The sequence below is a fragment of the Akebia trifoliata genome, chromosome 7 (genome assembly GCF_017979445.1).
Source record: "Akebia trifoliata isolate Shusen 1 chromosome 7, ASM1797944v1, whole genome shotgun sequence".
NCBI classification, from domain to species: Eukaryota; Viridiplantae; Streptophyta; class Magnoliopsida; order Ranunculales; family Lardizabalaceae; genus Akebia; species Akebia trifoliata.
In genome coordinates, this window is record NC_141381.1 from 3,262,289 (window position 1) to 3,334,377 (window position 72,089).

Below are 72,089 nucleotides of genomic sequence, written 5' to 3' on the forward strand. Positions count from 1 at the left end.
TATATATATATATATATATATATATAGATAATCAAAAAAAAAAATTATTAAAATTTCCATATAGCTAAAAGCCATTAGGAGTTCTCAAGGAGAGAGACTTTAGAATGAATAAAGAGTTGAGAATAAGTTCCTATTTATAGGTTTAAAAATCCTTCAAAAAAAATTAAAAAGCAATGTGGGATTTATAAATTATTTGAAAAAAAGAGTCAAAAAATACTTTTACAATCTTCAATCCATGTGAAAAGATATCAACCAATATAAATGCTCTAAATAAAAAATACTTACTTTTACTTTAACAAAAAAGTACATCAATCATAAAGTAACTTTTAAATATCATTTTAAAATAAACTAAATTAATTGTATTTGAATCAATTCTAAATAATTATTAATCAACATTTATTTTAACAATTAGAATATACATACCTAAGTTTGCATAGTTCTTATTGAATACCCGTATCGCTAATACAACTAATATATAAGATAAGATTCAGGTTCACTTTTTGAACCAAATCAAAAGGTTATGTCTATCTGAATTAACAACCACTAAGTGTGTAAAGACCCTATTGCACCACTACGGATAATTCACAATTGGAATTTCTAAACCAGATCAAGTCGTCGGTTCAATCCGATTTTTAGAACACTGAATTTATAAGTTTACAACCACTTCGCAACTCACTATTTATCTTCTACGTCTCCAATCGTCATCATTTTCTTCTACTTTTCACATCTTTTACTCACTTAATCTTTGGAGGACTTTTGGCTAACACTACTTTAAATTCATAGTAACAAAATCAACGATAAAAAAAAAAAAAAAAAAACGTGACTTACATTCCTAACAATTAAAACGATAAAAAAACACACACACACATGTGACTTTTTCATTTATAACAAAAGTTCCCATTTTTTCCCCATTTTATCAATTTTCTTTCGTTTTTTCCACATTTTACTTCCACATGGACAAAATTTTAAACATTTTCTCTTTTTTTAAATGTAAGATTTAACACATAATAGAATTTGGTAATTTATAAATGTAAAAAAATTGGGATTTGATGATAATAATTTGATTTTATGAATTTTCTTTAGATATATAATTTTTCATAACATTTTAAAATATTTTTTTATCTTTTATTTTTCATTATTTTTTTCCCCTTTTTAAAGTTTTTTCCGAAGTTTTCCTTGCCAATTTAAATCCGTACTCCAACTTTGTGAATATGTTTGCATTTAATAACGTAACTTAAACGCTCCTCATATTTGATCTCTTGTCAAAATCCCTAGATTTTCTTCCAAAAATCAGCATCTTCATTCTCTATGGTGAATAATATTTTATCTAATCTTCAATCTCAAGATGTGTAATTAGATAATTTTTTTTCCAGGAACAATGTTAGCCAAACAATTAAAACTCTGTTTCCATAATTTGATTCTCATCTCACAATCAATATGAAAATTGCAAACATCTTCTAAACTGCATCACTAAGAAATTCAAATTACTTGTTAAACTACACAGAAAAAAAAAACTTAATGTTATTCTATAAGATTAACAGATCTTATACACAACTTGTTCGATAAGTTCTAGTAATTAAATTTATAGATTTTCAAAATTGATTTCATGTCAATGGTTAGAGCATTTTTAATATTATATAAACATTTATTGTTAATATTATATAGATATAGCTGAAAATGAATAATACGCACAGATTGATAAGTTTAGTTAGAGCATCTCCAACAGATTTGTCAGAGCCTGTTGGCAATCCCCTTTAATTAGTGGAAAGGGCAATTTTTGAGACTTCAAAAGTTTGAAGGCGTGGTTCCACTTGCCACGTGTAATGAGCCAACAACGATAAGCATTTGATAAAAACTTACTAGAAAAAAGTTCCTTTTTTTTTTTTAGGAGTTTATTGTTTATTTATAAAACCAAACTTTCTAATTTTTTTCGTCCACAATGTATTTTTCACAAATCATAATATAAGATTATGATGAGAGTTAAAAAAAATCCAGGTTTTCTAAAGCTACCAACAACTATGAAAGATCAAACTTTTTATACGCCCAAACATTTTTAAAAATAGTGAACTTTATTTTTTTCAAATCTCATTTTTACTTTATTTTTTTCAAATCTCATTTCCCTTTCTTATAAAACCAAGTCAAATTTTCAATTTAGGTCAAATAAAAGGGAAAATGGAGTAAAAATATAATTGTTAAGCTTATTGGAGTTAATGACCAAAATTTTCATCACTTTTTTTTAACAAAAGATATTAACTTTAGGTAACTTTTGTTGTCTAAACCCTAAACTCATTATATTAGCTAGTTTTGATGTAGATGATTGAATTATACCCAAGTGAAAGCCAATGAAAGACACAAGAAATTTTCAATGCCAATATAGCATTTTTTTTTTTTTTGCCAAGCAATCAAAATAGCAAACGTCCACCTTAGCAAGTTCATTTTTGTGACCATTTGTAGACTATAATTAAAATGATATCTCATCTTTTAAATTTTAAAGTGTTCTAAAATCAATTTCAATAATCAGGTAACCAAATGAGCTTTTGGATTTTGAAAATCAATTTTCATAATCCGAATCTAATAATAATCCAAAATCATAACCTAGAATCAAGTTACAATCTGAATAAAAAACACACCCCAAGTGATCAAGTTTGCAATCTTATATCGAGCATCTTTTATTAGATTTTAACATCAATACGAAATTGCACCCCACGTAAACACTATATGTAACTTGGAAAGATTTTAAAAGTATTCCTTCCCAAAAAAAAACAGTTGAGGGGCCTCGGCTTGTTTATCTAACAATAAAACATAACCCTCTTCACGTTATCCTTGAGTGCAAGAAAGGGTCTCACTGTAACACTCATAACTAGGACTCTGGTATTGCGAGCACCACCACTCCTCACACCAGAACCTCGTCCTGCTGCTGCAGTATTTGGTAGTGATCCACTATCCGAAGTCTCAAGTTCCATGTAGAAACGCACACGAAAGACAGCAAAATGTGGATAATATATTGAAGGTATTGTTATCACACAAATACCATACCATCAATTATAGACAACATGCATCCCTTTTTTTTTTTTTTTACTAAGTAGACGATATGCATCCTACCTCTTATTCAAATTTGCAAGAAAATAAGGGGACGAGCAACTCCAAAACCCAACAAAGGACTGTAATGGGAAGAGATAAGGTTTCCAAGTTTTCAATTTTCCTAAAGGCCCTGTTTGGTTGAGACAAAAAAAATTTTACATATCTTGAATTGGATTTTCTCTGACCCTATGATGGTGTAGACACCCCATTTTTGCATTTGCTTGATTAATCAACTCGTCAACCCAATTGTAACGGTTCCCAATGATGTATGTTTATTCCAATACTTTATTTTATTACCAGATATGTTTCAGAAATTCAGATGAGGTATCTCGAACTGACAAAACTGTAGAAATCACGCTACGTTAAGAAAATATGACCTCAGAAATATAGAAATCATCATTTTGCAGACAAAAAGAAACTTTACGATAAAAATCACTAAAAATAATCAAATTACCAAAATACTCCTAATCTCAAAACATCCTTAGAGCCTACATTACGCTTAGGAAAACTCTTTCAAACACATAAAACAACAAGTAGAAACCAAATAAATCATTTTGCCAATTTTCACAAAATTTGACAAAATTACGAAAATGCCCCTCACAAAGTTCACGACCATTCCGCACAAAAATTTTCATAAATGATACAAATCAATATTCTCATTGAATTCCTTACAAAAAAATTGATTCTAAAACATCCTAGAATGTCAAAAATCGACTTGAAACGCAAAAGTTCTCTTCAGGGCAAAACGATAATTTTTCAATTAAAAAAATTTTAAATTTTGAAATTAATAAATAAAAAATTAAATAATGTAATATAAAACATTAATAAAATTAATTTAAAATTTTGAACTAAAAAAATCGATCAATCAGGCTCTTAGGCAAAATGGTTGATGGTTGCCTAGATATTTATTAAAGGATCCCTCCATCTGGGGGCCCAAAGAATTAAAGATATAATAAATGGGGGTTCTTCAAAAAATTAAAGTCAATCAAGTAAGACTAAAGTCAATCTTAAAATCAATCAAGTAAACCTAAAGTTAAGATCTTAAAGTCAATCAAGTAAAACTAAAGTCAAGATATTAAAGTCAACCAAGTAAGACTAAAGTCAAAATCTTAAAGTCAATCAAATAAGACTAAAAGTCAGAACCCTAATAGAGTTCTAATTAAATAATAATTCTATTTAAAATAATCCTAATTAAATAATAACTCTATTTAAAATAATTCTAAATAAATAATAACTTTCTCTAAAATAATTATAATTAAACATTAACTCTATCTAAAAGGCACTTAAAAAATCTATAAATAGGGGTCCCTACACTCTATTTTTGGATGAAAAAATATACCCTAGAAAAAGTAGGTCAAAAAACTTCCCTAACCTCCTATAAACCCTAATTTTGAAGTCCTAACTCCTTACCTAAGACCCATACCTCAACTTTAGCTCAAAAAACACTTAGAAGCCCTTCCAAAACACCCCAGACATCCATAGAAAAATTAGAAAAATTTAGAAGGAGATACTTTGTTTTGGGGATCCGAAACGAATCCGGTGACAGAACAAAACGAGGAGTATTGTACGAAGAACTATTCTACCAAATCTGAGAGAGCAAGACTATTATCTTCGTAAAGGTAAATATTTAAATTTTTTATTTATTGATTAGGTATTTTTAGCAATGTAATTCTATTTGAAAATTAGTAGAGACCGACGTTCGTCGGGCGAGGTTGGTGCCTAACACCTTCCAACCCCGTAACATGATTTCCGGACCCATATTTTTCTTTCGTAGATTAGTATTATTTGTCTTTTAGAGTCAATGTTCGGTTCCTAGACCGTAATAACTAGGTGACGACTCCCAAATCTCAAAAATCAAAAGCGGATTCGCGCACCCGCGGATCGAGGGCGCTTTCAATGGCGACTCCACTGGGGACTTTTGAGGATCAAACTTAAAAAGCCCCAAGTATTGGAACATTGCCAATGATCTTTTTTTTATTTAATTTTTAGTTAGTTTCTTTTTATTGTTTGTTTATTGATTTTTTTTATATTCTTGTTGGTACATCATTAATTATTTGGTTTTACTTGGAGTACTTTGATCTAACATATTAGTCTTTATGGTTCAATCAAAAGTCATTCGAAATGATCTTAAATAACGTGAGATTTCAAAGGGATCGTTTTATTGAAGATGGGATGGTGGTGGTTGAACAATGAATTTTTTTTTTTTTTAGATGCGTGTGTAGGTTTTTTTTTTTTTTTTAAGATAATTTTTTTTAATGTGTGCAATCTGTATTTTGACAATATTCTCTTAAAAAAAAAATTAGGGAGTGTACAGTTTATCTTTCAACAGCATTAGTTTTATTTTTTATTTATTTTTCTTTATTTTTTTAGTGTGTGTTTTGTTAATATTTTTAGGCAAAGATGTGCTGTCCATTGACAACAAGAAGAAAGGCAAAAAAAAAAAAAAAAAAAACTAAAAAAGAAAAAAAAAATGTTTTTTAGGTTCTGTTAGCAAGCACCAGCGTGTTTTTGGTTTTTAGGATGGTGTGACCCTAGTAAAAATTAGATTTTAATCGTTAAACTCTCAATGCTTTTAATGGGATGAGTGGTGTGCCAACAATAAAACTTGTTTTGTTTTATCTTCTTCTCAACTTGAGAAAGAAGAAGAAACAGCAGAACGTGAAAAACGTCTCACCCCTTCCATCCTCTCTTCTTCGTTTCTCTCTCTCTCTTTCCCTCTCCCTCTCCCTCTACAACTTTTTTCGTGTTTCACCCTGTTCATCGTCTCTAACAAAGAGATCCGTTCCAAATCATTTCGTGACCCAGATCCATCATTTTTAGCAGAGGTTCGGTTCAATCTCTTATTCCAATCGATTCAGAAGCCGAAAAATCATGGGTGTTTTCTAATGAAGAGGTACCATGGTCTCCTCGAAGGATTGTCATCTTGAGATCAGTCAACGGCCTCTCTCGAGATCTATTCTCTAAAGTAAATCATCCTTTCGTTCGTCTGTTGAAAACGGTGGTGCTGGTCAGTGGACAGTTTTTTTTTTTTTGGAGTAAAACGGGAGGGTCTCTATCGAAGAGTCAAAATTTCTTTCTTTCAAAACCAGATCTCAGTTGGCTTTTTTTCTAACAGTCGTTTGGTTTTTCTACTGACGATTACTGTTTTGTTTTGGAAACCCAATTTTTTTTTTTTTAAGGGCTTAAATGTTGATTTTTATTTGTTGGGAGATGGAGAGATCATAGATGGGAAGGTTTCGTGGTTAGAATTTGGATTAATAATGGGTAATCCAGGTTGCACAGCAATAGAGGAGGAATTACAGAAGATGAGTAAGACCGTTGAGGTGGGCTCATCGATTTGAACGATGTCATCGAGTGCAATGATTTCATGAGGAATGAAGATGTGTGTTCATTGTTGATTCAAGCTGGTTGCTTTGATGTTCACTTTTTTTTTGTTTTTTTGTTTTTTTGTTTTTGTTTCTGAATAACAATTTCAAAAAAAAAAAAAATCGGACATGTTACCGAGTGACAAATCGGTGTCGAGTATAAATTAGGATCATGTCGTAAATCTCCTTAGCTAAGCCGTGAGTACTCACCCCAATGTCCTCGATTCCATTTGAAAAATAGCCAAATCTAACTCTATTCATTGCGAGATCCTCGTCCGTGATCTTGGGTGAGACATCACAACCAAATTGATGAAATCCTTTCTTTACTAATCTTTTATTTTTTTTATTTTTGGTTTTGTTTAATAAAACAAAATTCGGTAAAAAAAAAATGAGGCATGTTAGGGTGACACAATATTTATTGTAATTCTCATAATCCTAACGTGGACATGTATACATAATCTAAATAGTTTTTACACGTATCACAAAAAAATAAATTTATGATTATGTGCACATCCCACGTCAGACTTGTAAATACTTTTTATCATTTCAGTTTTTTTTCTTAAAAAAAAAAAAAAAAAGTTTTTGCGTAGTTATCGACAATTAAAAGTAAGTTTATTTTCTCTTGTTCTCACACCAATTTTTTATGTGTTGCATCACATCATGATGTTGGTTACTGCTTTACTTGATTGTTGGTTTATAGATTGGTGCGGCGGTAGAGTTTTCCGGTCTTTTGTAATAATTAGCAATAGTTTTTTTTTTCTCTAAATTAAAAAAAAAATAATCAATTTGTTTAAAAAAAAATAAAAAAAGAATTTCATCATTCCGCATCTCAACAATTCAATATTCTATCCTCAATTCCATATCCTTTGAGAATCTTGATTAATTTAGGGTTATCCAAAGCGATCCTCGATTGGACCATAATAAAAAATAAAAAAAGTATTTGTTCTAGTTCATTTTTTTTAAATAAAAAGTTAGGGTGAATTTTTTTTTAGGTGAGTCAACTTAGGTGAACTCATCCTCCCTCACGAGAGGAGCTAATTGTATGCTACTTATTTGAGTGATTTTTACCATAATGTGTTGCTATGATACCTCAATTCTCAATGTAACGAGGCGAGTTGACTCATTTAAAGTTATTGGTTTCATACAATTTATTAGTTCTCATATATTCTCTCGATATGATATAATGATGCTCCATATGATATTTTTTTTCATGATAAATGATGTTGAATATTATGAGGTGAGTTAACTCAATAAATTCACATTTGAATAGGTCACGTGCTACATTAGGGTGCATGGTTTCTTTTGATACCCGATTGATGTGATCATATCCCTTAGATATATTGATTGATTGAACCATTGAGTCTAACATGTTGATTGCTTAATTCTAATGAATTGATTGGCTTGGATTGATTGATTGATTTTAATTTCTTCTTATTAGTATGCTATGACTTTTGATAATCTTTTGATATTTGCATTTGTTATGATTGTGGCCCGTTGAGGATATGATTAGGCTCATGGGCCCATTTGTTTAGAAAAGGCCTCCGGCACACCTCACCCTGTTTTGCACACTCCACTAGCACATTTACTTTATCGCTATGCACGTTTACATGTCCCATATAGCCAACGTGGCACTAGTACGTGGCCCGGTCTCCTCGGAGACGCGACGTCATTCATGAAAATCACAACTCCAATCACGTACCTTAGGGTATATAAAATTGGGGCATCAGTACTGTCTAATCAGGTGACTCTGAAAGGTATATCGATACACCCAGGCTGGAACGACCTGACCCTTTAACCTATTGTAAGCCACACAGTCACATGTCCCGTTTGCCAACGTAATACTAGTACGTGTTCGATCCCCTCGTGGGATGTCAAACCATTTATGAAAGCTACAACTCTTGACTCTTACCCATAAGTTTATCAAAGATAATCCAAGTACATTAGTTACACTTCTTAGTTAAAATCGGTGCCTAAGCGAGATCCTGCTCCGATGTACTACGATACTAGGAGGATAGACTACGTTTATTCTAGAAAAGAGGTGATTTAAGAGTGCCTTTGCTCAAACATCACGCACCACCTCTGATCTGGGGATTAAACTGGTTGTTTTTGCTTCAGAAAAGTGAGTTGAAGTTTTGGATTATCACCTATATAGTATATCAAACCAAGTCACCGCGTACCATCTGATTGAGTACGCTCGAGAGGTATATAGGTGTACTTGGGCAAAGGTGGCCAGATAAAAATGCATTGCACGTAGTAAGCTTAGAGTCTAGAAACCTACCCTATAGGTCACGACTCGAAATTATCGTGGGTGTTCCCGGGTTGCTTATTAGAATCGAACCTCATAAATGATGAGATCAGGAATGTGTGTTTTGTCCTCAAGGATAAATCTTTTTGTTTAACCTGATTTGAAACTACTATATTACTGGGTGCACCTATCCAATAAAAAATCCATTTTAAAGCCTGGCAATGATTCATAATGACCCAGACCATCTCGATCTAATGATAATAATGGGCCAGGCCATTTAAATCAAAATGGAATCCAAACCCTTTTCTAATTTGATCTTCAACTCTTCTTAAATTATCCATAAGAAAAGTATTTTTCCAGAAAAAGTGTTTTCCAGAAGAAAAATATTTTTCAAAAGAAATTATTTTCCAAAAAAAATATTTTCCAAAAGAAAGGAAAATGAGGGAAAATGATGACTTACAAAGATACATTTTGCATGGACCTTGGAAACGTACTAAAATACTTATGGATCTAGTTATTTCGTAGCTAATCGATTGACCTATTTGGAATAAGTTTTTTGATCAATTTTTACATGATCAAATTGATCAATTGATTACAAGTAAAGAAAAGTCTAATTTAGTCCATTAGGTTAGATCAGTCTAAATAAGGACTAACAACTTGATTGGATGCGTGGTTTCATTCATAATTAAATCAACGGGTTCCTATTATTGTATCTGATCAAATGAATTAAATTGGTCACATCACTTTGCCCATGGGACTGTTGGTTATGATTTTAATTTCTTATTTTGGTAAACCTGGTAATGATAAAGGATGCATCCGGATTCAATAAAGAAGGAAATATTTCATTTGGTCGAAATTGCTCTAAGACATTCTCCATCATTTTATTTTGTATCTTTACCCCGGTCATTCAAGTCATCTAACTTGTCGTCTAAGCATAGTTTGGTCAAATCCTTTGCCCTTGTTGATTGTAATCTCTAATTTGTTTCCGAAGGATCATCAATCTTCAATACGGCTAATCTACATCAAATCATACAAGATTTTGTGAACCAAATGAATCATGCTTGCCAATGCCATCTGATGGAGGCATGCCAAGATAACGAAGACAGACATAGAGGGGATTCAACGACTAGAATCAATACTTCAAAAAAATATGAATTACTAAGCATGCCTAAATACGATGAAACTTCCTGTCCAATAACTCACCTATGCTCGTATGTCGAGGACATGCATCTTCAAAATTTAGGGAGTGAACAAATGGCACAATTATTTTGCACCACTCTCAAAGAACCCGCTCTTGAATGACTTATATTGCTAATACAGTCTCGACTGCATACTTGGGAAGAAATCATGGAAGAGTTTATAAAGCATTTTAGTCTGAAGGTCATTAACTCAAATCCAACACAATCGACAGTTAATGTTATTAAGCGATCCAAACCTAGAAGAAAGTATGATAATCTCGGGATGACTTTGAGTATCGCCTTGAGGATGTTAACAAAGAAAAGACTATTACAGCTTAAATCCGTACCCAATGCCTCTCAAAGAAATGACGAAAGTCACTAGTTCTACAAATTTCACCAAGTTACAAGTCATTACACCGACAAATGTATTTTGGCCAACTTGCGCGCACTTGACTAGTCCCTATGCCTCGCACCCAGGCTATGTCTGGTGCCTGCTTGGTCCAAGCCAATGCGTGGGCACCACGAATGAGACCAACTAGGGAGCAAACCTAATGATATCCAAGTCTACCAAAATGGATATTTTGGCTTGTAAGTAATTCGTAATAGTAGTAAAGTACAATTATGTAAAGAGAGTTGAAGTTTAGTTAGTAAACTTGTGTTAATTCAACAATGAGGATCATTTTAAATTTCGTGGAAGAAATTTCTTTAAGGAGGGGAGGTAGTAACAACTTGAAAAGTTAGTATGAATCTTGAGGAATTATTACGCGTAGGTTTGCACTTTTAAAATATTAATATTTTTGGAAATCCATTATTACGAATAGATTTAGAAGCATCGAAATATCAAGTTTACATTTTAAGCAAGGGCAAATCTGAGTTTGATTGAAAAAAGTATTTGGTATTGCAAAAAGTGAGTTTGATAAAGTTTTAGGAAGATCAGATGTCACGACTAGATAGAACTTGAAAAACTATTAAAGTTGGATTGTAAGATTGCAAAAGTCAGAGATGAGTCGAAGTCGATCGATAGAATTGAAAATAAACAGGAATGCGAGTTGACTCAATGCATGACTCACCAGCTAAGGACGAGTCACAACCTTAAACAACAAATTACTGGCACCTAGACAGCAACATGTCTTCATACTATTAAATTTAACAAAATAATGTAACTAAGTTAAATAGACCTAAGGTAAAATAACTCTAGTTAATAGTAAATTAGTTAGAAAGTTCACAATTAGTTAATAGTTCTCTGGTTTTCTTAGAGTTTCTAGAAAGATAAACTTCTGTAAGTACGTTATCTTCATCTCCAAATCTCTCTCTTTTTTTTTTTCCACCTTAAAGCTTCATCTCATTCAAATTTAATTAGTTTCACGTAAGGTTTAGTTAATAAAATGTTTTAGTAGCAAAAACTAAGTAGATAACAATCAATAAATAAGGTTGAAACTGAAACTTGGATTTATTGATGTCATCATCAAAGCTTGTCAAATAAATTTAGAAAGAAGAAAAGGGTTAGAAAATTCAGCTTGAAGTTGCAAGACAATTTTGCTCATCTAACTTTTAGGTGTGAACTTTGTATTTCTATTGTTAGCCATCATGTTTTCTTAAAATTGTTTTATTTATTTGCTGAAATTATGATCAATTGAGATTGTGTTGCTTTAAATTCAAGAACATTGGTTTGATTTTTGAGTAAATTTCTGGAATTTCTTCATTGTAATGTCTAAATTGACTTTTATGTAATTATATTCAATCTGATTTTATATCTAGAATTTATGTGATTTTGTAAATTAGATTATGTTTTACATAATTCCAAATTTATCGAGAATTATTAATATTTAGGTAAAAGTAAAACTAATACTATTTTTAATGAGGTTTTATAAAATACATCACTAATTTGATAATAGATTTCAAAAGTATTATTTAAAGAAAATTTGAATGATGATTTTATTGATTGATAGATAGAGAAATTGAGAATTTCTCCAGTATTTGGTTGTAGTATGTGTTGCGTGATTCCATTGAAAGAATGGAAATTGATGCGACCTATGTTACGTAGTTGGAAGTGAGGGATGGATAGAGAATAAAAATGGAGGTTCATCACATATGTTCTGTATTTTAAATGATAAAAAAACTATATGTAAATAATTATGTAGTTAAATATATATTTACATGATCTATTAAAAGGTTAGTTAATGCTTATAAAAGTAACCGTCATTATTCCATATACGATGTGCACTTAGAAATTAGAATAACACTTGAGGTGTTTGATATCTTTGGTGGTATGAGACACCTAGAGACTGACATCACTCATGATATTCGGGAAATTCCTTTCATCTTTAATAGAGAACTTCGTTTGTATTTTGGTACCGGTTATATGGTGAAGAGATGTTTGACGTCCACATTATATTGCCTGATAGACTAAGACGTAGGAAGTTTCTCCTAGGCTTGTTAGTGATTACTAAAGCTCTGTAATTGTCAAACGACTAACCAACATATTTAGTTCATGTATTTGAACCTTGGTCAACGACCAACCTAAGCCAAAATGTGGTATGCCAAACCAACTACAAAATCAGAAAAGAATGGTGAGATTCCACACCGATTAAGTATTGGAATATTGATATTCATATTCGAGACAATCATAATAGCGTATTTCTCAGCGCTCTTATCAAGTACACTACCTGTAATGTATATATCCGGTGTGATACTAGTACATGATTTTAAAAGTATCTTAAGTATTTCACAATATTGATAGATTGATCGATGTATATTCTATTTAATTATTGATTTATGTCCTATAACATGTTTTAATAGTATTTTATTCTAAAGATAGAAGCTGAACTTGGTCAGGAGCACTTTGGAGAGTATCCCGATATATCACTTGTTTCTATTTTCTCTGCCCAGGATTATCGAGGTAAAGCTAGAAAATATGGTTAGGGAGTTCTTGTGGAATGAAAAAGATGGAAAAAAGAAAGTACATTTAGTAAAGTGGAATGTTGTCTGTGCTCCAAAGAAAAATGTACATTTGGGTATCAAAGGATTTAGGTTGTCTAATTTGACTCTACTTGGTAAATGGTTTTGGTATTTTGAGAAAGAAAAATCAAGTTTATGGTGGAAAGTAATAAAGGCAAAATTTGGGGAGAAGAAGTTTGGGTGGGAAAGCAAGAAGGTGAAGAATTCTTTTAGGGGTGGCATTTGGAAGGGCATTGTTAAGTTAGCCAAGAGTTTAAGAAGTGGATTCCATTTAGAGTGGGTAATGGTGAAAGGATTCGGTTCTACGAAGATATGTGGGATGACGAGACTCCTTTATCATTGCAATTTTTCTTGCTCTACGAGTAATCCTCAAAAAATGACTTGCTCTGCAATTCCCCAATAGTCACATATTGTTTCGGCCAGGTGGCTGCTATCACAACCCTTATCAGAAGGTATTCCTCTTGTACGTTCTTAGTTGGCGTAGTGCTCTAGATTTTGGACGACGTAGAGGTAGATTCGCATCGCAAATTGACAACCTCAACTCCTAGCGGAGATGCTTGGTCATTCATTGTCTGTTTAATCTGTTGTAGTGTGGCAAGTCCTATTTGTTCGAGAGAAGCCCTGAAAAATCACGTTCCTGACCTCCAATGCATTTGGTTGTCCTGTACTTTACCCCGATTCGCATCCATGGCTAATTGTCTATCACTGGTCAACTTTTTGTCATGAGTCAGCTTCATCTGTCTTCTGGTTCTCCTCATTGTGCTTGACAACCGCGGTATGGGTTCAATCTCCCTTGTGGAGTTGCCAAAATTTTTGGACTCCAAAAATACAAGTGGATAAGGTTTCCTTTCCCAAGGTGGGGCTTCCTTTTATAGTTGGGTTGCCATTATGATTAGATGCCAAGTGGCTCTCTCTGACTAGCGTTTTCCCCATTCTCTTTATCCGTACATGAACACCACGTGGACTAGTTGCCACATTTGTTGCTGCAAGATGGCATTCCTTGAATTGAGCCATGACCTCCTTAATGGACATGTGTGGATACCAGGTAGCATACCCTAACTGGCACAACAACTACCAGCCATATGCCCATTTCTTGGCGCTCTCAACTATCGGCGGTGTATCCCGGGGCAGGCCGCCTTGCCCGAATAAAAGCTTCCATGTGTCTTATGTTGTCGGTCTTGGTCCCCCACATATCCAATGGGATGTGGCCTTTCAAATGTTAGTCTTCCACTCCACGTGGCCTCATTGGCATGGACCACACCTTCGTGATCTTCACGTCACGTCACTCTTTGCCCATGCTGACGTGGCCCTAATCGTAGTGATGTTGTTTGCATGCTTGGTTTAGTACGCATATTCATTGCATGTGACTTGACTAACTATCTTCAAGTCAAATTTGCCTTTTCTGATATTTGATCGTTCATCCTTCTTAGTTTTTCCATGGGTCTACTTGTTACAAAAAGCAAACATCCCCATTTCAAATCACATAGGTCCTCAAGCGAGCATCGAAGGGGGGACGAATAACGTCTATTTACCTTTACAATATTTTGGGATGTATCATGGCCCTATCTATGAATCTTTTGATTCAAAAAATCAAAAAAGAGTGGAGCATCTCTCTGGGGAACAAATAAGCATGGGGAAGAGGAAGAGGGGGGACTACAAACCCTCTCCCGTTGTTGTTTCCAAACCACTCACCCCTATGCCCAATCCAATGAGGTCCGAAGAGATCAGATCTCTCGAACGAAGTGAAGTGATAGGAAGAGAAGACTGCTGGCGGGAGATCTCTATTCATTACACCCGGCCCGGCGGGTATGGATCGAAGTAGGAAATTCTCCATCCGCCCGCCAGCAGCAGAGGGGGTTCGATTCCCGTTATACGCGATGTGGCGAAAAAGACGGATTCAACGAGATAGAGAATAGATGCGATTTCGATTTAAAACTTGTCATCCAAGTCCAAGAAATATTCGGAAGAGTTAGTGTTTTTTTTACTTTGCTTCCGAGTCATTTAGTGAAACAAGGAAACCTAAGCTACTCATATTGTCTCCTAATCTCAATAAATGATTTGGTGTGATAATCTTCATAAATGATTTAGTGTGATACAACACATAATTCTACCATGATATGAGGTGTTTTATGAAATCATTCAGGAACGAAAAATGAAAATTTGTTATTTTCCTAAGCAATTGATTTGATGGTAAATTTGTACATTTTAGACCCCTTGTTAAGAAGATACATTTTACATGATGATGATGAAGACAACTAAACAATTATGTATTTTGTTGAAATTATTTGAAGTGAACAAATAATTATATATTAGAGTTGCTATTTCCACATCAATTTTACTATTACCACACCAATTCCTATGTAAATCACCAAAGAATTGCACGGAGTTGGTTTGGCATTAGTAAAAGTTGGCGTGGCAATATTAACTCATATATATATATGGGAAGTGTTCAGAGGTCCTAAAGAGAGCCAAACATTTGACAAAATATGGGTTAGAAGTTTTAGAATGGGCTGATTTTTTGTGAGGATGATCTCTATGATCATTCAAAAACATCTAACCCTAGTTAACAAGTTGATGAATTTACAATTAAATTTGCTGTGCTGAGCCATTGTTCGTATCAAAATCCTACATTTTAATATGTTCTAAAATAATAGAGTAAAAATAGAAGGGGGTTGATATCTTCAACTAGCTCTATGTATGATTGTTTTATTCTCTTTCAGTATTATTGTTTGAATAATGCTGAAGTGACCTCTAGCTGGAACCTCACATCACACTTCTTAACGTGAAAGCGTGTGGGAACCATAGATGCTTCTCATCGAGATACAAGTGAAAAAGCAGCAATGGTTCCTATCCACTTTCTTGTCAAGAAGTGCAATATGAGGTTCCAGCTTGATGTCACACCAGCATGAATCTTATTGTTTTGCCGTCCAATGGAACTTTACTGTTTTGTAAACTATTTTTGAAAGAAGATATAAAATGGAAAGATCAAAAGGTGTAATTCTAAATACAATAAATATAGATAATAAAAATAATTTGAAAGATACCTTTTTTTATTATAAAAAGTTAATATATTTGCTCTTTCTTTTTACTACTTATTGGGTAAGGTGTGATAAAATAAATAAGAGTCATGATTTTCTGACGTCCATTCATACACCCCTTGGCATGGCACTGGCTGAACGATAGAATTTTCCCCTCGGGAAACACAATTGTGCATCCCCATAGATATATGCAGTTGTATATTCTGAGGAAAAATCTATGGTTCTAACTCATGCCACGTCCGGGGGATGTGTCAAAGGGGGCATCAGAAAATTATATTCAATAAATAATTTTACTCTACTACATTTTACAACACCCGATATGAAGACAAGGGTTCTATCACCTCCCTCCATGGGGATGCTAAAAATGGCAGAACACAAATATGTACCGCCCATTGAGAAGGGTGGCGTTACTACTGATATCTTCAACTAGCTCTTTGTGGAAGGTTTAAATAAGAACATTGCTATCACATCTCCTTTGGGCGGCAATTCCTGGGCAACCTTGAGTGTAAGCGATCAATACTCCGTCTATTTATAATTTTAAAAAAAGGATTGCAACTGTTTTTGCCAACATTGCCCATGTGTACGTGGGTATTAGGTTTGCATTGTTAAACAGAATACATGTGTTGATCCCAATATTTAATATGATATTGGTGATGTTGAAATGTTCCGACTAAACAGGCTTGTGTGATTGACATTTGAGTGAGTAAAGTAGGTCACTGAACTAGGCTTATCGTATGGAAGAAATTTCTTCAATGCCTTACAAAGACAATCATTAATGTGGCCAAGTTCTTCATCAGTTGCTAGTTCAATTGAGGAAAACTTGACTGAGTTGATGATTGACCTCGAAAAGTTTTCAAAAGTATCTGTAAACCGGTTCTTAGGGTGGTCGAATCCTAGTTTATGTTAAAAATTAAGACTGTCAATTTGTACAATTTTAATTTATGTGTTATAAGTTAGCCAGCGCACCAACGAAGATCTTCATACTGGATTTTTTTTTATTATTATTATTTATTTCTTACTTCTTAGACAAAGTACATTAGGTTTCTTTTGTGAGTGTGGAGTAGAGCTTCTGTCATTGTTTATAACAGATACCCATACATGACAGAATATTTCTGCTTGTTTGAAAACTTGTCTAGGATTCTACCTGATATCAGATCTAAATCAAGACAATCTCCCCCCTAATCCAAACTTAGACCAATTTATTTTGTTATTTAATTTTTAGGATCTCAATGATTTAAAGTCGACTAGAAGTATCACGTTCCTTTATTCAATCTAAAAGTAGGTAGGCTCAACAGTGTTTTTTATGACAATGCTACATTTTTCTTAATGCAAGGTCACTACCATTTTATCAAATGGGAAGGTGAAATAGAAATACATCCTTCTGCTTTAGAAGCACTCTAAAACACTCTACAATTCATCCAATCCCATATTCTATCAAATGGTCACCCAGTTTAACTGAATTTTTCTTTTTCTCTTACTAGAGTAGTTTCTTCCAAATAAAGGTGAAGTAGCATAAAAGAATTGGGAGATCATATAACCTGTTTTTTATGACAATGCTACATTTTTCTTAATGCAAGGTCACTACCATTTTATCAAATGGGAAGGTGAAATAGAAATACATCCTTCTGCTTTAGAAGCACTCTAAAACACTCTACAATTCATCCAATCTCATATTCTATCAAATGGTCACCCAATTTAACTGAATTTTTCATTTTCTTTTTCTCTTACTAGAGTAGTTTCTTCCAAATAAAGGTAAAGTAGCAGAAAAGAATTGGGAGATCATATAACCTTTCATTCTCATTCATGGTGTAATACATAAGGAAGGTATTCTTATCAACATACAACATGACTAGACAAGGGTAGAGATTAAAAGCATTCCATTCTCAAACTTCAATATGTTTATATTTACTACAAGTCAGTCAACATACAATTAGAAGACCTGAATACTCAGAAAAACACACACCACTGGTTCTTGGCCATCTACAGTATACTGATGAGTCAATATTATAGAATATACATAACTAGGAATAGTGAGAAGAAAAAACTATAACAAATAGGCTTGTAGCCCCTTGCATCCATTAGTTTTGTTTTTCAAATCCATGGGATTCACTTCTAAATACGATACAAAGGATTTATGGTAGGCATCTCTATATCCATTCACATACTTGAAACATTACTCCCATTTGACAAAATTTCTTGTCCGTCGCCCGAACATTTCAACATTCCAAAAGTAGTCCTACAAGATACATGCATTATCATATAGGAAAATAATTAAACAACTTAAAAAATAGGGTTACTTTTTTAAGAAATACTTCGTTGAGTCTACAAAATCCAAACCCAGGTGGATTACAGGTTTAAAAAAAAAACGTGGGAAACAACATAAAAGAACAATGGGAAAATAATTAAATAATAAAGTTACTTTCTTAAAAAATACTTTGTTGAGAATCTTCAAAGTCCAAACTCAGGTGGACTAGAAATTTAAAAAAAAAACATTAAAGACAACATAAGAACATAAAAAAACAATCGAAAAAATATATTTCCTTTTACATTGAATAAGTAATTGAAGTGATACATAAAAATTGGGTTACAATAGCAGCTTTTTTAAAAAAAATCGTAAAATATCTATTATAAAATAACTGCGTTGTTAAGAGTATGTAATTTCCAAAGGGAGGCCTGGTAAAAAGAAAGTGGTAAGAGTTGCATTATAGAAAGCATTTCATATCCGACAGGAAATCTTGTAAAAAAGAATGATAAGAGTTGTTTATTGTTTGCTAGTTTAACATAAATGCTTCGCATATTAACCATCTTCGAAATGTTACTGTATTCAATGGAAACAACAATATCATTTTGATCGACGAAAAAGGGATAGCTCATCTTCTAAACCCAAACACTCCAACCAACACACTTATTGTTTATGATTGAAGGGTCATTTTACTTAATCGTAACAATCACGAAGAATATTTTCAAAATCCTCTTGCATTACGAAACAATGACAATGTTATTCAATTTATCGAGCCAGTTGTTAATTCCACGACTAACGAGATTGACGAACCTACAAACGCAAATCCTAACAAGGTTAGATTTCATTTCCTCTATCGTTGATTTTAATTTTAATTTATTTTTAACTTATACTAACATTTGTTAAATACCAATAATTAGGGAGTCCCCGTCGTCGATGGCATGATTTACTATTCTTAAAAAATGCTTCATTTGTGTGGATTTGTTGTTTCTGGGTTAGTTTAACTTATAAAAGAACGAAATAAAAACTAACGGAGAAAATTGAGGTGGGTTTCTAATTATATTTTCTTACTTGTTTAAGTATGTTTGGACCGTATAGGTACTTTTTCCAACTTCTAAAAAGATTAAGTCAAAACTAAGTTCTTGGGATTTGGATTTTGAAGATTGGAATTTCTTTATAACAAGATTGGTTATTGTCTTAATCCAGAACTTATACAATTACAGCTCTTAAGTTTTCTTTTTATCTATAACATCTGTTATTAGATTTATAGCATGTTATATATATTATTTTATCATATATGATAAAATGATGTTTATTGATGCGATGTTTATGAGATTCAGTGAACCCAACCAATTTCATTTTTCGAACCAAATATTATTTTAATTCATTTTTATTTTTTTTCGTTGTTTATATTTAATATTTAGATTATTTTTTACTAATTTATTTCTATTCAACTTAAAACAAATTAAAATTATACTTATAATTTTAATTTGTTTTAAGTTGAATAGAAATAGATTAGTAAAATAATATAAATAACGAAAAAAATAAAAATTAATAAAAATAATATTTTATTCGATAAATCCTACAAACATCGCATTAATAAACATCATGTTATCATATATTATAAAATAATATATATAACATACCATAAATCAATTAACAAATGTTATCGATAAAAAACAATCTAAGAGTTGTACTAGTCTAAATCTTGGATTAAGACAATAATCAACCCTGTTATAACGAAATTATAACCTTTAAAATCTAAATCAACTTAGTTTTAACTTAATCTTTTCAAAAGTTTACAAAAAATATATCCATACAATCCAAATATACTAAAACAAGTAAGGAACGATAATAAGAAACTCACCACAATCTTCTTCGTTAATTTTTATTTCGTTCTTATATAAATTAAACTAGGACAAAAACAACATACCTACATACATGAAGCCATTTTTAATAATAGTAAATCATGTCATCAACGACAGGGACTCCTTAAATATTAGTATTTAAGAAATGTTAATTTAAATTAAAAATAACTTAAAAGAAAATCCAATTATAAAAAAAATAAAATTTACCCTCGATAGGGTTTGCGTTTGCAGGCTCATCAATCTCGATAGTCGTGTACTTAACAACTAATTCGATATATTGAATAACAGTGTCATTATTTCGTAATGCAAGAAGATTATGAAAATATTCCACACAATTGTTATGATTAACTAAAATGATCCTCCAATCATAAACAAATGTGTTGGTTGGAGTGTTTGGATCTAGAAGATGAGTTATCACTTCTTCGTCAATCAAAATAATATTGTTGTTTACATTGAACACAGTAACATTTCGGAGATTGTCAATGGTGAGAAACAGTTACGTTAAACCAGTAAACAATAAACAACTCTTTACCACTTTATTTTACAAGGTCTTTCCTTAGATATGAAACACTCTCAACAACGCAACTCTTACCACTCTCTTTTACCAGGTCTCTATTTCAAATATTAAATACTCTCAACAACACAATCTTTTTATAATTGATTTTTAAGATTTTTTTTTTAGACTGTTATTCTTACCCAACTTTTACCCATCACACCTCAATTACTTTTTCAATGTAAAAGGAAATACATTTTTCTCATTGTTCTTTTATGATTTTATATTGTCTTCCATGGTTTTTTTTTTTTAATTTCTAATCCATCTTGGATTCGACTTTAAAAACTCAACAAACTATTTCTTAAGAAAATAACCTTATTGTTTAAGTTGTTTAATTATTTTCTCATCTAATAATGTATATATCTTGTAGGACTACTTTTGGAATATCAAAATTTTATGTGATTTTTGTCGGACGACGGATAAGAATTTTTACCAAATGAGAGCAATGTTACAAGTATGTGAATGTATACAGAGATGCCTACCATAAAGCCGTTAGATCATATAAGGAAGCTAGATCATATAAGGAAGCAAAAAAAGCACTTTATTGAGTTCGAATGTTAAGAAGTGAAGCCCATGGATTTGAAAAACAAAACTAATGGATGCAAGGGGTTACAAGCCTACTTGTTATAATATTGTCGACTATTTGCCATTCCAATGCACATGAACAAAAAAATAAAAAATAAAAAAATAAAAAAATAAAGAAAAGAGGGGCAACTAACCAATGGATACAGAATGGGTGCACCTTGCATACCTGCAAAGAAAATCAAGATCACATCAAAAACCAGACAATTAAGAAGAGTAACGGGACAAAAATTGGGAGAAAATATTTCTTACGTATAGCATAGATTATTGGTAAGTGATGGGAGTCCTTCACACTAAACTTGTTCTCATCCCATAGTACATGATAATGAGCCAGTCGGCTTGTACCCTGCAGCAGTACACAAATCATGGCCACTATTGATAAATCTCAAGATTTTTAACATTAGAGAAAGATTCTCCCAAAATAACTATAAGAGCAACAACAACAAAAAAAGGGGATTCAGTTACCTGAATGCTAGCGTGGCTGCACAGGTAGAAGTCAAACTCGGTTTGGTGGCAGATTTTGGAATCAACAACCGTTCCCGCAAAATTCATGTAGAATGAGATTCTCTCAACCACCAAGGAAACCACATTCAACTGAGACATTGTGAGGGGTTCCTCATGATGTCCAACAAAATTCACCTACCAGGTAATATATTTCCACTTCGATCAATTGCATTGTGGTCAGCATGGTTGTTTGCAAATAACCTCATGTGGTGACGCTTTTGAACCACAACAAATGTCACAGGAGGTTGATAATTTGGCCCTAGGGATGCAAATGCCTGAAAATAAATGTCTTTATAAATTGAACAAAGTAAGGAAAATTTAGTTGGATCTTTTCAACAAATGTAGGGGCTTTCTTCCAACAACTGATCTCATTCTTGAATCTTTTAGCTATTATCTAATATGATGGACTATGCCCACCATTTAAGGTGGTCCATATTCAAAGTGTTGATTCAAAAAGTGAAAAGTATGGTACATGGTACAACCACGTATCTCCTTCAAGAGAGCCAAGTTAATACAAATGGTTTTACCTTACGTATTGCATCCAGTTCGTACAATAAAACTGCCCTTCACTAACCCCATCCCTACAAACAGAGAGAACATCCTTGGCCCAAGATGCAGGACAGGGCTCAAGATTAATAAAAGAACATATGAAAACACCTGTAGAATATGATCTGTTGAGGTTTTTAACCAATTGCTCTACGGAAGGTTATTAGAAGTTTCCTGGATTATGAGAACACCAAGTCAATCAAAATCCATTTCCCATTAAGCTTACGTTCCCTTACGAAAAATAAAGCGATTGTCTTCCATAACGAATGCAACATTCACAGCTATTTCAGATACAGATACCATTACTTATACCACACTTATTTAAGAGAAGTTCTATTGCCACACAGACTTTTGCTAAGAGCACCCCAATTCACATGAAATAGCCAAAGAATTGGCAAGCATCTTGGGGTGCTCTTAGTAAAAGTTGGTGTGACGATAGAAGCTCTATTATTTAAAAATGCATTAGCAAAAGAGAAAAGCTTACTTGATCATGCCCCACTCCCAGTTCCTCTTCAAGGATCTTGCCATACTTTGAACAGATCTTGGATCAGTTCCTGACGATGAGCTTGAACACAAACCAAACCTGCGTACTTGGTGACCTCCGGCCAATCTTGAGAGGCCAACCTAGGAAAAATTTAAACCAAAAATCCATATTCGGACTGAGCAAGAAAGTGAGTTATAAATATTAACTCCACATGCTTGCTATATGTAGGTGTATCAGAACACCAAATGACTACTTAGAATATGGAAATTAAAATCTTACAGCTGCAATGGAGGGACTCTTGTCCTCGCCAGGGTGAGGATGAGTTACATCAGCACCGAAGATGATGGCTGGTCGGTCACTAATGAGAGGTATTCTTCTCGACAACGCATCAACAAGCACTGTGTTTCTTCCCCCAACCTTCACGTTTATCTTAAGGGCTACGTTTGCCAGATACTGCTTACTCATCTTAAAAACATGTTTCATCAAGCAACACTGGGATACTACTCCAAGTTCCGTTTCACATATTCTCTTCAAATCACCTGCAAATATAAAAGCACCCATTTAACTTGCTTTGCCAAAACATAATTTTAAATAGATGGTTATTCAAGATAGAGAAAAGTAATTTTCGTACCATAGAGAGAACCATTGTTATCTGGAAAAATGACTATCGTTAGGTCAATTTCCTTGCCCTGGAGTTTGGTCACCGCATCATGATAGCGAGCCTTTAAGGCTCTCTCAACCTGGTCAGGACGAATGCTACACGGTGGAAGTGTTGGCTCAAGATTAAATGCCTATACGTGTTTCAAACACCATTACTCAGAATAGATAGTACTGAAGGTATCTAAGACGAGATAACAAGGAATCCACAACATCGGAATCATTATAAATTTAAGACCAATAATTGGAAGTGTTATGATCTGTACTATGCCAAAAATGTAGCAAATTTGAGCGAGCTCATGACAAAACCCACAAGCGACATTATCTTGAACATTTCGTGAAAAGTTCATGCATATCCAGTAGTTTACTGTTCCCCCATTAACCGTTTTCTGCAATTGGAAAGAAAATCGAATAAAATTCAATTGACAAAACACTCACATAAAGTTGAATTTAAGACAGATGACATGTTTAAAAAATAGGCATGTAACTTCACAAACGTATCTTTCAATTATTTTACAAAAAGAAGCCAAACACGCACCACGTTTATCGAGAGAGAACTCCCTCTATTTACAATGATTTCCATGTTGGTTTCTTTACAGTTAGGCAGCTACCTTGGATAAGATTTTTGGCTATCTATCCACTTACATCCCATGAAAACTGTTGTTTAAAGTGTCAGTCTAATAATAATACGATAAATCACCAGCTCATCATTGTGATCCAGTTTCGAGTATTTGATCTTCCCCCAAGTTCTTACTTGGCTTATTCCAAAGTTGCCCATCTCACTACCATTGTTTTCAAGAGTTAGGATTGGTGAAGAATGATAAAATTTGCAATCTGTTAGACTTGGCTAGCTGTAAGTAAAAGTACAGTAAGACCTTTAAACTAAAAGATCTTGCATTACAGGAAATTGTCATTGGCATTAAAGATCTTGTCTTCTTTCTTTTTTTGGTCCAAACTTTACAAAGAATTCTGAAATTTGATTTTTGAATGATTGATATTTAGGAGAGAACGCCTGTTTTGGTTTTTAGTTTCAACACATTGATAAGGCAATAATTAGCTCCTACATTCATGTTGGTCTTCTCAAATACCCATCCAATGTATTATCTTTTTTCTTGGAATGAAAGCATTTCCACCGATAAACAAGTGAAAGGGGATGTCAAACCATATCACACTGTTAAATATATTCAATGTGGATACAAGATTGTGGCCATGTCTATGCAGGAATGATATATTTCACAAGACTTCCATGCGAACATGAGACTGCTTTTCAAATTTTAAAATTCACTGAAGCTTTCCACTCTGAGACTGCTTTCCACATTACCCGAGACGTATTATTGGCCAGTCCAAAATAATAAATGATGCCTCCAAATAAATAAATAAATAATACCATATAACATCAAAGAAAGATTGGGGGGAGGGGGGGTCATATCATATCAGAGAGTTAAATATATACCATGTGGATACAATATTGGGGTGCCATTTCTATGTAGGAATGATAGAGATCACAAGACTTCCATGCTAACTTCAGCATCTCAACTCCTTGCTCAATTACAAAGAAAGTGCTACTTATTGCACAATTCTTTAGTTTAAATTCAATGGTGTGATGGAACCTTCCCACTCATTATGCACATGTTAAGTTAGCTTCTACTATAATGAAATGTTCTATTGGGGGTTCTTTGTTAGGTTACCTATAAAAAAATAAATAAATGTTCTATTGTGAGTTTTTTGTGTAGCAGCAGCACCCTACAAAATGATACCACTTTAAATCAACCCAAACTCACAATACAGAAACCAAGAGGTTGCAGACAACATCTTATGCATTAAAGCTAACCCAGCATTAATAAAATCCTGCTTCAATCCCTGAGATTGTTATAGCTACACTTGTTCATTTATAATATGCAAGATTATGTTTGATTGCCTGATTCCATGAATTTATAAAGAAACTCTTAATCTAGAGTATTTCCCACTTGTGAATCCTTTCAAACATAATGTATGCGGTATATGTGAAACAAACAAAACTAAAACACATTCCTTCAGCAACTTAGATGTAAGCTAAATTAAGAATGAATGAATCATAGGATGAATTTTCAATTCAACAGACCAACAATGTGTACTTTATCCAATTCAGATCGTATACAGTAAAACATTGGGCACATATATTCCATTTACATATTAAACGTAAGGGTTTAGACTGTTAGGTAAATGTTACCTTGTTCATCACATTCCACTGACCGACTTGTGGAAAGCAATTAATCGACACAAACAAGCATTCTTATACTGCAGGAGAAGATTGCTTCATGAACCAGATAAAAATAACAACCAAGAAGATTGGCCATAAAATTACTTACCCTAGATGGACAGGGAATTCGTGCTTCAACTGAAGCAAGTTTTTCAACTGATTTTTATACCAAATTCCTTTGCATAAGGATCTTCATGGTAAGCATTGTGATGAACCATCTGAATGGTTAAAAAAGGAACTTTTAGAACAATTGCTAAGCCCACAACTCTTAATTATATTTTCCTTATGATCTTGGAATTGTAACACACCTTTTAAGTCCGTGACAGGTAAACTAGTTCAACTAATTTTGGAAAGCACCATATATTATTTTTAGGTACATTTTAAACCATGGTCTTACATACCATGATCAATTTTTACTGAAATACCAAAATTACAGTGAAACTATTGTAAGACGAGAAGATCTTAAGTTATTCCTTCAATGATTAAAAATAAATCCTCAACTAATTTTCTCTACGGGTATCGAAAAATGGACCAAAATCTTGAAATTCTATGAATTTTTATCAGAAACGCCTGTTACCAAATTTGTAACATGGTTATTCGCAGCATGATTTCTTAATGAAGAACCAGCGTGGGAACTAAAAAAGATTACGGAATTGGAAACCAAGAACTACTCACAATCTAACACGCAAAAAAGAACAAGATGCCATTATAATAAAAAAATAAAATAAAAGGTCCCATTGATTCGAATAGAAAAAAAATTGATCGACAAAACCACCAAATATAAACTGAAATAACATTCTCGATTGCAAAACTAAATGATATACAATCGAGATAATGATGCAAAATTGGATACTTTGCCTGAAAATTATTGCTTTAGGCCATTAGTTAATATTATGGGAAAGAAGGCATTTTTATACCGAAAATGCAAAAAGATTCATGCCTGACAATGATATCCCTTTCTTGCAGCAAAGGTGTAAAAGTAATGACAGAGGAAGCATGTTACCTCTATTTCATGTGGAAATTGTTAGCTCACTTGTTCACAAGACCAAATTTTACGATGATAGACCACTGCCTCGTTATCTTAATATATACATATATATATATATATCGATAACCCATGCAGCTGCCCCAAAGAACCACCTATTAGAGAGACAACATGGATTTGACAGGGCAAGAAACTTCCATCTTTTTTAACTTCTTTGGCTAAAGAAAATAAAAAAGGAAAGCAGCAACTTAGCAGTTAGCACAATATGGCATATGCAGTGACAACGACAAAACCTGGTCCCAGATATAACCATTTGATCATGTTGAAATATAAAGGAAACCTATTGTCGCAAACAGCACAAGCTAGATTACCTTCGAAAGGTTGAACCGTAAGCCATAATACATGTAAGCAATACTGTATATATGCATGACAAGCCACTAAATATTTGCCACCACACACCTGCACAATGTTAAGCTCTCGATCATGAGGACGCTGACAGGTCACTTTCCGCAAAGCAGTAATCTGTTTCTCATTCAACCTTTTTGGAATACCTCTGGCGTAAGTGTCATGGGATCAACTCTCCTCAAGCGTTTACCAACTTAGCTAAGTGGCACGTGAAATGCATGCACACATACAACACAAAATATAAAACAAAAAACGATGACCAAACCAACTTCAAGTAAAGAAAACAACAAAGGAATAGCTACGGTGCCCTTGATGACAACAAAAAGATCTAATTCACTCTTGATCATACCAGTAGACATTGTGCACTAGAAATAAAAAATGGGGTTTTTACTTTCCCATTCACCCAAGTATTGTTATGAATTGCAAATAGGTGGGATCCTAATATTTAAAGATTAATTTACAAATCATACTAGGATAGACAAGCAATACAAACACCTAATTTCGTGATGATGAGACCTTGAAATTGATACACTAAATGCTAGTGAGATGTGAAGTAAACAGCTTTCCAGCTTCCATTCAATGCCTACTAAAATAACATAATTATATCCTAAAGAGCCTATCCACAACTTTCAACTACAAAAGTGACGAATTATAGCTGCAACTCCACACCACACTGTTCTAAATCAAGCACACGACAGTACATTTATGCCCCATAGAAGTAGGGTATAGAGAATCTACAAAATTTTTTTTTTTTTTGAAAAGTAAAATCTACAAATATTATTATTTTTCACGCTTAGCAGATCAACTCAACTTATATATTTGAATCGGGTGTTCGTGTCTTATTGAATGTAGCAAACCATCCAAGAAAACCTCTGAAAGCACCAATCATAATATTCCACCCCCTAATACCCCACATGCTGCCTCTCCAACTATTATGGTTGTTGCCACCATGTTTTCACCCTCTCCTACCCACCTTAGTGAAGGTAAACTTGTGCCATCTTTGGACGATATCCCCCAACCCTCTATTGTGAGACCTCCTATATAAATCACCATGCCTCATTCTCCTCCTTCTCTTGTTGTCTCTACAACTAGGAATCGTCAACCTAAGCCAGTCATAGATACCACCAACCCTAGTCATCACTTGGGGTTGGTGGTGGTGATGATGGTGGACTAGTAGTATTAGTAAAAAGGTTGTATTTGTTGGTGGTCTTATCATGATGGGCCCAAAATTATGATCTCCCAAAAATTACAAAATTAGCTATAAAAATTTCCCCCAAAATTAGTGATCTTTTTTTTAGATCTCATTAGTTGTAGAGAGCCTTCACTGATACAAATTTAAAATCTAATAAAAATAAAATGAGAGAGAAGTTTTATCTAAAAACAAAAAAGAGATAAGTTTTATCTAAAAACAAAAAAGATAATTCCTAATCTAACTCAAGGCTTATAAAAAAAATTAAAAAAAAAAAGAAAAAAAAAAACTCTATAATTAGGCAACCCTAACAATGACGCTTTTCTATATGGCATGCAGCCCAATGTGTTTGTTTTCCAATAAACACGTGCCATGTAGACATCATATTTTTGCTATAGGAATGAGACACCATTATGGATCGTGACTTTCAATTATATCATTACAAGGCATAAAGGCTTTATTGTAGCAACCAAAGGCTCTTTTTGTCATGAGTCAATTCACATGATCGACTCAACTAAACAACCTAGTTTGACTCTAGGAAAATTGGGGTTTTTCACAAGATTCACTTTAATTCAAAATGATAAAAGTAAATTTTCATAGAAAGATCACCTCTAAGGATTCTATAAAATATTTTTCTTACGATCTATAGTAAGTCTTGAAAGATAAAAAAACTAACAAGGATTAACAGATCTAAAAATGAGTTGCTGTAACTAGCATTGCAGCGTTGGAAACTTTTATTTTATTAGCTATAAAATTCACCCCAAAAGTGGTGATCTTTTTTTAGATCTCATCGGTTGTAGAGAGCCTTCACTGCTATCAAATCAGCAATCTATTTTATTAAGCAAAACCCAAATCTCTAAACTCTCAACTACAAATTCCCAACCATCAAACACTCATAGACCTCCAAAATCTACAGAAAACAAATTCAAACCCAAATCAACAAACACCTTTTTAAGCACAACCCAGATTACAAAAACACAATTTTGGGGAAAACCTATATCACCACAACTGGTACAGAAACACATAAATCTAAAGAAAATGACTAAATGCCAAAACTTTCAGGAGCAAATGCAGCAAACCCAGAACATCAAAATGGGGAGAGAGAGAGAGAGAAATCATACTATTTTGATAATTTATACTATTGGTATTTTGAAAAAAAACAAAAACAGAAGAATGAGAGAAGAGAAAGTATAACTCAAGTTGTCTCCTACTCGAGTTCGCCTCCTTTGTGAAGACCAAAACGGAAGAATAAGAGAAGAGAGAGTATACCTCAAGTCGTCTCCTACTCGAGCTCGCCTCCTTCGTTCCACATCTCTAGAGTTTCTTCGCCTCCTTCGTTCCACGTCTCTAGGGTTTCCGAAATTAGGTTAAATTTGTTTGAATGCTTGGGGTGTAAGTAGCAATAGGTGACCTGTCAATATTACTTATCTTTGGAAATTTTGAAAATAAAAAGATAACATTTAACATTTTTTCCCTTCTCTTCCCTCCATTTCTCTTCTCTTCTCATTTAACAATCTAAATAAGAGAAATAGAGATAAAATTGCATATTTTCTCTTTTCTTCTCTCAATCTAAACATACCCTTAGTGAAGTTGTTTCATTATAATTCTACTTAAGAAATGAGAAGAACGAAATCATGCTTTATTGGAGTGATTTTATATATATATATATATATATATAATAATAAATTATTAAAATTTTCATACAACTAAAAGTCATTAGAAACTCTCAAGAAGAGAGTCTTTAGAATGAATAAAGAGTTGAGAATAAGTTCTTATTTATAGATTTATAAATCTTTCAAAAAAAATTAGAAAGCAATGTGGGATTTACAAATTATTAAAAAATGAGTTAAAAAGTACTTTTACAATCTTCAGTCCATGTGAAAAGATATCAACCAATATAAATGCTTTAAATAAAAAATACTTACTTTTACTTTAACAAAAAAGTACACCAATCATAAAGTAACTTTTAAATATCATTTTAAAATAAACTAAATTAATTTTATTTGAACCAATTCTAAATAAATATTAATCAACATTTATTTTCACAATTAGAACATACATACCTAAGTTTTCATGGATCATATTGAATATTCGTATCGCCAATATAACCAATATATAAGATAAGATTCAGGTTCACTTTTTGAACCATATCAAAAGGTTATGTCTATCTGAATTAACAACCACCAAGTGTGTAGAGACCCTAATGCACCACTACGGATAATTCACGATTGGAATCTCTAAACTAGATCAAGCTGTCGGTTCGATCCGATTTTTAGAACATTGAATTTATAAGTTTACAACCACTTCGCAACTCATTATTTATCTTTTACATCTCCAATCGTCATCATTTTCTTCTACTTTTCACATCTTTTACTCACTAATCTTCCGAGGACTTTTGGCAAACATTACTTTAAATTCATAATAACAAAATCAACGATTAAAAAAAGAGAAACGTGACTTGCATCTCTGACAATTAAAACGATAAAAAAAAACACACACACACACACACATGTGACTTTTTCATTTGTAACAGAAGTCCCCATTTTCCCCCTTTTTCAATTTTCTTTCGTTTTTTCACATTTTACTTCCACATGGACGAAGTTTAAAACATTTTCTCTTTTTTTTTAATGTGAGATTTGATACATAATATAATTTGATAATTCATAAATATAAAAAAATTGGGATTTGATCCTAATAATTTGATTTTATGAATTTTCTTTAGATATATAATTTTTCATAACATTTTAAAATATTTTTTTATCTTTTATTTTTCATTGTTTTTTTTCCCGTTATTAAAGTTTTTTCCGAAGTTTTCCTTGCCAATTTAAATCCTTACTCCAACTTTGTGAATATGTTTGCATTTAATAACGTAACTTAAATGCCCTCATATTTGATCTCTTGTCAAAATCCCTAGATTTTCTTCCAAAAATCAGCATCTTCATTCTCTATGGTGAATAATATTTTATCTAATCTTCAACCTCAAGATGTGTAATTAGATAATTTTTTTTCCAGGAACAATGTTAGCCAAACAATTAAAACTCTGTTTCCATAATTGGATTCTCATCTCACAATCCAAAATGAAAATTGCAAACATCTTCTAAACTGCATCACTAAGAAATTCAAATTACTTGTTAAACCAAACAGGGAAAAAAAAAAAAAAACTTAATGTTATTCTATAAGATTAACAGATCTCATACACAACTTGTTTGATAAGTTCTAGTAATTAAATTTATAGATTTTCAAAATTGATTTCATGTCAATGGTTAGAGCACTTTTAATATTATATAAACATTTATTATTAATATTATATAGATATAGCTGGAAATGAATAATACGCACAGATTGATAAGTTTAGTTAGAGCATCTCCAACAGATTTGTCAGTGTCTGTTGGCAATCCCCTTTAAATAGTGGAAAGTAGGGGTGCAACTTGGTTCGGGTTGGTTCGGTTTAGACCAAAATCAGAACCGAAACGACCAAGGTCGGTTCCATTATATGGGAACCAGAACCGAACCGATTTGATCTAAAACCGAACCAATCCAAACCGACCTTAATTCGGTTTGGTTCGGTTCGGTTTCATGGTTTCAAAAAAAAAAATTTTACACAAATTTATGAATGAAATTATGGAAATACATACCTTCTTTAGCAATTGTAAATGGAGAGAACAACTTTGATCAGAAATCACCATTACCATTTGAAGTGTTTTTGTCCGCCTATTTAATTAAATCAATAGAAGCAAGAAAATTAATATATCTATTTGTGATTGTGATCTGAAACAAGAAAAAAAGCCAAAACGAGGAAGGTGAGAGAAGAGGGTTTGTTATTTGGGGTACCTTGAGAAGCGAAATAAGGAGATCTGCCATCTCCAAATTGGTTTTATGTTTTAGGGAGATTGTGTTTCTTGCACAAAGCCTGAAGAGATTTCCTCTTCATTGTGTGAAATTCCATCACTGAAACTCAGATCTACTGAAGATTTCTTCAGAAACAGTATGAGAAATAATAAATGGAAAAATCAGAAAAAAAAAAAAAACACAAAAAAGAGAGGGTTTGAAGTATTCCCCTGCATTGAGAGAGAGAGAGAGATGAAGAGATGACTGACCGTCGGAATTGAGAGGCAGTCAGCAGCCGCTAGCCACTTGCCGCACGCCTTGCAACTTGCTAGAGAGAGAGAGAGAGAGAGAAGGAAGACCCGCAGCCGCACGCCACACGCCAACAGTCGAGAGAGAGAGAGAGAGAAGGAAGACCCGCAGCCGCACGCCACACGCCAACAGCCGAGAGAGAGGGGATGACCCCGGCCGCCGGAGTTGAGAAGCAGCCAGCAATCCCATAGCCTCACCTGCAAGAGACGAGAGATGATAGAAAGCGAGAGAGTAGAGTTAGGGTTTTTTTATATAAAAAAAACTTATATTTTATTAAAAATAATGGTTGGTTCGGTTTTCGGTTTGATTCGGTTTTTTATTAAGTATGAACCGAGAACCGAATCGAATTCATCGGTTTTTCATTTTTTAAATACGAAATCGAACCGTATTTAATCTAAAGCGAACCAAAGCAATTCAAAATACATGATTTGATTCGGTTCTCGGTTTGAACCGAATTAACTTGCACCCCTAGTGGAAAGGGCAATTTCTAAAGCAACCAGCAACTATGAAAGATTAAACTTTTTATACTCCCAAACATTTTAAAAATAGTGAACTTTATTTTTTTCAAATCTCATTTCCCTTTCTTATAAAACCAAGTCAAAATTTCAATTTAGGTCAAATAAAAGGGAAAATGGAGTAAAAATATAATTGTTAAGCTTATTGGAGTTACTGACCAAAATTTTCATCACTTTTTTTTTACAAAAGATATTAACTTTAGGTAACTTTTGTTGTCTAAACCCTAAACTCATTATATTAGCTAGTTTCGTTACAGATGATTGAATTATACCCAAGTGAAAGCCAATGAAAGACACAAGAAATTTTCAATGCCAATATAGCATTTTTTTTTTTTTGCTAAGCAACCAAAATAGCAAATGTGCATCCTAGCAAGTTCATTTTTGAGACCATTTGCAGACTATAATTAAAATGATATCTCATCTTTTAAATTTTAAAGTGTTCTAAAATCAATTTCAATAATCAGGTAACCAAATGAGCTTTTGGATTTTGAAAATCAATTTTCATAATCCGAATCTAATAATAATCCAAAATCATAACCTAGAATCAAGTTACAATCTGAACAAAAAACACACCCCAAGTGATCAAGTTTGCAGTCTTATATCGAGCATCTTTTATTAGATTTTAACATCAATACCAAATTGCACCCCACGTAAACACTATATGTAACTTGGAAAGATTTTAAAAGTATTCCTTCCCAAAAAAAAAAATTAGCTGAGGGGCCTCGGCTTGTTTATCTAACAATAAAACATAACCCTCTTCACGTTATCCTTGAGTGCAGGAAAGGGTCTCACTGTAGCACTCGTAACTGGGACTCTGGTATTGTGGGCACCACCACTCCCCACACCAGAACCTCGTCCTGCTACTGCAGCATTTGGTAGTGTTCCACTATCCAAAGTCTCAAGTTCCATGTAGAAATGCACACGGAAGGCAGCCAAATGTGCATAATATGTTGAAGGTATTGTTATCACACAAATACCATACCATCAATTATAGATGACATGAATCCCTTTTTTTTTTTTTTACTAAGTAGACGATATGCATTCTACCTCTTATTCAAATTTGCAAGAAAATAAGGGGACATGCAACTCCAAAAACCCAACAAAGGACTGTGATGGGAAGAGATAAGGTTTCCAAGTTTTCAATTTTCGTAAAGGCCCTGTTTGGTTGAGACAAAATTTGTTTTACATATCTTGAATTGGATTTTCTCTGACCCTATGATGGTAAATCCTGCGGCAGATTAGATTTTATGTTGTTTGTCTGAAACTGATCTTGATATGAGTTTAATATTCATATTGTTTGTCTGACACTGATACGAGTCTATTTTGGTGTATTAAAATTTTCAAATTCAAATTTGATATTAACTATTAACATCAAAATAAGTATCACAAAGTAAAATCTTAAAACAAAAAATAATATTCTAACTAAAAATAAGAAATATTTCATCATCGTGCTTTTTGAAAATCACTTCACATTACCTCTGCAATTGATCTTGAAAAACTCTCAGCATCTTGTCGTTGCCTCCTTCTACTAATAATTTCTAGACCTTGAGTTTGAGCTTGATAAGTTTCTAGGTCAATTTCTTATTGTCTTTCCAACCTTTCCATTTCAAAAAATAAGTCATTGGTCTTCTCCCTCCATATATGATTATGTAGGATACAACAAGTTATAACGATTTTCACTTGTGTTTCAAATGAGTATAGGGGTGTTATTTTCAAATTTTAAAAAAATATCTTTTTAGTATCCCAATAATACGTTCGACTACATTCCATAATGATGAATGTCAATGATTTAATATTTCTTTAAAATTTTCGGGATGAAGACCACTAAATTTTTTGAAGTCATAACGAGAACCACGATAGGGAGAAATAAACCCCAACATGTTAGCATAACCTGTATCTATAAGATAATATTTACCTATATCACAAAAAATATATTAGTGGTATATAAAATTTAATAGTTTAAATATGGGCCAAACACTAACACAAATCCCAAGGTACTATATTGCACCTTGAAATTTTGATATGGCCCTTTGTTTATGTTAGTGTTCCACGGAATTCAAAAACTTGATAAGCCAATAGCCAACAAATCCTGTATAATAATATGTAAACACAGAAAAAACAGTGGAAGACTTAATACATCAAACACATAAGTAGATCAGAGTGCGGAAGTTAACAATACACAAGATTACAAAAATACCCTTAGTCTAACATGAACCCAACACTCGTCCCAAAATCTATATACATCCTGGACGAAACTAAAACCACTAATGGGTGTAACCCTAGTGCTCACCATGCAACAAACTCCGATAGTCGATTTGACCAACCAAATACTCTTCACTTGCCAACTCTGTGCCTGTCTCGATAACTGCAAGTTCTGAAGCTTAAAAAAATTATGAAGGAAAGGGTGAGTAACAATGGTTACCTAATAAGTCCATAATCAATTCCTACTAATAACCTCTTCTAGACATAATTGGTTAAGCATACTAAATATTTTAATACGTGTAACGATTTACAAAGTAAACTACGATTAACTAGTACATATAGTTAAATATTTTTAAAAGATTCGCATTACATCAATCAGCAGTACTTACTATATATTTTCATTTTTATATAAACATAATTGACAACATTAAAATAGTAAACATGATTTTCATTTTTATAAATCAAAACAGAACAATAGATATAATACACAATGGTGGAGTATTGGAATTAGAGAGTTGTGATTCACGACTGGATCACTCTCAAATAGAACATGATATTCCATAATTAAGTAGTAGTTTCTGATTTTGTGACTCATCGTTGTTTACCACACTTGCAAGATCATTTATCCGGCTCGGACTAACCGTAAGTAATGGGTTTTTTTCAATGTGTCAGAACGTTTGACTACTCTAAATTGTTAGTGATCATTGACTAATCATCTTCGTTTATGCCTATCAGGCGTGCATGTAATTCTCATAATAAATAATCTCATTTGTATATAACAACCTTTACAATAAAAGTTCACTAGTAAAGATAGAGATGAATGATCCTAGATTCCAGTTGTGACTCCACTCTCATACGCATTCCATACCACATATGAGCTTGGATGTCCCTACCGTACATCCCAAGGTAGTATATCATTTCAGATAAGACGATGCCATATCCCTTCAAGCATTCACAAGCTCTTTAACCTCTCACAAAATAGCTATATATATATATATATATATATATATATATATATATATATATATATATATATATATATATTATTTTTCTTTAAAAACAAAAGAGAAATTAACATTACAATAATGAGAATGGATATCCAATTTCCTATCATGCAACTGTGGCCACGCGGCCTAAAATAAATAATAAAATAGAAACATAACTCAACGCCTTGCACTAATAAAATTTAAATAAACATGCAACCAATATCATTATCCCTGGATATTCCTTCACCAACTTACACACAACACAACAATATAAAATATAGACATCACCCTTTACGCGTGATTCTTATATTTTACTGTTTCATCTATTTTTCCATTTTTCGATATTTTTTTACTTTTCATCTTTTCAAGCACAATATTCATTTCTCAATCTTTTGAAGTCATTTTGATTATTCAATAAAAAAAACTACCAAAATTTACTCAAAATAGATACGAAACTAAAAATTTTAAAATGGTGAAAGTTGGTAAAAATTTGGCTAAGTATCAAAATTTTGATTTTTCAAAATTCTTGACATTGAAAATGAATTTTTAGAGATGAAAACTTTGAACACGAGATTCGACCTCATATAAATTTTATAATTCAATTCAAAGTGACGCAAAAGATATTTGATTTTGAAAATCTAACGAAATGTCAAATTTTACGTTTTGTTCTTGAAATCAAAAATTAAATTTTAATTCCTTGAGATTTTGATTTTAAAACTATTTTCATTATTCCGAAATAGAGGGTAAAACCTTAATTTCATTAAAAAATTTAAATGAAAAGTAAAAAAATTAAAGAGGACATTTACTATTTTTAATGAAATAAAGGGCGAAAATAAACCTACAAGCGAAGGGGAGTTTAAGGCAAAAGTAAAATGTAGTTTCTGTCAAAATTTTACGAGCATGGTGGGACAGTGGTTTTTGGATGGTAGGACATGGTGGGATCGTAGTCCTTGGGACAGTCAGCAAGTTGCAAACTTCACGATTTTTCGATTTTTTATTATTTTGGATTTTTCACTCGTACTTCGATTCTACTAACCCACCAACGAATCATTGTTAAAATAAAATGAAAACACATCAAACAATGATGGTCTTGGCGTGATTTTAAAAATAAATGAAGTAATATTCTATGATTTAAAAACAAACAAGTTTTATTAGAAACATAAATGTAAGGTTTCAAAATTTATGACTACTAATAAGAATTGAGAGACCCTTACATGATTTGTGGTTGTCGGACACGATGAGTTAGCTCAGAAATCATGGATTGACAATGAGGAACTCGAGGTGGAGTGGGTTTGGTTGCGAACTAACAATGGTTGGCAAAGGTTTTCGTTGACGGCACTCTCATTTTCCTTCTACGATAAAAAATAGATCTAACTCATAACTTGATGAAGTCTTCGAATGGAATGTGTTGAGGTTTACTCAAACTACGCACCTAATTTTTAATAAAGGATTGGGAAGACAAACTAAAATGGGTAAACAACGATGATGAGGTTGTAGATCTTGTAGAAGTTGACAACTTTGCCTTCTTCGTCGAGGTTCAACTCGGCCTCGTTCTTAATGGATCTTGAAGAGAATGAGTCAAAATCCTTTGGCTGAAAATCAGTTGTGTTTGGGTTCTTTGTAGAAGAAGAAAATGAGTTAAAAAGAAATCCAACTTTCTTTTATAAAGCATTGAGGGCATTTTTGATATTTTCCACATATTTTTATTTTCGATGGAACTTGACTATTCGAACTTGAAAAATGACAAATGAGTATTCTATTTTGAATATTTTTTCTTTGCGAACCTAATGATGTGATCAGATTTTTCTAATTCTTTGGCTAACATAAATTCACCCTTTTTAGGTCCCACCCATTACAAAATTCGAGGGTTTTGTAATTTTTTTCATCCAAAATTGAATTCGAGCGTGCTCACAGACTAAATTACATTTTTCGACCATTTTGAATCTAATGACAGTGTTAGTTTCTATTATAAATTAATAGAATCAAATTCAAGTATTTTACCCTTAGTCCTTCTTTTAGAATTTTTCTCAAAATATTATTATTTGATTTCTTCGAGATGCGAGTTAAAAATTTGGGATAATATATTAAATAAAAGTAAAATGTGCATTACACCTTCGGGTGCATGAAATTTGTTGGTTGGCCTTTTAAGTGTCGAATTTAATACACGTGAATCCATAACAAAACCTTTCCAACCATCAATGTAATACTTCAAGTTTTTAGTCGTATTTCGAGAAAAATAAATAGTGAAATTTTAAAAAAAAATTTGAAAGTAAGACTTAGGGTAAAACTTTAGAATTTTTTTGATCATTTTTAATGACGTCTTACCTCGTCATTGGACTCAAAATGGTCGTAAAACATATTTTAGCTTATAAACACACTCAAATGCTAGTCTAAATGGAAAAATTGTAAAATCCTCAATTTTCAGATCAGACAAAACTAAAAAGATAGTTTTTTACTAAAGTAATAATTTATAGAATCTGATCACATCATTGGGTTGTCAATGAAAAATTGTAGAAAATCGAGTATTTACTCGTTATTTTCAGAGCCTGAAAAGTCGAATTTTCGTCAAAAACGAAAATAACTTTGATTTTTAGGTCGGACCAGACTAAAAAAATGAATTTTTGTTAGAGTGAGACTTTGTAGAATTCGATCTTGCCATTAGATCCGTAATAAAAGATTATGTGACGCCCCGCCAAACGCTAACACAAATCCCAAGGCCGTCTCGAGGCACTAGATGGCGCCTCGAAATTTCGGCATGGTCTCCTCTATTTATGTTTAGCGTTTCACAGAACTCAAACCTGATAAGCACAATCCAAAAATCTTGTATAAAGTAACATATCCACAACGAATGAGAAACGGAAGACAAAAGATTTTATGAACGACAAAAGCAAGGTCAAAGTTGCTCAAAAAGAGATAGAGTTATACAGGATTACATAATTTTCCTCACTCTAACATAGACCTAGCACTCGGCCCCAAAACATAGACCTCTCCTAGGACGAATAGACTCCTACTAGAAGTAATCATGACGCTCACCGGGTAAGGGACACTGGTCGTCAATCTGACCAACCAGATGCTCCTCAGTAGATGGCTCAACACTCGCTTCCCCAAGCACAGGCTCAACAACTAAAAAAAATGAAAGGAAATGGTGAGTAACAATGGTTACCCAGTAGGTCCACAAACAATTCCCACTAATAACTTAACCTAACATAATCGAATAATCATACTGCATTATTTCAAAACATGCAAGTTTTACAATTGAAGTTACGATTAACTGGTACATATAACCAGGAATGAGCAACTAAACAGTTTAAAAATTACACATAGTATCAATCATCCATACTCATTATACATTTTCCATTTATGCAAATACAGTTAACAACATTGAAGAAATATACATGCTTTTCAGTTTATAATTCGAAATATAATAACAGATACATAATACAAGTGGTGGAGTAATGGAATTTGAGCGTTGGGATTCACGACTGGATTGATCACAGTCAGGACATGACGTTTCAACATAAATCTGACTTTTAGTTCTTGATTTTGTGGCCGGTCGCTGCACTTACCACACTGGTGACCATTTATCCAGCTCAGGCTGACCGTTTGACGTGACCGTAAGCCATGGGTCTCTTTTCGATGTGTCAGAACGTTCGACTACTAGTAGATTGTTAGTTATCACTGACCAATCATCTTCGTCTATGCCTATCAGGCGTGCATGTGATTCCCAAATGACACTCCACTCGTATACGACCACATTTACAATACACGTTCACTGGTAAATATAAGAAAGGAATGAACTCGAATTCCAGTTGTGACTCCACTCTTATACGCGTCCCATACCATGTATGAGCTTGGTGGTCCCTACCGTACATCCCAAGATAGTGCACCCCTCCGGATGATGTGACGCACTATCCCTTCAAGCATTCACAGACCCTTTAACAACTCACAAAATAGTTATGTATACATATAATTTTTCATTTAAAACAAAAGAGAAATTAAAAGAACAGGGCTGAGAATGGATATCTAGTTCCTACCATGTAACTGTGGCCACCTGGCCTAAAATAAAAACAATACTCGGAGCCTCTGTGCCAACATAAATTTAAATAAACATGCAACCATTTCATTAATAACCTGGATATCCTTTCACCAACCTACACACAACATACAATGTAAAATACAGACATCACCCCTCGGGTGTGATTCTGACATTTTACCATTTATTCCATTTTTTCATTCTCTCGACATTCTCACTTTTCATCTTTTCAAATCAACTATCCATTTCCAATCTTTCAAAATCATTCTTTTAATCTTTCCATTGAAAATCATCAAAGTTTATTAAAAAACAAAGCCCCGGTGATGCACAGGACCAAAACTGTTAAAAATAAAGGAAGCTGGTGAAAATTTGGCTAAGTGTCGGAAACTCAATTTTTTAAAGTTCTCAAAATTGAAAACTGATTTTTTGAAATGAAAGTCTCGATCACGAGATTCGACACCATATAGTTTTTGTAATCTAATTCAAAGTTATGCGAAAATTATTACATTTTAAAAACTTACCGAAAACGTCGAAAAATACGTTTTGTTCTTAAAACCAAAATTCGGATTTTATTCTTTTGAGATTTGGATCTTGAAACCATTTCCATTGTTCCAAAATGGGGGGTAAAACCTTAATTTCATTAAAGAATTTAAAATAAATGGAAAGTAAAAATTAAAGAGGACATTTACTTAAATGTTTTTAATGAAATGAAGGATGAGAAATAATGTATATGCAATGGGGAGGTCAATGCAAAGTCAGAACACAGTTCTGAAGAGAACTGTTTCTATCGGTGGAACCAACAGATTGGTCATCGGCAGATGTCGGTGGGACCGACGGTCCTACCGACAGCAAAAAATTTTCTCGCGTTTCGTTGGTGGCTAAAGCTTCATTCTGTCCGTGACACCGACCCTTCCTGCCTACAACCGAAACCTCACTCACGATTTTTGGGTTTTTCGATCCCTTCTTTGGATTTTTATTCCGTTCCTCAAACCCTTCAACCCACCTACGAATTCAACGTTTAAAACATAGATAAAACACATCAAATCCTTATTTCTAGCATGAATTTCAATTCAAACAAAGATTTCTACGATTTAAAACAAACAATTAACAAGTTTTGTAAAACCTAAATGCATATTTTGAAATCTAAAGTTACCAATAGGAATTGAAAGTCCCCTACTTGTTTGTGAACGCCGAAAACGATGAACTCGTACAAGAATCAAAGTTGGTGGTGAAAGAGTTGGTGTTGAGCTGAGTTTGATGCAAAGAGGATGAGGGTTTGAGACTCCTTCGACAATGGTACTCTCCTCCACTTCTACCCTAAAAGACAAGCCTCCACTAACAAGGTGAAGCTCCGAGTATGACGATACCCTAAGCTACTCGCTGATTTCTGATGGAAAGTGAGGAAACATACGTGAATGGGCTAACAAAGAGGGTGAGGTTGTGACTCTCGTCGTAGCAGACAACTTTGTCTTCTTCGTCAAGGTTCAACGATCCTTCCTTCTCAATGAATCTTGAGGTGAAGAGAAGAAACCCTAGGTTGAGAAAAGGGCTGAGGTTTGGTTTCTTTAGAGAGAATGGAAACAAGTGAGAATAAAAGAAAGTTTGCTTTCTTTTATAAAAAGCTGATGGCATACTTGTAATTTCTTTCCTATTTCTAGTTTCGACCGTAATTTAACTATTAAGACTCGAAAAATGACAAACGAGTATACCGTTTCGAATAATTTTTCGTTGCGGACCTAATAGTGTCATCAAATTTTTCTGATTCTCGCTCTAACGAAATTTTACTATTTTGGGTCCCACTTAACGCGAAATTCGAGGATTTGTTAACTTTTTCACCAGAACTAGAATTCAAACTTGCTTACAGGCTAAAGTATATATTTTGATCATTTTGAAACTAATGGTGAAGTCGGTTTTCGACAAAAACGATCATAGCATAATCCGAGCACTTACTTTAAGTTATCTTTTCAGAATTTTTCTCGAATTAACACTATCTGATTTCTTCGAGATACGAGTTAAAAACACGGGGTGTTACAGATTATAAAAAAAGATTATTCATTTGTCATTTGTCATTTTCGAAGTTAGACAAAATCGAGTTATAATCAAACGAAACAACTTCAAAAAAGACGATATCGTTCTGATATTTTATATAAAGAACTTTTAAAGTTTTTTATTTATGTATTTCATCTTCCCCAACCCATCAACCACAACAGAGGCATTTTTTTTAAATATTGGTTTTGAACCAACTTTGAACTTGATTTTCATCGCGATCGCGCCTTAATCTATAATCTATGAAGAAAGAAAAAAACGTTACAACGTCAAATTCTACAAACATAGCCCATTCATCTTTTTCTCTTTTTTTTTAATCATATTTCATTGAAAATCAGTCATAACATTCAAGAAAATTGCGAGTTTTCAACCTTCGATTTTATCAACTTAGAATCAAAATCATCATCCGCCGTAGAAGGAAAAAGGGACAATGTCGTTAATATCTTCGAAACCACCAAATCCAATTTAAAAATAAATTGTCTTTATGTTAGATCTATCTCGATTTTTGCACTGGTCACCTCAATTTTCATGTACGTTTTTCATTTATAATATCGAGAGATTGGTAGGGCCTTATGATTCTTCCTAGTAATCATAGATTTCGAAAATACATTTAAAATATTATTAAAACTTTCATTTTTATTTCTAAACGTGGAATTTTTGTCATTTATTTCAAATTTATGTGAAATATATGTGTTTGATGTATTTAATTATGTTTTGAAACAAATTATGTGTGGGTGGGACATTCCATCGGATTATTTCCACCAATTTGATTCTGTGCATTTGCTCAAATCTTATGTTGACCCAAATTTTGTAATTTTTCTATTTAAATGACAAAAATAAATTTTTATAAGTTAAAAGAAGATTTAATATTAAATAGATTGAGATAGAATCGATAAATATCAAAAAGTGTGAAAAGTATGAAAATCGAAAAAAAGAAAAAGGGAATAAAACGATAAAATGTCAGAATTACACCCAAATGGCGATATTTCCATTTTATATTGTGATGTTATATGTGGGTTGATGAATAGATATCTAAGATTAATTTACTTTTTATTGTCATGAGATGACTTGCATGTTTATTTACGATTATAAGCTGTGTCTTATTATTTAATTTAGATCGATTGGCTATAATTGCATAGTAAGAAACTAGATATTCACTATCAACTCTATAATGTTATTTTCTTATTTTTTTCAAAGAAAAAAAATTATATATATAACTATTTTGTGAAATATTAAAGAGCTTGAAAATACCTAAAAGGATAGTCCGTTATATCATCTGTAGTGATATATTGTAAAATCCCAAGTTTTTAATTCGTATCTCGAGAAAAAATAAATAGTGAAATTTTTAGAAAATCTTGAAAGTAGGACTTAGGGGTAAAACTTTAACATGTTTTTGATCATTTTTAATGGAATCCGAACATAAAAGTTACAAAATCCTCGATTACCGAGTCGGACCAGGCTAAAATAGTGACTTTTTTCTAAAGAAAAAATTATTAAGATTTGATCATATCATTGGGTTCATAATGAAAAATTATTGAACATAGACTATTTATTTGTCATTTTTGGAGATCAGAAAGTCGAATTATCGTCAAAAACGAAAATGACGTCAATTTTAAGGGTTACCTTAGGTCAAAAATGTAAATTTTTGTTATAGATAGAATTTGTAGGAATTAACTATACCATTAGATCCGCAACAAAAAATCATGCAAAATAGAGTATTCATTCGTCACTTTTGGAGTCCGGACGATCAAGTTATTGTCAATTAAAATAATATGCGAAATACCGATTTTGTCCCAAATTTATATAAATAAAATTTTAATTTTTTTTATTACTTCTTCTTCTCCAACCCATCCAATAGCCAACGTTTTAAAAAAAAAGAATTTTTTTTTTAAAACTTCCACCTCAGATCCCTCGCAAATGGCTCACCGTCAACGATCGATACAGAAAGGAGAAACGTCGATAGCTTCGCTCTCTACAAAACCCACCCAAATTCCTTTCGTTTTCTCGTCTTTTTCACCCTGTATCATAAAAAACTGTCGTATATATATACGGGGGTTTCGTAATTTCGACCTCGGATTTTATCAGTTTCGGGGTCAAACCGTCTTCCGGCACATAAGGGAGAAAAGACAACGATGTCGAGATCTTCAAAATCACCGGGTTAGATTAAAAAATCAACCGTTTTGATTTCCACACCATTCGCCTCGATTTCTACGCACACGCTTCGATCATTTCGCACAGAGATTGTAAGGAACTCACAATTTCTATTAGTAATCGTAGATTGTGAAAATTGCATTTAAGATTTTATTAAAAATTTGTGATTAGTTTCCAAAAATATAGAATTCTTTTGTTATTTCAAAATTCACGCCAAAAATTGCATGTTTGATATGTTTAATTATATTTTTAACAAATTATACGTGGGTAAGGTATTTTAACGGGTTATTTCCATCAGTTGGGTCTTGTGCACTACTCGGACCCCGTTTTGATATAAAATTTGTATTTTTTCAATATTATTGATAAAAATAAATTCTAGAGTTAAAAATATGATTTAATATTCAATGAACTCATATTGAGTTGATGAATATCAAAAAATGGATACTTTATTGAAAAGATTGAAAACTGTAAAAATCGAAAAAAGGAAAAAAAGGGTATGAAATAGTAAAATGTTATAATCACTGTAACACCCCGGATTTTCAACTCATATCTCGAGGAAATTAAATGGTGAGATTTGGAAGAAAATATCGAAGGAGAGACTTAGAGTAAAATACTCGGATCTTGTTATGATTAATTTCGAGGAAAATCAACTTCGCCATTAGATTCAAAAGCATCGAAATATATACATTAGCCTGTAAGCAAGTCCGAATTCGAATTCGGATAGAGAAGTTATAAAATCCTCGAATTTCGCATTAAGTGGGACCCAAAATAGTGGAATTTCGTTAGAGCGAGAATCGGAAAGATTTGATGATACCATTAGGTCCGTAGCGAAAAATTATTTGAAATGGTATATTCACTTGTCAATTTCCGAGTCCGAATGGTTAAGTTACGAACGAAGTTAGAAATGATGGGAAAATTACAAGTATGCCATCAGCTTTATTATAAAAGAAATCTTATTTCTTTTATTTCATTTCATTTCTCTTCTTTTCCAAGGAAACCAAACGGCAGCCACTTCTCAACCCTAGGGTTTTAACCCATTCCCTTCAAGTTCTAGCCCGAACGAAGCCGAGTTGAACCTCGATGAAGAAGACAAAGTTGTCGGCCACGTCGAGGGCTACAACTTCACCACCTTTGGTTGTTCATTCTTGTTCGTTTTCTCCATCCTCCATCAAAACCAGCCGGGTAGCTCGAGTAAACCTCAACACCTTCCATCCGAGGGCTTCATCGAGTTAGGAGCTAGGTCTATGCTTCATTATAGAGGAGAAGGAGAACGTCATTGTCGGATACCTTGCGAACCCTTGCTCATTTGGCATCCAAGTCAGCCCAACCTCGACTCTCGAGCCACCAACCTTGATCATTGTGTGAGTTTATCACGTTCGACGTCCACAACCAAGTAAGGGACTTCCGATTCTTATTAGTAGCTTTAGATTTTCGAAATGTGCATTTAGGGTTTTGAAACAAAACTTATTGTTTGCATTTAAATCATAGAAATCTATGTTTGATTTCAAATTCATGGTAGAGGTGGGTGTTTTGCTTATGTTTGATCGAATTTTGATAACAAAATCGTGGGTGGGTAGAATGGTTCGAAGAATGGAAAAGGAAATCGAAAAAGGGATCGAAAAACCCAAAAATCGCGAGTGAGGTTCAGGCTGTAGGCGGGTAGGGTCGGTTCCACCGGCACCTACCGAAGGCATTCTGTCGGTCCCACCGACAGAATGGAGCTTCTGCCACCGACGAAGCTAAACAGCGCGAGAAAATTTACACTGTCGGCAGGACCGTCGGTCCCACCGACATCTGCCGATGTGTATTATGTCGGTTCCACCGACAGCACCTTGTTCCTGCCGCCGACAGTCACCGATAGACACAGTTTTGATCAGAACAGTGTTCTGACTCTTGGCTTGACCTCCTCACACCTTATACACTATTTCTCACCCTTTATTTCATTAAAAACAGTTAAGTAAATGTCCTCTTTAATTTTTACTTTCCATTTACTTTAAGTTCTTTAATGAAATTAAGGTTTTACCCCCCATTTCGGAACAATGGGAATGGTTTTAAGATCCAAATCTCAAAGGATCAAAATCCGAATTTTGGTTTAAAGAACAAAACGTAATTTTCGACGTTTTCGGCAAGTTTTCAAAATGAAATAACTTTCGCGTTTCTTTGAATTAGATTACAAAAACTATATGGTGTCGAATCTCATGATCGAGACTTTCATTTCGAAAAACCCGTTTTCAATTTCGAGAACTTTGAAAAATTAAGTTTCTGACACTTAGCCAAATTTTCACCAGCTTTTTTATATTTTAACAGCCTTGGCCCCGAGCATCGCTGGGACTTTGTTTTAAATAAACTTTGAGGATTTTCAATGGAAAGGCCAAAAGAATGACTTTGGAAGATTGAAAATGAATGGTTGATTTGAAAGGATGAAAAATGAGAATGTTGAGAGAATGGGAAAAGGGAATGAACGGTAAAATGTCAGAATCACACCCGAGGGGTGATGTCTGCATTTTACATTGTATGTTGTGTGTAGGTTGGTGAAAGGATATCCAGGTTATTAATGAAAGGGTTGCATGTTTATTTCCGATTATGTTAGCGCTTGCGCTGAGTACTGTTATTTATTTTAGGCCGATTGGCCACGGTTGCATGGTAGGAACTGGATATCCGTTCTCAACCCTGTTCTGTTAATTTCTCTTTTGTTTAAATGAAAAATCATATATGTACGTAGCTATTTTGTGAGCTGTTAAAGGGTTTGTGAATGCCTGAAGGGATAGTGTGTCACATCATCCGGAGGGGTACACTATCTTGGGATGTACGGTAGGGACCACCAAACTCATACGTGGTATGGAACGCGTATGAGAGTGGAGTCACAACTGGAATCCGGGTCCATTCCTTTCTTATCTTTACCAGTGAACGTGTATTGTAGAGGTGGTCGTATACGAGTGGAGTGTCATTTGGGAATCACATGCACGCCTGATAGGCATAGACGAAGATGATTAGTCAGTGATCACTAACAATCTAGTAGTAGTCGAACGTTCTGACACATCGAAAAGAGACCCATTGCTTACGGTCACGTCAAACGGCCAGCCTGAGCCGGATAAATGGTTCCGCAAGCGTGGTAGACACGACCAGCCACAAAATCAGGAACTACGATGTTATTGAGGAATATCATGTCCTGACTGGGAGCGATCCAGTCGTGAATCCCAACTCTTTAATTCCAATACTCCACCATTTGTATTATGTATCTGTTGTTATATTTCGGATTATAAATTAGAAGCATGTCTATTATTTCAATGTTGGCAATCTTATTTGCATAAAATGAAAAATGTATGATGAGTATGGATGATTGATGCCATGTGTAATCTTTAAACTGTTTAGTTGCTCATCCCTGGCTATATGTACCAGTTGATCGTATTTTATCTAATAAAACCTTGCATGTATTAAAATGTTCAGTATGCTTTATTCGACCAAACGTGGTAAGTGTAGCGATCGACCACAAAATCAGGAACTAAAAGCTAGAGAAGAATTGTAACATCATATCCCGACTAGGAGCGATTCAATCGTGAATCCCAACTCTCTAATTCCAATACTCCACCATTGTGTATTATGTATATGTTGCCTTATTTTGATATATAAACTGAAATGCATGTTTAATGTTTCCATTTGATTAATTAGATTTGTATAAAAAGATAATGTTATAGTGAGTACTACTGATCGATGTAATGTGAGTTTTAAAATGTTTAATTGCTTATCCCTATCTATATGTACTAGTTAATCGTAGTTTTTTTTTTTATTTTACATATTTTAAAATGATTCAGTATGTTTATTCGTTCATGTTAGGAGAGGTTATTAGCAGAAATTGTTTGATTCCCTACTGGATAACCATTTTTACTCGCCATTTTCTTCTTTATTTTTTTAGGTTCAGATCCGAAGCTTGGCGAGATAAGTGTAGAAAACGAATGAGAATCATCTGGTAGGTAAGATAGACAGTTAGAGTCCGTCACTTGGTGAGTATTGGGGTTATACCCCCTAGTAGTATCAATTTGTCCAAAAGTATTATATATTTTGTTCTGAGCGTTAGGACTTTTGTTAGAGCGACATTTTTTTGTATAATCCCGTGTATAAATTTCTTCTTCCGTACTCTGATCTATTGTACGTTATTAGATGTATATAGGCTTCTGTTAGTACTATATTTTGTTTGTTTATATGCAGGATTGTATGTCGTTTATCAGGTGAAAACCTTGTAATGCTAATATAAACAGAGGAGACCATGCCGAAATTTCGAGGTGCCACCTAGTATCTCGAGATCTAACATGGGGATTTGTGTTAGCGTTTGGCAGGGTGCCACATATACTATCCTAAGATGTACGGTAGGGACAACCAAACTTATATGTGATATGAGACGTATATGAGAGTGTAGTGACAATTAGAATCCTAATTTATCCCCTTCTATCTTTTTCAGTGAACTTGCAATATAAATGTGTGATGATGTATAACAAGAATCACATATATGCCTAATAGGCATAGATGAAGATGATTGATCAGTAATGACTAACAATTTAAAGTAGTCAAATATTTTGACAAATCGAAAAGAAACTTATTGCTTACGGTCACGTTAAACGAGCAGCCTGAGTCAACTAAATGATCCCGCAAGTGTGTATTATGTATTTGTTGTCTTATTTTAAATTATAAAATAAAAAATATGTTGACTATTTTAATTTTATCAATCAGAATTATATAAAAGGAAAAATGTTATAATACGGGTATTTTTTATTGATGTAATGCGAATTTTAATTATTTAGTTACTTATTCCTGGCTATATGTAGCAGTTAATCGTAGTTTATCTTGTAAAACTGTGCATGTGTTGAAATGATTGATAATACTTATTTTAAATTGTTTGTTTACCTATTTGGTAACGATTGTTACCCATCATTTCCTTCTCCATTTTTATAGTTTCAAGTTCTACGTTTGGCAAAACAGGTATAGAGCACGAGTAAGGATTATCTGGTAGGTCAGATAGACGACCAGAGTCATTTACCTAGTGAGTATTGGAGCTATACCCATTTGCAACATCGATTTCGTCCAGGTTGAAACTATAAGTCAAATAAGTATGCCACCAAAACATTTTAGGTAATCATTGATTTTTTTTTACGAAAAGAAACTTGTTTGTCAATATGAATCAATGTTAGAATATGTGTTCCATTTATTGTTTCAACACAATCCTATAACCAAATATTTGTAAAAATGTATAATAGTAAATATAATAAAAATCGATAAAAAAATCCATACCTTAAAATATGGATAGAATTTCAAACTTCTAAAATCTATTCAGGAATATTAGAACCTGAAAGCTTAAAATAGTCTTCAGCTAATATCACAATGGCGTTCAACACAATATTAATATATCGACTTATCGTTCCACATGAATGTTAAAATCTCTTTTGAAATATTCGATATCATTGATTATGACCAAATACAAGCATGAACATTGCTAGTTGTTTATCTATCTTTACTCTATTACTTTGATAAAGTAAGCTTTTTAATTTTAGAATATCCATAACTTTAAAAATACATGTTTTTCCACGCATAAATTTTCTTTGCAACGTATATCATGATCAATAAGCATTTCATTTACTATGTAATTATGGTAATTAATAACAACTAAAATTGAAGTAACCGTTGTAGCTGATACTACATCTTCATCATCAGAGACAGTCATGATAGTTGAAGGTTTTTTTCACCAACTTCATATAAAAAAAAATAACATTAGAATAAATAGAAAATCATAATATATTAATTTATAAATAAAAAAAAATCTCATCTAATTAAATAACAAAACATTAATTTTCTATCAAAAGAGTTATTAAACTTTACTATTCACTTTTAAAAGAGTAGTCACATGTAAATAAAATAAAATAAATATTGGAACGGCTATGCAATTGATATACATATCCACATAGTAATAAGCATATTCTAAAGCAAACCACCAAAAGATGTTCAGTGCAATACATTTATTCAATTGATTTATGAAGTTTCTACAACAACAACTCCCTTCACCTTTCAGCTCTCAACTCAATAAAAATCTTAGTTTTTTTTTATTATCTTTTAAAAGTTCCAAAATTTCTAAAAATATAACTCAATTAATATCTGGCATAATTTCAAGTTTAGTAATTACTTGTCTTTCTGTTGAAGAATTTTGATTTTCACCTTTCTTATTCGTTAGTAAAGTAACATAAACAACCATCTCATTAATAGCATCTACCATACCCTCTCCAGTACTCCTTCGTGGCTTTTTTGTTGCATGAGAATTTGTTGGTGTTATCGATTAACGCTTTTTATGTTAATTTGATAGATTAATATTTTTATCCAAATTTATAGTATCTTATATATCATCAATCACATCTCCATTTTCATGAATTAGATTTGAATATTACCCACATCCCAAACCCTCACCATTATTTACTTTTACATCATCGTTGCTGATATCTATATCTTGGGGTGTTCTATTATACTTTCCAATAACACCACCATCACCAAATATTATACACAAATTATTGTAGCAAGCCATGCTCTTAGTTCTTCAAATTCTCATTTTTGGATATACTTGTATATAATAGAGATCAACTACTTATTTAACGTGAATTTTTTTACGAAAATTCTATATACTTTGAGTAAATAAGATGCGCACATTGATATAACCATTTCAAACTCTATAATCTGTAGTCACCATTTCTTTTGCATCATCCCATCCAAATCCATTCTGATTGAGTGAATTCTTTATAGCTTTGTAATTCTTCTTTAAAGTCTTGTTACGATTTTTCAAAAATGTCCCTATTATAATAAGGTCTAAATTTCACGTTAAAATGTTCTACCATTTTTTTCCAAATACTTTTATTAAATTGACTATTGAGTTGTTATCCATCATGTACTTGATCTACCATTAAAACATCCATCCATCAGTGGTGGCCAATTAGTCCTTGTTTGTTGATTATTGGTAGGGATTTGGCTATTAGAAGATTCTTATCTATTTTTCTATTTTTTTTAAAACTAATATAAAAACTATATTAACCACTTGCAAGAATTTAGCATATATGATCATGTACTACACATCATCATCGCCATTAATACATAAAGAGGAAATAAATCAATCGTGATTAATAGTATAAAATAAAGCTAATTAAAGTTGAAAAAATAGATTGCTTGTAAAAAAGTAAAAAATCCATGAAGTAAAAGTAAAGAAAAAATTTAATGAAACCAAATCATAGATTAAAAGGAGATGACAAATTAGAAACAAGGACTATTCTAGGGGAATCATTTTGATGAATGTTTTAATTTTTTCCCTTGACCAAAACATTCCTCCAAATTGAAATTTTAAACCTTAGTTGTTGTTATTTTCTGCACTTATCAATCTTCTTGATTGTTTCCCCTTATATTGTAAAAACTAAGGTTCTAAAGACTTAAAAACTTCAGGCCAACCCATGTACCAAAAACCCTCATTAATTAATGTGGGACTTAAAGAAACAAGCAACTTCACATTCTTCATTAAAGCTCCAACACTAAAAGACAAAATAATTAGAGGACAACAAATTTAAAATAGGAAATCACATTTTTCTTATTTAAATAAAAAAACTTTCTTATTATAAAAATAAATAAGATTTTTCTCTTCTCTTAAGGTAGAAAGCTGCAGAGCCGTCATACCTTCATCATCATCACTTTTTAGCATTAAATAATTGACCCCTAATTAAAAAAAAAGACCTACTCTAATAATACTCTTGAAATAATATTTGTAAATATAAGTTAGTAATCTACACTCTACTTTATCATACTTAGCTTTCATTTCTACTTTAATGATCTACGATTACAGTAATTAAGCAAAGATGATAGGCATCCTGTATTTGTCCGTCAAAATCCAATCTAAGGTTTTAAGGCTCTAAGACTATGTTTGTGGCGCCCCGCCAAACGCTAACACAAATCCCAAGGCCAAATCCCAAGGTACTAGGTGGCACCTCAAAATTTTGGCATGGTCTCCTCTGTTTATGTTAGCGTTTCACGGAACTCAAACCTGATAAACCAATTTATAACAAAGCCTGTATATAAAAATGTAGATATAAGAAAATAACAGCGGAAGACTAATTACATCTAACATGTAAGTAGATCAGAGTGCGGAAGATTTATCAATATACAAGCTTACCAAAACATTCTCACTCTAACAGAGGCCTAAACTCTAAAATCTAAAAACTACATACATCCTGGATGAAACTGACAACACTAAGGTATGTGGCCCTAGTGATCACCAGGTAATAAACTCTGATCGTCAATCTGATCGACCAGATACTCCTCAATTACTGACTCTACGCCTGCCTCGGTAGCTGCAAGTGCTGAAACTAAAAAAAAATAGGAAGGATAGGGTGAGTAACAATGGTTACCCAGTAAGTCCACAGCCAATTCCTACTAATAACCCTTCCTAAGCATAATTGAATAAAGCATACTGAACATTTTAATACATGCAAGGTTTTACAAGATAAAATACGATCAACTGGTACATATAGCCAGGGATGAGCAACTAAACAGTTCTAAAAATTACACATAACATCAATCATCCATACTCATTATACATTTCTCATTTTATGCAAATAATGTTGACAACATTGAAATAATAGACATGCTTTTCAATTTGTAATTCGAAATATAACGACATATACATAATACAAATGGTGGAGTATTGGAATTAAAGAGTTGGGATTCACGACTGGATCGCTCCCAATCAGGACATGATATTCCCCAATAACATCGTAGTTCCTGATTTTGTGGCTGGTCGTGTCTACCACGCTTGCGGAACCATTTATCCGGCTCAGGCTGGCCGTTTGACGTGACCGTAAGCAATGGGTCTCTTTTCGATGTGTCAGAATGTTCGACTACTACTAGATTGTTAGTGATCACTGACTAATCATCTTCGTCTATGCCTATCAGGCGTGCATGTGATTCCCAAAAGACATTCCACTCGTATACGACCACCTTTACAAAACACGTTCACTGGTAAAGATAAGAAAGGAATGGACCCGGATTCCAGTTGTGACTCCACTCTCATACGCGTCCCATACCACGTATGAGTTTGGTGGTCCCTACCGTACATCCGAGGATAGTACACCCCTCCGGATGATGTGACACACTATCCCTTCAGGCATTCACAAACCCTTTAACAGCTCACAAGATAGTTACGTATATATATATAGTTTTTTTTCATTTAAAACAAAATAGAAATTAACAAAACAGGGTTGAGAACGAATATCCAGTTCCTACCATGCAACCGTGGCCAATCGGCTTAAAATAAACAACAATACTCAGCGCACGCGCTAACATAATCGGAAATAAACATACAACCCTTTCATTAATAACCTGGATATCCTTTCACCAACCTACACACAACATACAATGTAAAATGTAGACATCACCCCTCGGGCATGATTCTGACATTTTACCGTTCGTTCCCTTTTCCTATTCTCTCGACATTCTCACTTTTCATATTTTCAAATCAACCATCCATTTTCAATATTTCAAAGTCATTCTTTTGGCTTTTCCCTTAAAAATCATCAAATTTTATTAAAAAACAAAGTCCCAGCGATGCTCGGAACCAAGGCTGTTAAAAATAGAGAAAGCTGGTGAAAATTGGGCTAAGTGTCAGAAACTCAATTTTTCAAAGTTCTCGAAATTGAAAACGGGTTTTTCGAAATGAAAGTCTCGATCATGAGATTCGACACCATATAGTTTTTGTAATCTAATTCAAAGGAACGCGAAAGTTATTTCATTTTGAAAACTTGCCGAAAACGTCGAAAATTACGTTTTGTTCTTGAAATCAAAATTCGGATTTCGATCCTTTGAGATTTGGATCTTAAAACCATTCCCATTGTTCCGAAATGGGGGGTAAAACCTTAATTTCATTAAAGAACTTAAAGTAAATGGAACATTTACTTAAATGTTTTTAATAAAATAAAGGGTGAGAAATAGTGTATAAGGTGTGAAGAGGTCAAGCTAAGAGTCAGAACACTGTTCTAAAGAGAATTGTTTCTGTCGACGGCTGTCGGTGGCAGAATCAGGATTCTGTCGGTGGAACCGACAGATTGGTCATCGGCAGATGTCGGTGGGACCGACGGTCCTACCGACAGAACAAAATTTTCTCGCGTTATTTGGTTTCGTCGGTGGCAGAAACCTCATTCTGTCGGTGGGACCGACAGAATGCCTTCGGTAGGTGCCGGTGGCACCGACCCTTCCCACCTACAGCCTGAACCTCACTCGCGATTTTTGGGTTTTTCAATCCCTTTTTCGATTTCTTCTTCCATTCTTCGAACCATTCGACCCACCCACGATTTTGTTATCAAAATTCGGTAAAACATAAACAAAACACCTACTTCTACCATGAATTTGAAATCAAACAACAACCGTCTACGATTCAAACGCAAACAATAAGTTTTGTTAAAATAACCTAAATGCACATTTTGAGAAATCTAAAGCTACCAATAAGAATTGGAAGTCCCTTACCTGGTTGTGGACGCTAAGGATACAAGCTAGCACTACAACTCAAGGTTGGATGGCTCGAGAGTTGAGGTTGAGCTGACTTGGATGCGAAACGAGCAAGGGTTTGCAAAGTATCCGATAATGACGTTCTCCTTCTCCTTTATAATGAAGTATAGACCTAGCTCCTAACTCGATAAAGCCCTCGGATGAAATATGTTGAGGTTTACTCGAGCTATCCGGCTGGTTTTGATGGAGGATGGAGAAAACGAACAAGAATGGGTAAGTAAGGATGGTGAAGTTGTAGCTCTCGACGTGGCCAACAACTTTGTCTTCTTCGTCGATGTTCAACTCGTCTTCGTTTGGGCACAAACTTGATGGCAATGGGTCGAAACCCTTGGATTGAAAGTGGTTGTCGTTTAGGTTTCTTAGAGAATGAGAGAAAAATGAAATAAAAGAAAATCAGATTTTTCTTTTATAACACAGCTAAGGGCATACTTGTAATTTTCTCTAATTTTTAGTTTCGATTATAACTTAACTATTCGGACTCGGAAAACGACAAACGAATATACCATTTCAAATAATTTTTCGTTGTGGTTCTAATGGTGTAGTCGAATTTTCTTGATTCTCCCTCTAACAAAAATTTTCTATTTTGGGTCCCACTTAACGCGAAATTCGAGGATTTTATAACTTTTTCCTCCGAACTCGAATTCGAACATGCTTATAGGCTAATGTATATATTGCGATCGTTTTGAAACTAATGGCGAAGTCGGTTTTTCTCAAAATTAATCATAGCAATATTCGAGTATTTTACTCTAAATCTCTCATTCGACATTTTCCTCCAAATCTCACCATTTAATTTCCTCTAGATATGAGTTGAAAATCCAAGGTGTTACAATGTTTATTTAGACTTCTTTTTTTTACTGACGCCAACTCAACTATAAACTTTTGTAAGAAAGAGAGGATTTTAATGGAAGCAGAGACATCAGCTCCTCATTCAGCAACATAAGAAGGTGAAGTCATGGCACTCTTGCACCTCAGAGGATTTGAAACGTACTGTTTTCAAGTCTATGTATTCCGCCCTTCGCTCTGCTCACTATATCCAACAAAATTCATCAACCCATATCTGAAACAAAAGATTAATTGTTGAAAAGATTAATTCCATCGCAAAGATTCTTCAGTTTAACATGTGATTGCTTTACTCGTAAGAGATTTTGTTTAATTTTTTATTCACATAGGATTAAGAAAAAAAAATAGAGAAGATCGATTGGTTACTTACCTTTTTTGAAGCCTTTTCGATTAATTTTTTGATAAACATTAATCGTATGCTTGTGAAACTATATAATCCAATCATCCGAAGAACAAGCAACATGTTAGACACTAAAAAATGAAGATAATTAGTCAACATCGGTTAGAGAGATTTTATCTACACAAAATAAGAGTTTATGAAAACTAGGAAAGGGGAATCCCGATCTTTTGGTGGGATTCCTCTTTCTCGATTTTTAACTTGCATTAATCTACATATGAGTTATGCTAATCACTTTTATTATTCTTTTATTTGTTAACAAACATGATTTTAATGGATTGTGTATCTTAACCCACGCATTGGATGCAATCTTTTGATGGACAAACACAACCAAAGAATTTAGAACCTTAATGCACTGAAATCGAGCACTTCTATCAAGATGAAGTAGTATTTCCTTGACAGTATCGTCTAGTATAACCTACAAGTTTGTTCATTAATTAGAATAAATAGGTGTATAAACAAGTATGCGTGTGCAGGAGCAGAGCCAAAAAAATTTGGTAGTGGGGGCAAATTATAGTTAATGGTACACTTGAAGAGCATGAAGATGAATAGTTTTGATGACAAATTCAGAAGTTTTTTTGTTAAAAGTCGAAGAAAAGGATATTTAGATCATTCCTATTAGTATAATGAGAGAAGGCCAGTCAAGATGCAATTTCATCTTCAAAAAATTTAGAGGGAAGGAATTTGAGGCAGTTGAAGGGGTGGGGCCTAGGGAAAATAAAACATGTAATTGATTGAAAATAAATGTATCTCAAAGTTTCCTGGGGGCAAGTGCCTCCCACTGTCTCCTTACTAGCACTGCATGTATGTTTGTGTGAAGAAAACAACTACATGGGTCTTGATTTTGAGAGACGTGAATAGATTTTTTTTTGTAAGTATAAGATTTATTTTTGTGTGTGTGAGTGAGAGATAGAAGAAACAAATAATCGATTTTGATTTTAAGAGATTCGCATGAAGAGAGATCTTGTTTTTATGACAATCATAAGATTAATAAAAGACTCGGGATATCAATAACATATTTGGAGCATTGATTTATGAGATATTTGGCTGTGTGTAATTTTCCTTTGAAATTTTTATTAAATATTAATAATTATTATATTAATATATCTATATATATATATATATATATATATATATATATATATATATATATATATATATATATATATATTAATGTTCCTAAAAGTAAGGAAAACGAAGATATGAGCGTGATTTTCTTTTAAAAATTAAATATTAAAAATTATTATAGTAACAAATATTTTTAAATATTAATGTTACTAAAAATAAGGAAATTGAAGATATTGACGTGATTTTCCTTTAAAAAATTAATTATAAATTAAATTGTAACAATTATTACGTTTTCTTTTGAAATAATAAATAATTATTTAAAAATAAACTTTATTCAAAAAAAAAAAACTTCGACACTTAAAGTGTCAAAAATTTTATTTAAAAAATAATTTTTAAAAAAATCCACACTTTGGCACTTTAAATATCAAAATTTTGATTAAAAAAATTGGCACTTTAGGTGTCGAAATAGGTTCATTTTGATAATTTTATAAAAATTATGATTTTTTTCATAAATAATATTTAAATTAGGTTTTTTTTTAATTATAATTACCCATTTCCTTTTATATTGAAAAAGTAATTAGAGTGTGATGGGTAAAAGTTGTGTAATAATAGCAACCTTTAAAAAAATAAAAAACCCTAAAAATATATTATAAAAAGACTGCGTTATTGAGAGTATTTAATGTCCGAATGGAGATATGGTAAAAAAGAGTGGTAAAAGTTGCGTTGTTGAGAGTATTTAATGTCCGAAGGAATGCTTGATAAAAGAGAGTGGTATGAGTTATTTATTATTTGTTGATTTGACGTAAATACTTCGCACCATTAACCCTATCGAGATTATATCTCATTTTCTTTATAGTTGGTTTTTCTTTTAATTTATACTAACATTTGTTAAATATCAATATTTAAGGAGTCCCCCCTCATTGATGACATGATTTACTGTTATTAAAAATGGCTTCATTTGTGTGGATATGTTGTTTTTGGGCTAGTTTATCTTATTTAAGAACAAAATGGAAACTAGCAAATAATATTGTTGTGGATTTTTTATTATTTTTCCTTAATTGTTTGATATGTTTAGATCGTATACGTACTTTTTTTAAATTTTTGAAAAGATTAAGTCAAAATTAAGTTTTTGCGATTTAGATTTGGAATGTTGGAATATCTTTATAATAGGATTGGTTATTGTCTCAATCCAATACTTGGACAATTAGAGCTCTCAAGTTTGTCTTTTATCTATAACATCTGTTATTTTATTTATTGTATTTTACATATACTCTTTTATCATATATGATAAAATGATGGTTATTAATGTGATGTTTGTGAGATTTTTTAGTTTGGTATTAAAATATTTTCACAAGGTTCGGACGAAATGACTAGAAATATTGGCCTCATTAGTTATATTTATGATCTTATTGTTTGTTAAATTAACTAATGCAAAGCGTCAAACTAGTAAAGAATACATAAAGAAGAAAAGAGAATAAATTAAGATAAAGGATAAAAGATTAGGTGATTATTATTTCAAAAGAAAACATAATAATTGTTACAATTTAATTTATAATAGATTTTTAAAACTAAAATCACGTCAATATCTTTAATTTTTTTATTTTTAACAATATTAATAATTTAAATTTAAAATTTTAATTAATTTTCTTAAGAAAAATCACGTCCATATTTTAATTTTTCTTTCTTTTAGCAACATTAATATTTACATTTTTTTTGTTAATATAATAATTATTAATAGTTAATAAAATTTTTAAAATAACATCACGTTTCTTTTTATATTTTCTAATATTAAAAAGTAATTAAAAATTAATTTTTTAATAATTAAATATTAAATATTAATGTTGCTAAAACTAAAGAAAATGAACATATAATTCTTTAAAAAATTAATTAAAAATTTAATTTTAACAATTATTATGTTAAAAATATTTTTAAATATTAATATAACTAAAAATAAGGAAATTAAAGATATTAATGTGATTTTCCTTTAAAAAATTAATTATAAATAAAATTGTAACAATTATTACGTTTTCTTTTAAAATAATAAATAATTATTTAAAAATTAATTTTATAAAAAAATAAAAAACTTCGGCACTTAAATTGCCAAAATTTTCATTAAAGAATATTTTAAAAGAAATCAACACTTTAAATTATAAAAAAATCGACACTCTAATTGTCGAAATTCTGATTAAAAAATAATAAAATTTGATACTTTAAAATGTGATATATGTTCGTTTTGATAATTTATAAATTTTTTTTTTTATAAATACTATTTAAATTAGGTTTTTTTTTATAGTTACCTTTTCTTTTACATTTAAAAAGTAATTGGTGTGTGATGGGTAAAAATTGGGTGATAATAACAGTTTTTTTTTTTAAAAACCTCTAAAAATGTATTTTAAAAAATACTACGTTGTTAAAAGTATTTCATGTCTAAAAAGAAACCTGATAAAAGAGAATAGTAAGACTTGCGTTGTTGACAGTATTTCATGTACGACGAGAGATCTTGTAAAAGAGAGTAGTAAGAGTAATTTATTATTTGTTGGTTTAACAAACATGTTTTGCACTATTAACCTTATCGAGATTAGATTTTATTTTCTTTATAATTAGATTTTCTTTTAATTTATTTTTAATTTATACTAATATTTGTTAAATACCGATATTTAGAGATCTTTCTGTCATCGATGATATAATTTACTATTCTTAAAAATGACCTAATGTGTGTGAGTGTGTAGTTTCTCTACTACTTTAACTCATATAATAACGAAATAAGAATTAGAGAAGAATATTGTAGTGGGTTTCTTATTATCTTTCCTTACTTGATTAGTTATATTTAGACCGTATGAGTACTTTTTTTTAATTTTTTAAAAGATTAAGTTAAAACTAAGTTACTAAGATTTGGATTTAGAATGTTAGAATTTTTTTATAACATAATTAGCTATTATCTTAATCCATTACTTAAACAATTACAACTCCTAAGTTTGTTTTTTTATCCATAACATCTATTATTTGATTTATGACATATTAAATATACTCTATTATTATATATGATAAAATGATATTTATTGATGCGATGTTTGTGAGATTTTTTAGTTTAATGTTAAAATATCTTCACAAGATTCAAGCGAAAATAACTACAAATGCTGACTTCATCAGTCATATTTATGATCTTGTTGTTTGTTAAATTGACAAATGCTAAGAATCCAACTGATGTAGAATAGAAGAAGAAGTGAAAACAGATGAGGATGAAGGATGGAGTGAGTCTTTTGTTTTTTTTCCTGTAATCTTACTGTTATTACAGTTGATTGAGTTTCTTCTCACTATCTACAATTATAATTAAATTTGAATTTTACTTTTATTTTTTACTAGTTATTATTTCTTTTATACATTGTATAATTCTAAAAATGAAACCTGCACTACACTATGTGTGTATATATATGGATGGCGTTATTACGACCCCTATTGCGACTCACATTGCGACACACCGTTTGTCTTATATGGGCAAAAATGTTTGGAATGGGCTGATTTTTTGTGAGGATGATCTCTATGATGAGGGGATCATCCTGGCAAAAAATCATCCTATTCCAAAACTTCTAACCCCATCAAAATTGATTTACAAAAATTGGACGATCTAAAAATTTTCAACTTGTATACATGGGGCTAGAAGTTTCATAATGAGCTGATTTTTGGCAAGGATGATCTCCTCACCATAGAGATCATCCTTACAAAAAATCAGCCTATTCCAAACATTTTTGCCCATATAAGACAAAATGGTGTGTCGCAATGTGAGTCGTAATAGGGGTATACGGAACCCGACCCTATATATATAAAGAGAGTGAGTGGTCCATGTGGCACTCCCCTCATTAACAAAAAAAATTAAAATATTGATGTTACTAAAAGTAAGGAAAATGAAGATATAGACGTGATTTTATTTTAAAGAATTAATTAAAAATTAAATTTTAACACCTATTATATTAACAAATATTTTTAAATATTAATGTTGCTAAAAATGAGAAAATTGAAGATATATAAATTTTATTAAATATTAAATTTTAATAATTATGATATTAACAAAATAAAGAAAAATGAAGGTATAGACGTGATTTACCTTTAAAAAATTAATTAAAATTAAAATTTTAACAATTATTATATTAATAAAATTTTAATTATTAATATTTTTAAAAAATTAAAGATATCGATGTAATTTTTATTTTGAAAATTTTATTTAATATTAAATTGTAATAATTATTATATTAATAATAAATTTAAATATTAAAGTTACTAAAAGTAAGAAAAATATATACACGTGATTTTCCTTTAAAAAATTAATTAAAAATTAAATTTTAATAATTATTATATTTTAAAATATTAACGTTGTTAAAAATAAGAAAATTAAAGATATTAACGTGATTTTTCATTAAAAAATTAATTAAAAATTAAATTTTAATAATTATTATATTAACAAATATTTTAAAATATTAATGTTGTTAAAAATAAGAAAATTAAAGATATTAACATGATTTTTCATTAAAAAATAATTAAAATTAAATTTTAATGATTATTACTTTTTCTTTTGAAATAATAACCACTTCATCCTTTATCTTTTATCTTCATCTGTTCTCTTTTCATCTTCATCTGTTCTCTCCTCTTCTTCATCTATTTTCCATGAGTTTGATGTTTACCATTAGTCAATTTAATAAATAATAAGATCATAAATATAATTAGTGATACCAATATTTCTATTCATTTTGCCTGAACTTTGAAAAGATATTTTAACACCAAACTAAAAAATCTGACAAGCATCGCATAAGTAAACATCATTTTAACATATATGATAAAATAATATATATAACATGTCATAAATCAAATAACAGATGTTATGGATAAAAAAAAAAATAAAGAACAGTAATTATATAAGTATTAAATTAAGACAATAATCAACCATGTTAGAAATGAAGTCATACCATGTCATCGAAACATTTCTTTTAAACTAGCAAATTAACAAACAATAAACAACTCTTACCACTCTTTTTTACAAAGTTTCTCGTCGGACATGAAATACTCTCAACAACACAATTCTTATTACTTTCTTTTGTTACGTCTTCCTTCGGACATTAAATACTCTTAAAAACGTAGTCTTTTTATAATAAAATTTTAAAGTTTTTTAAAGGTTGTTAGTGTCAGCCAACTTTTACCCTTCACACCCCAATTATTTTTTCAATTTAAAAAGAATGGGTAATTCTTTAAAAAAATCTAATTTAAATATTATTTAACAAAAAAGAAATATTTTTTTTTGTAAACTTATCAAAATGAACCTATTTTGGCACTTTAAGTTTAAATTAAAATTTTGACACTCAAAAGTGTTTTTTTTTAAATCAAAATTTCGACATTTAAAGTGCCAATCTTTTTTAAATTATTTTTTTAATCAAAATTCTCGCACTTTAAGTGTCGAAGTTTTTTTAATTTTTTTTAATAAAGTTAAAATTTTAAATAATTATTTATTATTTTCAAAGAAAATGTAATAATTATTACAATTTAATTTATAATTTTTTTTTAATGAAAATCACGTTAATATATTTAATTTCTTATATATATATCTATATATATATATATATATATATATATATATATATATATATATATATATATATATATATATATATATAATGAGAGAGAGAGAGAGTGGTCCATATCGCTATCTTATTTCCTACCCTACATAAAGGGAAAGAGAAAGAGAGAGGAGTTTGATTTACACTATATTACCTGGTTCGGTTCAATCGGTTCGAATTTAGGTTTGGAGTTTGTGGTTCACCAATCTAAAATGAACCCAGTTCGTAAGAGTAGGCAAAGAAAATTTGGGTTTGCTTTGGTTTCCGAGTTCAGTTTGCTAACTTGATTTGCATGTTCATATATATAATTCAAGTATACAAGTTATAATTCTGAGTGGTGTTCGGAGGCCCTAAAGAGAGCCAAACATTTTTTAAATATATGGGTTAGAGGTTTTGGAATAGTTTGATTTTTTTTGTGAGGATGATATCTATGATGAGGAGATCATCTTCACCAAAAATAAAGCCCATTCCGAAACTTCTAACCTCATCAAAAGTTGTTTATAAAAATCAGACAATCTACAATTCTTTAACTTGTAAACTAACGTTAGAAGTTTCAAAACGACCTGATTTTTTGTGAGAATGATCTCTTCACTATAGAGATCATTCTCATAAAAAATCTGTGGCGCCCCGCCGATCACTAACACAAATCCCCATGTCAGATCTCGAGGTACTAGGTGGCACCTCGAAATTTCGGTATGGTTTCCTCTGTTTATGTTAGCATTCCAAGGCGTTCAACCTGCACCTGATAAACGACATACAATCCTGCATATAACAAACAAAATATAATACTAGCGGAAGCTTATATATGTCTAATAACGTACGAAAGATCAGAGCGTGGAAGAAGAAATTATAATATAGGATTATACGAAAATTTCTCACTCTAACATAAGTCCTATCACTCAAAACAAAATCTATAATACTTTTTGGACAAATCTACACCACTAGGGGTAATAACCCCAATACTTACCAAGTGACGAACTCTGGCTGTCTATCTGACCCACCAGATGATTCTCACTCGTGTTCTATACCTGTCTCGCCAAACTTCGGATCTGAAACTAAAAAATGGAAAAGGAAAGGGTGAGTAACAATGGTTACCCAGTAAGAAATAACACAATTTCTGCCAATAACCTCTTCTAACATGAACGAATAAGCATACTAAATCATTTTAAAATATACAAAATTTTACAGAATAAACTACGATTAACTGGTACATATAGTCAGGGATGAATAACTAAACATTTTAAAACTCACATTACATCGATCAGTAGTACTCACTATAACATTCTCTTTTTATATAAATCTAATTAATCAAATCGAAACAATAAACATGGATTTCATTTTATATATCAAAATAAGCAACAGATACATAATACACAATGGTAGAGTATTAGAATTAGAGAGTTGGGATTCACGAATGGATCGCTCCCAGTCGGGACATGATGTTACAATTCTTCTCTGGCTTTTAGTTCCTGATTTTGTGGTCGGTCGCTGCACTTACCACGTTTGGTTGACCATTTATCCGGCTCAGGCTGGCCGTTTGACGTGACCGTAAGCAATGGGTCTCTTTTCGATGTGTCAAAACGTTCGACTACTATAGATTGTTAGTGATCACTGACCAATCATCTTCGTCTATGCCTATCAGGCATGCATGTGATTACCAAATATACAAACCATTCGTATATGACCACCTTTACATTACAAGTTCACTAGTAAAGATAGAGAGGAATATCCCGGATTTCAGTTGTGACTCCACTCTCATATGCGTCCCATACCACGTATGAGCTTGGTGGTTCCTACCGTACATCCCAGGATAGTACACCACTCCGAATTATATGATGCACTATCCCTTCAGGCATTCACAGACTCTTTAACACCTCACAAAATAGCTACATATATATATATATATATATATATATATTATTTTCATTTGAAAATAAAAGAGAAATTAACAATACAAGGTTGAGAATAGATATCTAGTTTCCTACCATGCAAATGTGGCCACCCGGCTTAAAATAAATAACATAACGGAAATGTAAACAGCGCTTCGCGCTAACAGAAATTTAAATAAACATGCAACCAACAATATTATCCCTGGATATCTATTCACCAACCTGCACACAACACAACAACGTAAAATGCAGACATCACCCCTTGGGTGTGACTCTGACATTTTACCGTTTCATACCCTTTTTCCCTTTTTTCGATTTGTACAGTTTTCAATCTCTTCATAAAATATCCATTTTTTGATATTCATCAACTCAATATGAGTTCATTGAATATTAAATCATATTTTTCAACTATAGAATTTATTTCTATCAATAATATAAAAAAAAATACAAATTTCATATCAAAACGGGGTCCGAACAGTGCACAAGACCCAATTTATGAATAACCCATTAAAATACTCTACCCACGTATAATTTGTTAAAAATACAACTAAACATATCAAACATAGAATTTCTAGCGTGAATTTTTAAATAACAAAAGAATTCTATATTTTAGAAATACATCCAAATTTTTTCGATAAAATCCTAAATGCAATTTTCACAATCTCTAAGCGAAAGGATCAAAGAGTGTGCGCGGAAATCGAGACGATCGACACGGGAATCGAGACAGACCAAACTTCGAAGCCACTGATTTTTGAATCTAGTCTAGTGGTTTTGAAGATCTTGACGCCTTCGTCCTTTCTCCCTTCTGCGACGGAAGACGGTTTGACCCCGAAACCAATGAAATTCTAGGTCGAAGTTTTCGAAATTCACGTATATACGTACGGCTGATTTTTGACGATACGGGTTGAAAAAGACGAGAAAACGGAAGGAATTTGGTTGGTTTATGTAGAGAATAAGGCTGCAGACGTTTCTCCCTTCTGCGTCGGAAGACGATTTGACCCCGAAACGGACGAAATCCGATGTTAGAGTTTCGAAATTCCCGTATATAAATACGACTGATTTTTGACGATATTGGATGAAAAAGAAAGTGAAATAGAAAGAGGTTGGGTGGGTTTTGTAGATGTCGAGGCTGCGGATCTTTTTCTCATCTGCGGTGATCGTCAAAAGTGTACCGTTTGTCGTAGATCTACGATTGAAATTCAAAGAAAAATGAATTTTTTTTATTTTTATTTTTGTTGGCTGTTGGATGGGTTGGAGAAGACGAGTTTAAAAAAAAAAATTAAATTTTATTTATAAAAAATTTGGGACGAATTCGATATTTTTTCAATTGTTTTAATCGACGATAACTTGATCGTCCGGACTCCAAAAATGACGAATGAATACTCTATTTCGTCTAATTTTTTATTCCGGATCTAATGGTATAGTCAATTTCTACAAATTATGTCTTTATCAAAAATTTACATTTTTGGCCTAAGGTGACCCCTAAACTTGATGTCGTTTTCGTTTCTAACAATAATTCGACTTTTTGGTCTCCAAAAATGACAAATAAATAGTCCATGTTAAATATTTTTTTGTTATGAACCCAATGGTATGATCAAATTTTAAAAATTATTACTCTAACAAAAAGTCACTGTTTTAACCTGGTCCGACCCAATAATCGATGATCTTGCAACTTTTATATTCGGACTCGCATTTGAGCGTGCATAAAGGCTAAAGTATGTTTTTCGATCATTTTGAATCTAATGGTGAGGTTAGATTCCATTAAAAATGATCAGAAACATTCTAAAATTTTACCCCTAAGTCCCACTTTCAAGATTTTCTTAAAATTCCACTACTTATTTTTTTTCTCGAGATACGAATCAAAAATTCAGGATTTTACAAAATCAGTCCATTCCAAAACTTCTAACCTCTATTTTGAAAAATGTTTGACTCTCTTTAGGGCTTCCAAACACTTTCCTGTAATTATAAGTATACTATTAATTTGTTTTAAGTTAAATAGAAATAAATTAGTAAAATATTCTAAATTGTAAATATAAACAATGAAAAAAATAAAAATTAATTAAAATAATATTTGGTTTCATGAATCAAATTGGTTGGTTTGTCAAATTTCATACTTTGGTTCGTTGAACCCGACCAAAATTCAGAGGGTTCGTGGTTCGCTTGATTTTATGAACCCAATATGTATTGTACCGCAAATTGGTTCGTTTCGTACCAATTCGTGGTTCGGACTAGAAGAAACAAAGGATTCACACTTTTAATCTCACAATCTCTTTCCCATGCAATATTTTAAAAACCAAACTGATGATCCAATGGACTTTTTTTTTAATTGGTTAGACTAGGGGTCAATTCGATCAAACCTCTCTCTCTCTCTCTCTCTCTACATATATATATATATATATATATATATATATATATATATATATATATATATATATATATATATATATATATATATTTATATATATATATAACCTCGAGAGAAAAAAAAAATTGACGAGAATTCAAAAGATTAATATATGATAAATTTATTTTAATTTTTTAAATATATTGCCTATAAAATCCTTGAAGAACATCAATAAATAAATAAAATTTGATATACAAATATTAAAATATATTTTTTTCGTTTTCAAATTTCAAAATGTAAATCTGTAAGAATATTCATAAATACTTTATTTAAAAAAAAGAATATAAGTATTTTATATCTAAAAATCTAATAAATACTTGATTAATATTAATATTAAAAGAAATCATTTTTTTTATTAATTTAAGATTTTGAGAAAACCTTAACAAACTAAAAATTTACGGTTTCTTACATGTTTAATAATTTAATAAAAATGTTTCTATTAAAAAATCATATAAAAAATGAAGGATTACAAGTCTACACGTTATGGGTTAAAGAAGAGAAATATTTTCCTTAGTAAATAGGGTGATAATAACAGTTTTTTTTTTTAAAAACCTTCAAAAATGTATTTTAAAAAATACTACGTTGTTAAAAGTATTTAATGTTTAAAAAGAGACTTGATAAAAGACAGTAGTAAGACTTGTGTTGTTGACAGTATTTCATGTACGACGGGAGATCTTGTAAAAGAGAGTGGTAAGAGTAATTTATTGTTTGTTGGTTTAACAAAAATGTTTTGCACCATTAACCTTATCGAAATTAGATTTTATTTTCTTTATAGTTGGATTTTCTTTTAATTTATTTTTAACTTATACTAACATTTGTTAAATACCGATATTTAGAGATCTCTCTGTCGTCGATGACATAGTTTACTATTCTTAAAAATGACTTCATATGTGTGAGTATGTTGTTTCTGTACTACTTTAACTTATATAATAATGAAATAAGAATTATGAGGGAATATTGTAGTGGGTTTCTTATTATCTTTCCTTACTTGATTAGATATTAGATATATTTAGACCGTATGAGTACTTTTTTTTAATTTTTTAAAAGATTAAGTCAAAACTAAGTTACTAAGATTTGGATTTAGAATGTTGAAATTTTTTTTATAACATAATTGGTTATTATCTTAATCCATTACTTAAACAATTACAACTCCTAAGTCTGTTTTTTATCCATAACATTTATTATTGAATTTATGACATATTAAATATACTCTATTATTATATATGATAAAATGATGTTTATTGATGCGATATTTGTAGAATTTTTTAGTTTAGTGTTAAAACATCTACACAAGGTTCAGGCGAAAATGACTAGAAATGTTGACTTCATTAGTCATATTATGATCTTGTTGTTTGTTAAATTGACTAATGCTAAGAATTCAACTCATGTAAAATAGAAGAAGAAGAAGTGAGAACAAATGAGGATGAAGGATAAAGTGAATCTTTTGTTTTTTTTCCTGTAATCTTACTGTTATTGCAGTTAATCGAGTTTTCTTCTCACTATTTACAATTATAATTAAATTTGAATTTTACTTTTATTTTTTACTAGTTATTATTTCTTTTATACATTGTATAATTCTAAAAATGAAACCTGCACTACTTTATATATATATAAAGAGAGTGAGTGGTCCACGTGGCACTCCTTTCATTAACAAAAAAAATTTAAAATATTGATGTTGCTAAAAGTAAGGAAAATGAAGATATAGACGTGATTTTATTTTAAAGAATTAATTAAAAATTAAATTTTAACACCTATTATATTAATAAATATTTTTAAATATTAATGTTGCAAAAAATGAGAAAATTGAAGATATAGATGTAATTTTTCTTATAAAATTTTATTAAATATTAAATTTTAATAATTATGATATTAACAAAATAAAGAAAAATGAAGGTATAGACGTGATTTACCTATAAAAAATTAATTAAAATTAAATTTTAACAATTATTATATTAATAAAAATTTTAATTATTAATATTTAAAAAAATTAAAGATATAGATGTGATTTTTTTTTGAAAATTTTATTTAATATTAAATTTTAATAATATTATATTAATAATAAATTTAAATATTAAAGTTGCTAAAAGTAAGAAAAATGATGATATATACACGTGATTTTCCTTTAAAAAATTAATTAAAAATTAAATTTTAATAATTATTATATTAATAAATATTAACGTTGTTAAAAATAAGAAAATTAAAGATATTAACATGATTTTTCATTAAAAAATAATTACAAATTAAATTTTAACAATTATTACTTTTTCATTTGAAATAATAACCACTTCATCCTTCATCTTTTATCTTCATCATTCTCTTTTTATCTTCATCTGTTCTCTCCTCTTCTTCATCTATTTTCCACGAGTTTGATGTTTACCATTAGTCAATTTAATAAACAACAAGATCATAAATATAATTAATGATGCCAATATTTTTAGTCATTTTGCGTGAACCTTGAGAAGATGTTTTAACACCAAACTAAAAAAATCTCACACGCATCGCATAAATAAACATCATTTTATCATATATGATAAAATAATATATGTAACATGTCATAAATCCAATAACAAATGTTATAGATAAAAAAAAATTAAGAAATGTAATTGTCTAAGTATTGGATTAAGACAATAATCAAACCTGTTATAAATGAAGTCATACCATGTCATCAAAACATTTCTTTTAAACCAACAAATTAACAAGCAATAAACAACTCTTACCACTCTTTTTTACAAAGTCTCTCGTCGGACATGAAATACTCTCAACAACACAATTCTTACTACTTTCTTTTACTACATCTTCCTTCGGACATTAAATACTCTTAAAAACGTAGTCTTTATAATAAATTTTTAAGGTTTTTTTTAAAGGTTGTTAGTGTCAGCCAACTTTTACCCTTCACACCCCAATTATTTTTTCAATTGAAAAAGAATGGGTAATTATTTAAAAAATATCTAATTTAAATATTATTTATCAAAAAAGAAATATTTTTTTGTAAACTTATCAAAATAAACCTATTTTGGCACTTTAAGTTTAAATCAAAATTTTGACACTCAAAATGCTTTTTTTAAAATCAAAATTTCGACATTTAAAGTGTCGATCTTTTTTAAATTATTTTTTTAATCAAAATTCTGGCAGTTTAATTGTCGAAGTTTTTTTTTTAATTTTTTAATAAAGTTAAAATTTTAAATAATTATTTATTATTTTCAAAGAAAATGTAATCATTTTTACAGTTTAATTTATAATTATTTTTTTAATGAAAATCATGTTAATATCTTTAATTTCTTATTTTTATCAACATTAAGATTTAAAAATATTTATTAATATAATAATTATTAAAATTTAATTTTTTTAAGGAAAATCATGTCTATACATCTTCATTTTTCTTACTTATAGCAACTTTAATATTTAAATTTTTATTAATATAATAATTATTAAAATTTAATATTAAATAAAATTTTCAAAGTGGAGAATACATGAAGAAGAAGAGAGAATAGATGAAGGATGAAGTGGTTTTTCTATTTTTTCTCTCTATCTACAACTGTAAATTAAATTAGAATTAGAATTTTCTTTTTCTTTTTTACGAGTTATTATTTCTTTTTTACGTTGTACAATTATGAAAATGAAACCTGCACTACACGATGTGTGTGTGTGTGTGTATATATATATATATATAGAGAGAGAGAGAGAGAGAGAGGTCCATATCGCTCTCTTATTTCCTACCCTATATAAAGGGAAGGAGAAAGAGAGGTGTTTAATTTACACTATATTAACTGGTTCGGTTCAATCGGTTCGAATTTAGGTTTGGAGTTTGTGGTTCACCAATCTAAAATGAACCCAATTCGTAAGAGTAGAGAGAAAATTTCTTTTGAGTTTGCTTTGGTTTCCTAGTTCAGTTTGCTAGCTTGATTTACTTGTTCACATATATAATTCAAGTGTACAAGTTATAATTTTGGATGGTGTTCGGAGACCCTAAAGAGAACGAAACATTTTTTAAATGTATGGGTTAGAGGTTTTGGAATAGTTTGATTTTTTGTGAGGATGATATTTATGATGAGGAGATCAACCTCACCAAAAATAAAGCCTATTCCGAAACTTCTAACCTCATCAAAAGTTGTTTACAAAAATCAGACGGTCCACGATTCTTCAACTTGTAAACTATGGTTAGAAGTTTCAAAATTAGCTGATTTTTTGTGAGAATGATCTCTTCACCATAGAGATCATCCTCACAAAAAATCAGTCCATTCCGAAACTTCTAACCTATATTTTGAAAAATGTTTGACTCTCTTTAGGGCCTCCAAACTCTTTCCTATAATTATAAGTATACTATTAATTTGTTTTAAGTTAAATAGAAATAAATTAGTAAAATAATCTAAATTTTAAATATAAACAATAAAAAAAATAAAAATTAATTAAAATAATATTTGGTTTCATAAATCAAATTGGTTGGTTTGTCAAATTTCATACTTTGATTCGTTGAACCCAACTAAAATTCGGAGGGTTCGTGGTTCACTTGATTTTATGAACCCAATATGTATTGTACCGCAAATTGGTTCGCTTCGTACCGATTCGTGGTTCGGACCAGAAGAAACAAAGGATTCATACTTTTATTCTCACAATCTCTCCCCCATGCAATGTTTTAAAAACCAAACTAATGATCCAATGGATTTTTTTTTTTAATTGATCAGATCGGGGGTCAATTCGATCAAATCTCTCTCTCTCTCTCTCTCTCTCTCTCTCTCTCTCTCTATATATATATATATATATATATATATATATATATATAAATATAACCGGAGAGAAAAAAAAATTGAGGAGAATTCAAAAGATTAATATATGATAAATTTAATTTAATTTTTTAAATATATTGCCTATAAAATCCTTGAAGAACATCAATAAATAAATAAAAATTGATATAAAAAATATTATAATAGATTTTTTTTTGTTTTCAAATTTCAAAATGTAAATCTGTAAGAATATTCATAAATACTTGATTTAAAAAAAAAAAAAGAATATAGGTATTTTATATCTAAAAATCTAATAAATACTTGATTAAGATTAATATTAAACGAAATCATTTTTTTTTTATTAATTTAAGATTTTGAGAAAACCTTAACAAACTAAAAATTTACGGTT

The 72,089-nt window shown here is 31.5% G+C and overlaps 1 protein-coding gene across 4 annotated transcripts; it reads right to left on the reverse strand.

Annotated features, from left to right (window-relative positions):
• Positions 1-17,725: 17,725 nt before the first annotated feature.
• On the reverse strand, positions 17,726-32,478 carry LOC147397996 (protein argonaute 1-like). Of its 4 annotated transcripts, XM_086447096.1 has the most exons (13): positions 32,214-32,474; positions 31,948-32,090; positions 31,752-31,827; positions 23,565-23,687; positions 23,273-23,432; positions 22,921-23,180; positions 22,642-22,781; positions 21,848-21,870; positions 21,753-21,792; positions 21,573-21,648; positions 21,360-21,453; positions 21,245-21,276; positions 17,726-18,101 (listed from the first exon to the last, which is right to left on the reverse strand). In XM_086447096.1, the coding sequence occupies exons 3-13, from the start codon at positions 31,806-31,808 to the stop codon at positions 18,039-18,041; spliced, it is 1,068 nt and encodes a 355-aa protein (XP_086303222.1). In that variant the 5' UTR covers positions 31,809-31,827; positions 31,948-32,090; positions 32,214-32,474; the 3' UTR covers positions 17,726-18,038. The 4 variants fall into 4 exon arrangements, 3 of the variants coding, with proteins under 3 accessions (XP_086303222.1, XP_086303224.1, XP_086303223.1); XR_015179718.1 differs by lacking the exons at positions 17,726-18,101; positions 21,245-21,276 and adding an exon at positions 22,139-22,192 and having other exon boundaries at positions 21,421-21,453; positions 21,753-21,900; positions 32,214-32,478; XM_086447098.1 differs by lacking the exons at positions 17,726-18,101; positions 21,245-21,276; positions 21,360-21,453; positions 21,573-21,648 and adding an exon at positions 22,139-22,192 and having other exon boundaries at positions 21,707-21,870; positions 32,214-32,476.
• Positions 32,479-72,089: the final 39,611 nt, after the last annotated feature.

Coding starts and splice junctions, on each gene's coding strand:
- LOC147397996 (XM_086447096.1), bottom strand. CDS start 31,808: ATGGTAATGGTGATTTCTGATCAAAGTTGTTCTCTCCATTTACAATTG. Junction 21,793..21,847: donor CAAATTATCAACCTCCTGTG/ACATTTGTTGTG, acceptor CAAACAACCATG/CTGACCACAATGCAATTGAT. Junction 21,277..21,359: donor ACCAATAATCTATGCTATAC/GTAAGAAATATT, acceptor TTTTCTTTGCAG/GTATGCAAGGTGCACCCATT.